The sequence below is a fragment of the Trachypithecus francoisi genome, unplaced genomic scaffold (assembly GCF_009764315.1).
Source record: "Trachypithecus francoisi isolate TF-2019V2 unplaced genomic scaffold, Tfra_2.0 Lachesis_group0, whole genome shotgun sequence".
NCBI classification, from domain to species: domain Eukaryota; kingdom Metazoa; phylum Chordata; class Mammalia; order Primates; family Cercopithecidae; genus Trachypithecus; species Trachypithecus francoisi.
Window position 1 is genome coordinate 117,461,283 of NW_022681453.1, and position 72,089 is coordinate 117,533,371.

The 72,089-nt window shown below is 38.8% G+C and overlaps 2 protein-coding genes across 4 annotated transcripts; both read right to left on the reverse strand.

Moving 5' to 3' along the window:
• Window positions 1–5,979: 5,979 nt before the first annotated feature.
• Window positions 5,980–10,275, reverse strand: RPL22L1 (ribosomal protein L22 like 1). 2 transcript variants are annotated; one of them, XM_033211702.1, is made up of 4 exons: window positions 9,957–10,275; window positions 7,948–8,040; window positions 7,663–7,784; window positions 5,980–6,183 (listed from the first exon to the last, which is right to left on the reverse strand). In XM_033211702.1, exons 1-4 carry the CDS (start codon window positions 9,963–9,965, stop codon window positions 6,039–6,041), a joined length of 369 nt encoding a protein of 122 aa, XP_033067593.1. In that variant the 5' UTR covers window positions 9,966–10,275; the 3' UTR covers window positions 5,980–6,038. The 2 variants fall into 2 exon arrangements, with proteins under 2 accessions (XP_033067593.1, XP_033067594.1); XM_033211703.1 differs by having other exon boundaries at window positions 7,948–8,037; window positions 9,957–10,053.
• Window positions 10,276–17,404: 7,129 nt separating this feature from the next.
• On the reverse strand, window positions 17,405–38,025 carry EIF5A2 (eukaryotic translation initiation factor 5A2). 2 transcript variants are annotated; one of them, XM_033211701.1, is made up of 6 exons: window positions 37,866–38,025; window positions 36,978–37,177; window positions 36,324–36,428; window positions 23,324–23,455; window positions 22,355–22,444; window positions 17,405–19,516 (listed from the first exon to the last, which is right to left on the reverse strand). In XM_033211701.1, exons 2-5 carry the CDS (start codon window positions 37,140–37,142, stop codon window positions 22,385–22,387), a joined length of 462 nt encoding a protein of 153 aa, XP_033067592.1. In that variant the 5' UTR covers window positions 37,143–37,177; window positions 37,866–38,025; the 3' UTR covers window positions 17,405–19,516; window positions 22,355–22,384. The 2 variants fall into 2 exon arrangements, with proteins under 2 accessions (XP_033067592.1, XP_033067591.1); XM_033211700.1 differs by having other exon boundaries at window positions 19,347–22,444.
• Between the last annotated feature and the right edge of the window lie 34,064 nt (window positions 38,026–72,089).

Consider the following 72,089-nt stretch of genomic DNA (forward strand, 5'->3'; position numbering starts at 1 on the left):
AACAGCATGGTACTGGTACCACAACAGAGATATAGACCAATGGAACAGACAGAGTCCTCAGAATAATACCACACATCTCCCATCTGATCTTTGACAAACCTGAGAGAAACAGAAATGGGGAAAGGATTCCCTATCAATAAATGGTGCTGGGAAAATTGCTAGCCATAAGTAGAAAGCTGAAACTGGATCCTTTCCTTACTCCTTATACGAAGATTAATTCAAGGTGGAGAGACTTAAATGTTAGACCTAATATCATAAAAACCCTAGAAGAAATCTAGGTAGTAACATTCAGGACATAGGCATGGGCAAGACTTCATGTCTAAAACACCAAAAGCAACGGCAGCAAAAGCCAAAATTGACAAATGGGATCTAATTAAACTAAAGAGCTTTTGCACAGCAAAAGAAACTACCATCAGAGTGAACAGGCAACCTACAGAATGGGAAAAATTTTTTGCAACCTACTCATCTGACAAAGGGCTAATATCCAGAACCTACAAAGAACTCAACAATATACAAGAAAAAACAAACAACCCCATCAAAAAGTGGGCAAAGGATATGAACAGACATTTCTCAAAGAAGACATCCATACAGCCAACAGACACATGAAAAAATGCTCATCATCACTGGCCATCAAGAAATGCAAATCAAAACCACAAATGAGATACCATCTCACACCAGTTAGAATGGCAATCATTAAGAAGTCAGGAACAACAGGTGTTGGAGAGGATGTGGAGAAATAGGAACACTTTTACACTGTTGGTGGGATTGTAAACTAGTTCAACCATTATGGAAAACAGTATGGCAATTCCTTAAGGATCTAGAACTAGATGTACCATATGACCCAGCCATCCCACTACTGGGTATATACCCAAGGATTATAAATTATTCTACTACAAAGACACATGCACACGTATGTTTATTGCGGCACTATTCACAATAGCAAAGACTTGGAATCACCCAAATGTCCATCTGTGACAGACTGGATTAAGAAAATGTGGCACATATACACCATGGAATACTATGCAGCCATAAAAGGATGAGTTTGCGTCCTTGTGGGACATGGATGCAGCTGGAAACCATCATTCTTAGCAAACTATCATAAGAACAGAAAACCAAACACCGCATGTTCTCACTCATAGGTGGGAACTGAACAATGAGATCACTTGGACTCGGGAAGGGGAACATCACACCTGGGCCTATCATGGGGAGGGGGAGGAGGGAGGGATGCATTGGGGAGTTATACATTATATAATGATGAATTGATGGGTGCTGACGAGTTGATGGGTACAGCACACCAACATGGCATAAGTATACATATGTAACAAACCTGCACGTTATGCACATGTACCCTAGAACTTAAAGTATAATAAAAAAAAAAAAATAGATACGCACAATGGAACTTACAAGTATTCAGGTAAAAAAATATTACTTGAATCTGATATTGATCAAACTTCTAGATCCAGTCATCAAGTTTTAGGAAATACAGTGGACAGAGGGTCACATTAAATGACACTGTGAGGAGGGGAATTATGAAAATCTGAATTGGGAAAATTCTACAGGACAAATGACCCAGTGTGATAAACAAATAAATTGGGGTAGCGGAGTAGAGAGAGATAGAGTGAGGGCAAACTTTTAAAGGAGGTTAAGAGACATTTAATTGCAACTGTGGACCTTATTACAACTGTGTACCTTATTACAACTGTGCTTTGTATCAAGTTAAAAATTACCAGATATTTGGGGATATTTAAGCACTGAGTGGGCATTGGGTAACATAGGAAATTATTGTTAATTTGTTATAGGTGTGATAATGGTATGGTAGTTATATGTAAAGAGTCCTTATCTTTTAGATACTAACATTTAGAGATATAAGCATACGTTTATAGATGAAATGATAAAATGTTGGGAACTTGCTTCAAAATAATCTGGGGATGTGGGAGTAGAAGGAATATAGATTAAACACATTTTTTCTACTTACATATATAATTGAAGTGTTTCATAATAAAAAGTTAAAAATAAATAAAAACCATAAAAAGTTAAAAACAAAACAAAAAATTTCCCAGCTGTTGCAGAGACTGTGCAAGGCAAAAAAACCTAAGAATCTTTCAGCCCTTCAGAATAAAGTCAGCTTTACAACTGTGAAGTCACATTCTTAAAATGCAGTCTGATTAAGAGATTCTCTGCATTCTCATTCCTTCTTGTCATAGACTAACGAAATACTTCACTGTAATCTAAAATACATCAGATCATTATATTTCTCTGTTCAAGTCTATCTGTAGCTCCCCAGTACTTTATCTGTACTCAGAAAAACAGCTGATGCCCTTGTAATAGCCTACAGAACTCTCCCTACTTGATATCCCCTCAGTGGTAGCCAGCCTCCAAGACGGTCCCCAAAAATGATTCCTACTTCCTGGTATTTGTTATTCTCTTCCAAGACTAGTCTATGTGATCAGTAAAATAACGAAAATGTGATGGCATGCTACTTCTGAGATTCGGTTATAGACACTGTGGCTTCCATCTTGGTTTCTTTCTCCCTCTTCCTTGGATCACTTGCTCCGGGGGAAACCAGCTGTCATGTCATCAGCAGTGCCATACAGAGGCCACGTAGTAAGAATTCTGGAGAACTGAATTCTCCTGCCAACAGCCCTGTCAGTGTGCATGGAGGCTGATCTTCCAGCTTCAGTCAAGTCACTTTTTCTTAAAGGGTTAGATGGTAAATAGTTCGAGCTTTGCAGGCCATGTGGTTTATATTGCAACTACTCAATTTTTCCATCATACACAACATGCAAAATAATGTGTTCCCAGAAAATCTTATTTATAAAAACAGGCAGTAGTTTGCTAACTCTTCCATGACTTCAGCACATGCTCACAGCTTGATTGCCACCTCATGAAACCCTGAACCAGAGCTATGCAGATAAGCTCCTCCAATTCTTGAGCCTCAGGAACTGTGAGATATATTTGTTTCAAGTTGCTACATTTTAGTGTAATCGATAACTAATATACCATCATCCCACTCTCCACACCCCACATATACCTCTTTTTACTTCTCTAATTTCACTTCTCTCTACTCTCCACCATTCAGTCAGCTGAGGTCACAGAGACCTCCTTGTTCTTTGATTATACCAGGGGTGCTTGTGCCTTTGGGCCTTTGTACTTGCTATTCTCTATGCCTGAAATGCTTCTCCCCAAGACATCTACTTGGTGAGATTCAGTATCTCCTTTAGGTCTTTACTCAAATGAGCCTTTCGCAGTAAAGTGAGGAGGGGAACAGTGAGGATGTTCCTGCATCCTACTTATAGACGCAACACACCTTCCTTCCTACATTCCCTATTTCCTTTATTTTTCTTCATAGCATTTACCACCATGTAACATATACTTTATTTATTTTATTGTCTGTCTTCCTCTACTGGATTGTAATCTTCATGAAGGCAGGAGTTTCCATTTTGTTTACTTCAGTATCCAAAACAGTACCTAGCCTGCAGTAGCCCTCAATAAATTTTATTATTTAACAAACCTGCCAACACCTTAAAGGCATGAATATCTTACTTGACATAAGATACCCAGCCCCTGGCACACAATAAATATTAAATGCTAAATTAGCTTTCAAGAATTTTAAACATGTGAATATTAGATGTGTTTTTGAAAGATCACTCTAGGAAAAGAATAGAAGCAATTGGTGTTTGCTAATACTTGATTCTCATTTGCTCTCCATAGGCAATTTCACCCATCCTCATTGTTCATTACTTCCTAAATGTAATTTAACCTTAAAATTTGCATTGTCCCTGCCCAATTTCCCAAAGCCACCCTCTTTCTCAACTTTGGGTTGCATAACTTACTGTGTGACTTTGGATGAATTACTTAATGCTATGTGCCTCAGTTTCCCTAGCTGCCAATGTGGATATTATTAACACTTATCTCAAAAGAATGTTATGATGATAAATGAGTCAATTCATGTAAAATACTGAGAACAGGTCCGGTGCGGTGGCTCACACCTGTAATCCCAGCACTTTGGGAGGCCGAGACAGGTGGATCACTTGAGGTCAGGATTTCAAGACCAGCCTAGCCAACATGGTGAAACCCCATCTCTACTAAAAAAATACAAAAATTAGCCAGGTGTAGTGGTAGGCGCCTGTAATCTCAGCTACTCGGAAGGCTGAGGCGGGAGAAAACCTTGAGCCTGGGAGGTGGAGGTTGCAGTGAGCCATGGTCATGCCACTGCACTCCTGCCTGGGCAACAAAGCGAGACTCCCTCTCAAAAAACAAAACAAAACAACAAAAAGTCCATTCTCCACAATACAGTCTGATATTTTTCAAAATGCTCATCTCATCGGGTCACATTACTTTCATTACTCCCATTGCCCTCAAGATGAAAACATGGACTTCAGTCCTGCATTGGCTAGCTTCTACTTTTCCAGATTATCCTCATGATCACATTTAGTCCAGAATGTACTCTGGCCAACCAGACTCCCAATGCCCTGAGAACTTCAGAAGTGCTCCCCCCTCTGTCTGGAACACCCTACTTTCCCCTTCCCAGATACTGTCTACCTTTCCTGTTCTACTAAGTGCTCACAAACTTTATTTGACTTCCCAGATGAAATTCCTTTTATTAAGCCCTCCCTTTGGTAGCAGCAAATTTGTTCGCATGTGATTTGATCAGTTTCCCTCATTATACTAACACAACAGAGTAGGCTGAGTGTTTTTACTCACCATCACATACATCCTCAATGTTCTGCAGTGGTGCACAGTAGTAGGTACCTGGTTAACTATTTGTGAAAAACATGAAAAATAGAAAAAATGGGGTAGAGCCAAGCTAGGAAGTTGAGTCATTCAAGAATCAAGGAGTTGCTGCACTGAGGTATTGCACAAAGATGATGGGAGCACTTAAATTTTTAGGAAAATGCATTAAAACAATTAAACTATCATTTCAAGCAATCCCCAAACCAATTAATGCATAGATTAGGTTGTAAGTGTCAAGATACGTTTGGCAATACAATTGTATTAGCATCAGGACTCATCTAAGTACCTGAAGCAGTGGCAGCATCAGGCTCAGTAGTACAAAAAGGCACATCATTCTCGTCTTCCCCAATCTCCTGCAGTATGGATTCTGCCAAACTATTTCGATTACAGCTTTCAAAGGTCACTTTATTCGGGAGAAAGGGTCCATCCACTTTTAAGTTTTAATAGACAACCAACATTCCAGTGTAGGGGTAGGGGCTTTTGAGAAAGAGATGAAGATGGTCTGAGACAAGATTCCAACCAAGTGAATTAATTTTTCAGAAAAGGACCACAGTAGATTCAGTAGCTGAGTTGAGATTTGGTTTTGAGTTTCTGGTTCCTACAAGGTGGGCAGTGAGGGCTTTCTAATAAGCAGTTAAACATTGGTTTACAGCAAGACTCACACCCATAGTGTCTTTGGGCTAACTAGAAGAGCAAATTCTGAAGCAGAAGAGTAACACAGAGCAACTTGTATGAAAGAACTGCTCTAAGCACTTGAGATTACAAACTACTAAAAATGATATTTGAGACTGTCAAGACAATCATATACATTTTATACAGCTATATAAAAAATTGTTCTACAGTAAGATTTCCTGGCCAGGCATGGAGGCTCACAGCTATAACCCCAGCACTTTGGGAAGCCCAGGTGGATAGATCACTTGAGGTCAGGAGTTCAAAACCAGGCTGGCCAACATGGCCAAACTCTACTGAAGTAAAAAAATCAGTTGGGCACGGTGGTACACACCTGTAATTCCAGCTATTTGGGAAGCTGAGTCATTGCACTCCAGCCTGTGAGACACAACGAGACTGCCTAAAATAAAGATGTCCTATATAACACTACTTTTACCTGAGTACATAAAAGATTTTGGAAATCCTGGGAAAAAAATTCTACTAGCTATAAGCTATTTAAATACTGTTGACAGAAATTATCAGAAGGAAATCAAAATCATGTAAACAGCATACTCAAATAAAAGGATGAGATAAAAGTTTAAGAGTATAATATTTTTTATTCACTGATAGCAAAGCCCTGTAAGGGGAGCCTTTGCCTAGTCCTCCGACTCTGATTCATCTTCATCTTGACTAATCTGGAAGTAACGAAGTTCATAGGTCTCCTTGTCAGATGCAACCACTCGAAGCCAATCACGAAGATTGTTTTTCTTAAGGTATTTCTTGGTAAGGTATTTCAAATACCTTTAAAATAAAAACATAAATTTCATTAAGAAATACAATTCCTACTATGTAAAGGTTTATTGTATGAAAAATATACATCATTTTCATCTTTTCTGTACCTAGCTTCCTCCAAAATATTTCATCCTTCCTTTCACACTATGCATTGTGCAAGACTGTTAGGGTAGCATCCTCTTGTCATACTGCCACAGCCAAATTATTTAAGCAATATGATTTTACTCTTCAAATATATTATGTGTGTGTATATATATATGTGAAAACGTTAACACCCCCTTCACCACTATTAAGCCCCCTAACTCCCAATCCCACCCTGGCTCAAGAGGGAACCTATTAATAGGGTTCAATTCTTACTATGCTCATTAAGTCTCAACTTCTCTGAAAATTCTTAGGCCCTCTCTACGTGTAATGTAATCAGAGTTGTATTTCATAGTAATTATCTGATTATCTGTGAGACCCTTGAGGACAGCTACTACATTTTTATCTCTGAATCCTTAGTGATTATAATCTCAGTTAACATGTACTGCAACCACTTTAGTCCAAGCCATCATCGTTTCTTACTGAAATCAGCTCTTACATCTTCAGTTTCCACCAGATGTATCACCCTAGTCTTTTTCAGCCACAATAAACAATTGCTTCCCCTTACACATCCCATGGCTTTCAAGATCTGCTCCCCAGACACCCTCCCACCTCATGCATTCCTCCCAAAACACTACACCCCAGACACACTGGCTTTGTTACTATTACTTTAATCCACCAGGCTTCTGGCTCATCCTGCCTGTAACAATTATCCCCCAATTGCAAGGCTCACTTCTGCATTTCATTTCCTGAACAACTTATCAACTTACCCAAAAACTTTGCAACTAGCTTTATGCCCTTACAGCACTTATCACTGCTTGATTAATTCCATTTCACTCTCTCCCTTCTCCACTAGAAGTTTCTTGGTGGTGGTTAAACTGCCTGCTCGGTTCACTGTTGGGTTACCCAGTCCTGTGCTGCCCATGAAGTATTTAATATATGGTGAATAAATTGAACAAATAAAAACTGGCAGCAAGATGTTAAGACTTTGCTTCTGATCGGCTACCTCTCCTGAATAAATAACTAAAACCTTAAAAAATTTTAAGAAATGGTTTGTATCATCATTAAGTTGAGACAATCCTCCTATGTACACATTAGACATGTTTCTTGCAACACACTCAAATACTAAAGTACTCAGCATTAAAGGTTATATACAACTTGGATTTACAGGGCCTGTAATTTACGGGACCGGGACCGTGGACACAATTGCCCTATATTCTAGCAATAAATTACACTTACAACTACAATCAGCAATTGGCACTCATTTACTGAATTTCCCATTTATGTAGGCCTTTAGTAAGTTCTTATTTATTCTTGCATATAAACAGAATACATGTAATAATTACATATTCTATGAAATATTCCAAAAACTACTATAATTTTATTAAAATTTGCAAAGGTACCAACCTTTTAGAGAACTGTTTCTCAGAAACAACTGTGATTTTATTCTTGAAGCGTTCAATGTGAACAACATTCCCGAGATTTCCAGTTTTGCCGTTGACTTTAACCTTCTCCCGTAGAAACTGTTCCTATTTTAAAACAGAAAAAATGCACAACTAGGGAAGAGAACCCTAGATATTCACTAGGGAAGGTACCCTAGGAATACAGCTTAGGTTATTATCAAATATTACATATTTAAACCACTATAAATAACTCAGATTATAAAAACGAGCCGAGTAGAATGATACTTACAAAATTTCCAGAATCAAAAATTCCATCTTCTACTGGATGAGTGAGGTCCAAATTAAACTTCCAGGTTGACCTTTTGGGCTTCTTGTCTTTCTGCTACATAAATGTGAAATAATTATGTAGCTATATAAAACAATTTATTCAATTGGTACAAACAATTTTAAAGTTTGTACCAATGCAATCTGTACAATGTACTGTGAGGTTACATATACAGAAATGTAACAAAAATAAAAATTAAAAAACCCCACCCACCCCGGGATTGATGTGAACCTCTAACCAAGTCCTAATATGTTCAAGTTGTCAAAAGGTTATGGACTTTCATTGTTTTCCATACCACCGATGTTCAATTTTAAACTATCATGCTTTACTGCCACCCCACTGCAGATGGAAACAGATGAGTAAACCTCCTAGCCCAAGCACAGTTAAGTGCCAGAGCTAGGATTCCATCCATCTATGTCTAGGAAATTCAATTCTTACGTTGTTATAGGCAAGGGAAGAGGACTTCGGTAAAAAAAAAAAAAAAAAAGAAAGAAAGAAAGAAAAAAAATTTTTTTAAAACAACCAAATAAAGGCCAGGCGCAGCCCCAGCACTCTGGGAGGCTGAGGCAGGAGGATCACTTGAGGTTAGGAGTTTGAGACCAGCCTGGCCAACATAGTGAAACCCCATCTCTAGTAAAAATACAAAAATTAGCCAGGTGTGGTGATGCATGCTTGTAATCCTAGCTATTCAGAAGGTTAAGTCGGGAGGATTGCTTGAACCCAGGAAACAGAGGCTGCAGTGAGTCTGATCATGCCACTGTATTCCGACTGGTGGACAGACTCTGTCTCAACAAAAAAGAAAAGCCAACACCGTGGAACTTAAATTTTCCATATCCAAACCTTTTATACCAAGACCATATAATATGGCTACATAAGCAAAATGTTGCTGTAGCCAGTAACCAGGTACATTCACTGTAATATAAACAAATCAGTATTTATCAGATGATAACCTCCAATTTCGATCCACCCAAAAGGCTACCAAGCATTACACCTTAGTTTGCTTTCTCAGGTAGCACGGTAACATGTACCAAAAGAAAATCACTCAGTTGGCGCAGAAGTTAATTTGGGAGACACAAACAATTTCTGTCTAATGGAACAGATAACCCTGTAGGGTTTATGGACATGCTGGGCATTACCCAGCTTGGTAGCTAGCCCAGCAATTTTATCCTAACTTTTTCTGTAAATTACACATATATACCTATCTTTTCAGATATTCTTAGGAACATTTTAACATCTTACTGGTTCCCTTACTAACGACTTAAGTACAATATCTGAAGCATGTTCATTTCACATTGCTGGAATCTAGGCTTTTACTTTTCTAAAAATTACTTCACAGAGAAGCTTCTTCGCCAACTGAAAGTTCTCAGAAACTTCTTTTTTTTTTTTTTTTTTTTTTTTTTGAGACGGAGTCTCGCTCTGTCGCCCAGGCTGGAGTGCAGTGGCCGGATCTCAGCTCACTGCAAGCTCCGCCTCCCGGGTTTACGCCATTCTCTCGCCTCAGCCTCCCGAGTTCTCAGAAACTTCTGTGATGTCGGCCATCGCGGGAGCTGAGCGCCTCGGAGTTCCCTCTGGCCTGGCACAGGTCGTCAGACCGGCCCGATTACTCACCTTTCCCCTACCCAGTCCAGAGTGGCAAAAGCATTATCAGGCGCAAGACAGTAAATAAATGGCTCAGATTGCAGTACCAGTGGCCAATTTACAGCTGTGCCTCCCTCTTTCCCGCGTGTCCAAAACCACCCATTCTAAACCAATTCCGAGCCCAGCTCCAACTCCACTAGACCGCATGGCAGATGCCATAAGTCTCGAAAAACAATTTAGGATCCTCGCGTTTTGGTTGTGTTTCTGACCCAGCCTCCACTATTCCCCTCCCTTTATCTCGACTGAGACGTCCCCACTCGACAGATGCAAAATTCGTTAGAGCAAAAATCATTAAATTGCCGCACAACACTCCCACCAAGATATCGCCCACTCACCGGCGCCATCTTGCGAGTCGGCCGCGCGAGCAAAAGGGAAGCTACGACCAAGCGTCTGTATTTATACCAAAGCGTGCTGCGTCACGCGCTGAGAGCGTCAGATTGTCGCCTCCAGGAAAAGAAAGCAGGAGGAGCGCGGAGGCCGGTAACCTAGGAAACCAGTGCGCGGCCAGACGCCGGTAGGGAATCGGCTTTCCGCAGGCGCACGCGGGTGGCAGTGGTTGAACTGACTCTCGGGTTTCCGCTGCTGGCTGTACAAGCTGATTGATCTCAGTGGCCCCTACAGTTACCTAGTGGCTGCTCCCGGATACGGACGCACGCGAGGGATGCAGGGGTCATCTTTCACTAATCACCGGAATCCCCTTTCCAATCAGGGCAAGACAGTGTCTCTGGTTGCTTTGGGATCTCCTCTTTTATTGCAGTTATAATCCTCCAGCCAAAAAGTTATTTGTTTGTGTTTTGTCTGTGAGCCTCGTTTTCTAAATGACTGTTGAGGGAAATCGGTGCTTCAGGGACCAGGTCCTCGGAAAAAAAGCATTTATATATATGTATGGGCGTGGTGGCCCACACCTGTAATCCCAGCACTTTGGGAGGCCGAGGCCGGAGGATCTCTTGAGCCCAGGAGTTCGAGACCACCCTTGGCAGCATAGGCATAGGGAGAATCCGTCTCTACAAACAATTAAAAAAAAAAATTAGCCCGGGTGGTGGTGCGCTTCTGTATTCCCAGCCACTTGGGAGGCTGAGGCAGGAACATTGCTAAACTTGGGAGGAGATCTGCCACTGCACACCAGCCTGCGTGACAGAGTGAGACTCTGTCTTAAAGAGAAAAACACGTAGTGCTTGCTTCTTGTTCATTCGTTTGTATAATTTATCATGGGTTTTAGAGTTAATGCCAGGTCTCTTGATTTCCATCCAAAATGCTCCCCAGTTAAAATTCAATGAATGTTTGCTGTGACCTATCAGTATGTACAAGACATACGAGGGTGTAAGTGTCTTGCTGACAAAAGGAAAAAGTAGCTTTTGAGCTTTGAAGGATTGTAAATTGACATCAGATTAGAAGGTAATACGTTTTCGCGGAGATGAAATTATCATACCTAGGGGTAGGGGTGTGGGATGGGGTGGACTTTGTTGTTAATTTGAAGAATGACCCCAGAAAGTAAGAACTGTTCATGGCCTTTATGCCAGCAAGTAGTTATCGTGGAAACTATGCTTTAATAGAGCATATGACTTGTGGAGTCTGAAGAGAGGCCCTGAATTCCTAGAAGAAATCCATTTCAACAAGATTTTTTTTTTTTTTTTTGAGACGGAGTCTCGCTCTGTCACCCAGGCTGGAGTGCTGTGGCCGGACCTCAGCTCACTGCAAGCTCCGCCTCCCGGGTTCACGCCATTTTCCTGCCTCAGCCTCTCGGGTAGCTGGGACTACAGGCGCCGCCACCTAGCCCAGCTAGTTTTTTGTAGTTTTTAGTAGAGACGAGGTTCCACCGTGTTAGCCAGGATGGTCTCGATCTCCTGACCTCGTGATCCGCCCGTCTCGGCCTCCCAAAGTGCTGGGATTACAGGCTTGAGCCACCCCGCCCGGCCTCAACAAGATTTTTTAGTTGTCTGCCTTAAGAGCCACAATAATTACATTTCTTTTTCCAAACATTAAAGGGATAGAAGGGAGCCATTGGCATTTCCTCCTCAAAGGCTGCCTAAGCTGAGGGGCAGAAATGATTCTTATTTTGCTTGTCTTTAGCAGTCTTCCATGTCTTGACAATAAACTCCTTAAGCACTATTAAGCCATTTGTACAAAGAGGATATGAAAACATACCTGTTTCACAATAACAAGTAATCGCCAAATAACTAATTAGAAACTGTAATGGGGGAAAAATATGTCAATTAGAACAAAAAAAAAAACCACCAAAACTTAAGAATATTAACGAGAAATGTATTAAATAATAATACATTTATATTATATAATAAAAAATATTAATACATTTATATTATATAATAAAAAATAATATTCAGATGGGAAGACTAAAAGTTGTAAATAATTCAGTTCTTCCCAAACTGCGCGTGTGGGCATGTATATAGTCACACAATGCTAGTCAATACCCCATAGTTATTTTATTTTATTTTTTTTTTGAGACGGAGTCTCGCTCTGTCGCCCGGGCTGGAGTGCAGTGGCTGGATCTCAGCTCACTGCAAGCTCCGCCTCCCGGGTTCCCGCCATTCTCCTGCCTCAGCCTCCCGAGTAGCTGGGACTACAGGCGTCCGCCACCTCGCCCGGCTAGATTTTTGTATTTTTTTAGTAGAGACGGGGTTTCATCGTGTTAGCCAGCATGGTCTCGATCTCCTGACCTCATGATCCGCCCGTCTCGGCCTCCCAAAGTGCTGGGATTACAGGCTTGAGCCACCGCGCCCGGCCTACCCCATAGTTATTTTTTAAAAATTTGACAGCTAATTAAAAAAATGATTTTAATATTTATTTTAGATTCAGAGGGTACATGTGCAGTTTTGTTACGTGAGTATATATAGTGACGGTGGGCTTTGTGGTGCGATTGATCCCTTCACCCAGGTAGTGAAAATAGTACCCAGTAGTTAGATTTTCAACCCTTACCCACTTCTAGTAGTCCCAGTGTCTATTTTGTAAAAATTTACTGATACATCATCATTGTATATATTTCTATATATAATATTGCATGGGATAATGTGATATTTTAATACATGGATACAATATGTAATGATCAAATCACAGTAATTTGGATATTAAACACCTCAAACATTTTTCATTTTTGTGTGTGTTGAGAACATTCCATGATGTCCATGAGTATCCAATGTTTAGTTCCCACTTATAAGTGAGAAGTACAATATTTGGTTTTCTGTTCCTGCATTAATTCGCCTAGGATAATGGCCTCCAGCTGCAGCCATGTTGCTGCAAAGTACATGATTTCGTTATTTATGGCTTGTGTTGACAGCTAATTCTAAATTACGACTCAATAAATGTCTGAAAAGAGCCAAGACACTTTAGAACAATGAAAGGGAGTGTGCCTTTCCAGCTCTTTCAATATAAGATATTGTAATAGATGATAGATATGTATTTAATATAAACTTCAGTCATTGGATCTATATGATGCTGAAGCCTTAGTAAATGGATCAGTAAGCAAAAAAAATACAGAAAAACTCCTCCATATGTAACAACCTTACGAATGGCTAAAATATAGTTTTATTTTTATGTATGCATTTATTTATTTTTTAGAGACATAGTCTTGCTCTATTGCCTAAGCTGGAGTGCAGTGGTGCAATCTCAGCTCACTGCAACCTCTGTCTCCCGGGTTCAAGCAATTCTCCTGCTTCAGCCTCCCAAGTAGCTGGGATTACAGGCGCTTACCACCACGCACGGCTAATTTTTCTATTTTTAGTAGGGATTTCGCCATGTTGACCAGGCTGGTCTTGAACTCTTGGCCTCAACTGATCCGCCCACCTTGGCCTCCCAAAATGCTGGGATTACAGGTGTGAGCCATTGTGCCTGGCCTAAAATATAGTTTCATAAATAATTTTTAAATGTATGCTTGAGCTGGTGGAAAAGTAAAATAATTTTTAGGGAGCAGAAATGACAAGCCATGATCCTACACGTTTGGAGCTTGAATTAGCTCTGCCCAGATAGCATGAAAAAGCTCCAAACTGAGTATGTAGTTTAAAGTGTTCTTGTATTATTAACACCAGACAGAAGAAAGGGCAAATGCTCTCTGGAGAAATGCATTTTAGACTCTGGATTTTCTATTCTATTCCATTGTCCTATCTTTTCACTTGCCAGTACCTCACTGTTTTGATATAGAGGCTTTGTAATATGTTTTAATTTCTGGTAATGCTAGTCCCCACTCAGCTCTGTCTTTTCAATATTTTCCTAGTGATTCTTGCACGTTCTTATTTCTGTATGAACTTTATTAACAACTTGTTTAACTTCATTTAAAAAACTTGGTATTTTTATTAAGACTGTATTAAAATTATAAATTAAATTAGGTAGAACTATCATCTTACTAACTAGCTATCAACCAATAATACGGAATTTGTTCAGGTCAACTCTGTCTTTTGGGAGTGATTTATAGCTTTCTTTGTACAGGCTTTGAACATTTTCCTTTCATTATGTCTTCTAATTGGTTATTATTTGTATATATAAAACTTATTTTTGCATGTTAATTTTATTTCCTGCTACCTTGATGGACAACTTTATTGTTTGAGTTAGCTTTATCATTGATTATCTGGGATTTTCCAGATATACTATCAGATCATCTGAAAACAGAAAAGTCTTATTTTTTATTTTATTCTTAAAATTTTAATACGTCTATTTTCTATTGTCCACTTGTACTGGCTAATACTTCCAAAACAATAGGGGTCAAGATATTGAGCATTCTTGTCTAGTTCTTGACCTTAGTGAGACTGCCTTCAGCATTTCTCCACCAAGGAAAAGGCTAGCTTTTGGAATTTTATGCACAGACACACACACATATATATGCACATGTTTATACATATGTATACACACACATACATAGCTGTTAGGTGTACCATGTTAACATATATAAACATAAATACATTTACATCAAATAAGTATTCATACATGTCTATTTTCTAAAGAGATTTTTTAAGAATGGATCTTGTTTTACCTAAATTTTTTTTCAGTATTTATGCAGAAAATCATGTTTTTTCAATTTTTTTATTTGTTTATTTGAAACAGATCTTGCTTTGTCAACCAGGATGGAGTGCAGGCACAGTCACAGCTCACTGTAGCCTCCAGCCCCTGGGCTCCAGTGATCATTCGACCTCAGCCTCCTAAGTAGCTGAGACTACTGGTGCGCTCCACCACACCTGGCTAATTGTATTTTTTTGTAGAGACGGGGTTTCGCTATGTTTCCCAAGTTGGTCTCAAATCCTGGGCTCAAGCCATCCATCCGTTTCAGATTACAGGCGTGAGGCACCATGCCCAGCCTTCTTTTTTCCCTTTATGCCTATTAATATAGTAAATGCTATGAAAAGATTTCCCAATATATTAATATATGTCCTATGATAGTGAGCTATATTAATAGATTTTCTAATATTGAACCATTCTTACATTTCTGATAGACACTGGTGTATTACTTTCTTCATGTGGTGCTTGAGTCTAAAAACTAGTATTATATTAGGATTTTTGCTTCAATATATTTTTTGTTATTTTTAACAGGTTTAGGATCAAAGTTATACTTGCTTCGTAAAAAGAATTTAGATTATTTTCCCTATTCTGAAACATTGTACATAACGTTAGGACCATATGGTCTCTAAAAGTTTGGTAAAATTCTCCTGTGAAACCATTTGGACCCCGTTTTGTTTGGTTGGTTTCTTTGTGGGAACAGCAACCCCAGTTTGGTTTCTTTGTGGGACAGTTTCTTGACAACTTTCTGTAGTTCTATTAAAATTACAGTTTAAGCTTTCTGTCTTTACTGAGGTCAGTTTTAATAACCATATTTTCCTAAGAAATTGTATCATCTAGGTTTTCAAATTTATGTGCATAGATTTGCAGTTTTCTGTTTTTTTATTTCCTCTACATTATCAGTGATTCCTTGTTGTCATTTCCCATTTTTGCATTTGTGCTTTCTTCATGTTTATTAAATAGCTAATGATCAATCTATTTTGTTAATTTTTCTAATAACTAGAATTTTAATCTATTTAATTTGCTATTTTTCTTATTCATCTCATTAATTTCTGCTTTTGTTATTGTTACTTCCTCCTGTGTGCTTCCTTTTGGTTTATTTTTCTAGCTGTTTGATTTACTATTTAATTATGTTCATTCTGTCATTTTTATTTATATAGATGGTAGGGCAATGAATTTTCCTCTGATAATACTTTTACATAGATTCAGATATATAGTATTTTCATTATCTTTCAGGAATTCCTTAATTTTTGTATTTCCCTTTTCATTGTACACTGCATAATAGGTTTTAAATTTCTAGTTAGAAAGACCTTTTTATTTTCTAGTTTTAATTTCACTTGGGACTGGTAACACAGTGTTTTTAATATTTCTGCTTTATAGAAGCTACTGCTGTTTTCTTTATGCTCTAAATGTCCTTTTTTTGTGTGAAAGTTCTATTTGCCTTGGAAAGAAAATCTCTAACATCAGGATGGTAATATTTGATATACGTGCAAAAGATTTACCTCATTGATTGTATAGCAATTAAAATGAGCTACAGTGACAGCCACATTAAGTGAAACTCACATCATTATGAAGGAAAAATGCAGACACACTATGAGTGTTAGTCGATGAACTTCTCCATTAGAATCTGTTGGGGATCTGCTGGGCCTTTTTGGCTTTCTTGGGCACTAGACTACAAGTCATTGTGGTCCTGGGAAGTGTCCCTGGGTGTAGCCAAAAATTATTTTAACTGGATTCAGAAAAAAAAAAAATCAAACTTCTCAAATTGGACAATGGATTGATATAACCTTGTAGGTAGGTCCTTTTGAACCAATACACACCCAGTGGTTGTAACTGATATGACTACAAGTATTGTGGGAAACAGATATTGTAAGTTCCCAGTGGAGTGAATAATTTAGACAAGCAGTATGGTTTCCAAATATGCAGTTCCATAGAAGGCCATTCTATTTGGATAGAATGTTTAATGATTTAATGATGGGGGGTGGGGGAAGGATAAGATGCAGGTAAATTGTAAGAGAGACAACTCATAATTAGCCCTTTTCAGTCTTCTTTTTCCCTCCTATGCCTCCCTCTGGGTAACTGGGCTACCGAATTTGCAAGTGGCAAAAAGGAGTGGGGATAGAGGCTAGAAGACCTTAACTGGTACTTCTTTTATTGCCCCACTTTGCATTGTGGATCTGGTAGATTATGGGTATTTGTAATGATCATAGATACAAGGTGACAACTGCCATGGTATCTCTGGCATGGCTCACATGTCAGGGAGCAAGAGGGATGTTCTAGAATGGTACAGTGTATAAGGAAGAAACCACTGAGCCACCTAGAAATGAACATGTCCAGTTGGTGTGGATTAGACACGGTGAGGATTGGCAAAAGGGTGAAGTGTTTGCTTCAGGGAATTATCGCACCACTCATGTTGTGGAAAGGGAACAGCCACTCCAGCTTGTAGGAAAGAAACACCTCAGACCCTGGGAAATCAGGGGTGAGGGAAGTAGCATTGCCCTCTCTTACATTAAATATCTCTGGAAGGACACATAGGAAGGGGATGAAGAGGGGAAAATGTCTTTAGTCTTTTGTACCTGCTGAATTTTGAACCAAGTGACTATTTTATATAGTTTAACACACATTAAACATTTAAAAATAAAACTGTACCTAAACCTCAAACTAATATTTAGAAATGAATAGTCCCAGCCATAATGCTAGGGCACTACGTGAGGACCTAGAATATAAAAGTACTCAATAAAAACAAGTTAGATTTTTTTTTAAGGTGGCATACACTTAAGTCATACAATTTTCGGGTATGAAATTGTTTTAAAGATGTAGATATACAAGAATAGGGCAAGCTGTTAAGTTAACTTTATTTTTATTTAATACAACTGATGAAGTTAACAGACAAATATATTTTAATAATATAACAAAGTTATTATTGTTAGGGTATTATCTACATTTTAAGGTTTTTTTAAGTCAAAGACTTAACATCTGAATTTTAACTGTTTTTGAAATGTAAAATGCACAACTAGTAATACCCATACTACATATCTTAGAATTTTAAAGTTTTAGTGAAAACATTTGAGTCTCTGCAGGTAAAAGCAATAGTTCTCCTGTATCTAAGGAAAAAAATGTAGTACTAAAAAAGTGCCACTGGATTTAGACAATGCTAAACTGTTTCCTTTTTGGGGAGGAGGACAAAATACATAATAGTATAGAACTAGTCATTTTCATTATACTAGTATAGAACTAGTAATTTGCATTTGCTTTGTAACAAGCACAAGAGTGCTTATTTATAGTAGGTATTAACCACAATAAATAACTCCTCAAAAAAGATCACAGCTATGATGGGTGACAAGCTGTTCAGTCATTGCTGAAAATAGTCCAGAGTTTTTTAAAAAGTGCAATCTTGATCTGAGATACACTTAAGTCTACCAATACCAAGAAACAGTTTTAGGGACTTCATATAAATACAGTAACCCGTCTTTTTTGTTTTGTAAAATAGGATTCTACCTGTTCTAAGGAGGGGAATAGTGGTAGATAGCAAATTCTGGCAACAAGTATGTTTCTAGCAGGTGAAAGCCTGGTATGCATTCTATAAGATGCATCTTTTACGGAAAGAAAACATTATTAGATGTATACAGTACTTTTCAGGCACTTGACCTCACTTGGTAGCTAAGTTGGTGTTCAGATGTTTGTTTAATGGAAAAACATTAAATTACATATTGGCTTCAAGCCATGTTCCCATAGAACATCTGTGTTTCATAAGCTAAATCCAAATGTTCCCTGCTAAAATCAAATAATGATGCCATATACCCAATTCAGAGAAAAAATTTAATAGATTAAATAGATTGAATTGTCTCAATTTTTAAGGTTTTCCGCTATAAATTTTTCTTAAATCTTTGTTGCCTGTTACTTGTCTGAATGTTAGCAGAAAAAAGGCTTGACAACTGTGAAATACTATGCCTAAATGACATTAAAATGAGAACTGCTGATCAGTACAATATACTGTTCATGGAAATACGCTTATATTTTCACTCTTACACTGCTTACTTAAGAGCCATATTTTCTCATAGTAAATGTGTTCCTAGTTCATATTATAGAATTCAGTATGTAAACATTTCAATGTATCCAAAAGAGCATTATGAATTTATCTATTATCCCTAAATATGTTTGGTGAACCTCTACATCAATGCCTGGCTCCAAAACTATCTTTGGAGTCCATGCCAAAGGAATGCTTTCGGATATAATCTAAGGATAGAATTCTAAGATGAGACTGCCAAATTCTATTCTAAAATGAAAAAATATGGCAAGATTCTGTATGGATGCCACTGTTTCCATTTTTTTCTTGACTATTTAGCATGTAGTTTAAGTGTGTTGACATTAAGGATTTTTTTATATGCATGTATCACGGTATTACAATTTGGGAAAATTCTGCAATATATTTTCAGGCAATTGGCTTTAAAATAATGAAGCTTCAGCTTTTAGCACAAACAGCCCTGAGAACAATGCATTCATATTACAGCTCAACTAGAAACAATTGAATTGAGAAACCTTAAAGTACAAAAACAAGTTCTGGAAAAGTTGTAAATTAAAAAAAAAAAAAAGTTACCAACAGTTGAGGCACCACCAGACAATACTTTTAAGAGTTGGGAGTTTGGAAAAAAAAAACTAACATACAAAGCTATGTGCGTACATGTGCACAGGCAAATTGTGTTGTAATGAAAAATTGTGTCTCCAAATTTTACAGCCTAATCATTTTATTGCAGTGTCTCCTATTATAGATATCATGCTCTGACTGCAGGAGAGTTTTGGTAATTAACAGAAAGCACTGGTACAGAGACTTGTATCATTAAGGGAAACAGAGTCAAGAGCTTGGTTAGCAACAATTTCTTCAAGTGACTGACAGCCCCTGGAAGGGAGCATGAAAAAAACATCATAATTATGTTTATGATGCAAATGCTAAGTTAAAGTAGCAATGATATGATCTATGTTGTAACAAATAAGGTATAACAAAGTCTTCACAGTATAAATAAAATGTTCTAAAAAGAAAGAAATATTCAACCTGTTACTAATTGGTGAAATGTATACAGATAAAAATGGCTTATCACTGTACAATCTATCAAAATGACAGTCCACATTCTATACATGGTAACTCATGATTTTTAACATTTGCTACAAAAAAGTACAACAAATATTAGGAATCAACTTTAACATTGCTGATGTCTAAAAAGAATGAAGTCACTTCTGTTCTATGTTAAAAAATACATGTTCCCTATTTCCTTTTAATATAATTTATAAAGCTTTACTAAATGAAACATTTTGTTCTAGAGAGATATCTATTGACTTATGTGAAAATAAAGTCCCATATCTTTAAAATCTATACTTATATATCAAGAGTATTTATACTTCATATATTACTTAAAATGAAAATATTTATGCATAAACAGCTTTTGCCATTCAAAGTATGAAGATAGAGATGCATTATTATAATTTGTACACCCTTAATTTGTACACAATTGAAAATATATGTGAAATTTTACAAGTTAGGAAGAACAGGGGCATGCTAATCGAGAGTTAATACTAAATCATAACACCAGCATGGTTAAGAGGGGCCATAGGAATGACCTGCAAGCAGCACAGATTAATAATTTTCTGGAATTCCTATGAGTTACAGTGCCAACCAGTAGGAATTAAGATACACATTGCAGAGTACTAAGAAACTAGAGCAGTATGTAGTAGGTACTTAAATAGAATACTGGAAAGAATGTAGCCTAATTTTAATTGTGCTTTAGATGGGCAAATGCTAAAATGTTATACTAAAAACGACTAACTACAACCTCACTATTTCTTGTGTTTTAGAAATTTCCTCTTTGCATTTCTCTTAAAGTATCTTGCTTCTTCCCCAAATGGGTTTGCTGAGGCTAAGACAAGATTTAAAAGTATGTACAAATTAAGCAACTAAAATTTGGGATCTTCTGTTACCAATGCTATTACCAGTCACTGATTAGATCAGTTACATCATCATATATGATATACTTTCCTTCAGAAGATAGGAACAAAGCGCTTTTTAGAGGTCAAGGCATGATGGCAGAAGTCTAAGAGCCAGTCTTGGAGAATTAAGGTATTTCTGAGATAGTGATTTTGCTCTATGTTTTGCTCCAATATGATGATTGTTACTGAGTCAAAGGTCTTCACAAACCCTGTGATAATGTCTAAAATTCTGGAAATAATATACATATGACTCAAAAGATTAAATAGAAATGCAGTGATGTCACCTAAAATACCTTTTAAAATAATTCAGTTTATATAATTATTTATTAGTTATATTTCACACCAGCAACTGTCACAAAACAATCAGAAAAAAATGCATATACTTAAAATAAGTTAAATAATAATATTCATATAAAGTAATGTTGCTTCCATGATTCACTTTCAATTCACTTTAGAACAAAAAGGACATAAAATTAACAAAAATTCCAAATCAATTAAGGAATTCTCAGTTTTTGTTTAATAAATACATTAATGTCAAAAAATCTACTTAAAAATGGTTGGAAACGGGCCAGGTGTGGTGGCTCATGCTTGTAATCCCAGCACTTTGGGAGGCTGAGGCAGAAGGATCACCTGAGGTCAGGAGCTCAAGACCAGCCTAGACAACATGGTGAAACCCCGTCTCTCCTAAAAAAAAATATTAAAAAAATTAGCTGGGTGTGGTAGTGCACACCTGTAGTCCCAGCTACTTGGGAGGCTGAGGCAGGAGAATTGCTGGAATCTGGGAGGCAGAGGTTGCAGTGAGCTGAGATGGCACCACTGCACTACAGCCTGGCTGACAGAGTAAGACTCAGTTTCAAAAAAAAAAAAAAAAAAGAAAAGAAAAAAAAAGTTGGAAAGGAGTATTTACTGATAAATAGTAGTATTTATTCAACATGGTTGGAAAACAAGCATTGCATAGTATCCTGTAAAGCAGATCACTCCCTTTATACGTTGGGGACAAAGTTAAAAGCAAAAACAACTGAAAAGCAACTTTTCATTTTTATGCTGACTTACAAAGTCCTCACATAAAAATGCATAGATTTAATGAACCCTCTTTGCCACTGACTTTTGTGTCTTCCTTATAATCTTACTTGCTAACTTTCACCCAACAGTTCAGTGCCCTTTTGCCAACCATAAGAAGGGACTAAAACCACCATCTAAGGTTACATCAAGTTTGCTAACAATTTGATAAATAGTATGACCAAAGTAATTACGTGGTTGCATGTGGCCGCCAAAATAACTGCCACTTTTTGATAACATGATTTTTGTTTAAGGATTTGTGTTTGCCCTACACAGGCTGAAACTGCAACAATTCCAGTATATAATCAGTTCATTTAATATTAAATCTGTAATTAATGCAGAGTAGTTCAACTTAAATGTGGTACTTCAATACCACTTTATGCTACATTGTTTGATTTAAAACCCTGGTTTATCATTTAACTAAAACACAGGAATGATTTGCTCAGACATCACATCTGCCGAAGCTATCTTGTTTGTTTCTTGAACTGACATACTGAAAACCACAGGAATATTATAGGAAACATACCTACAAAGTTAAAAAAAAAATTATACATGATAATTTTTAAAAATTATCGATTGCTTGCAAAACTAACTCAGCACAATCTGAAAACAATTAAAAAAAGAAATGAGGTTGCTTATGAAGGCTATAGCTTTGGTGACAACTTAGAACCAAATTAGATCTGCAGTTGATTCAGACCTAAACAGTGTTCATGCCTGATGTTTCCATTTATTTGCAGGGTTTTATGGCTACGGCATATTCTTCACTCATTGCACACATGACAGACACCTAGAAGGAAAAAAGCAGGCAAAAGGTTATTCAGGAGACAATACACATAGAAGATATAATTAGTTCATTATATATTGTGTATTTGTGGATATTTTGTACATAGGGACTTCTGAAAGGGGTATTCCAAAACAAGCTACTTTCTTTACAGTTTTCTAAAGCAGAAATTCTCAAATAGTGGTTTGTAAGACAACTTCCAGGAAAAAGGAAAAATAACTATAAATGTTTGAACACTTATTACACGTTACATTTCTGAAAGTTTTAACAAAGACAGTAAATCTCCTTCACTTTTTAACACTCCACTAGCATAATTTCTTACCTGCAAGAATAGCTCAGGGCCGGGCGCCTTGTTCAGGCCTGTAATCCTAGCACTTCTGGGAGGCCAAGGTGGGCAGATCACCTGAGGTCAGGAGTTTGAGACCAGCTTGGCCAACATGTTGAAACCCAATCTCTACTAAAAATACAAAAATTAGCCAGATGTGGTGGCGTGTGCCTGTAATCCCAGCTACTCAGGAGGCTGAGGGGAGACTCACTTGAACCCAGGATGTGGAGGTTGCAGTGAGCCGAGATCATGGCACTGCACTCCAGCCTGGGTGACAGAGGGAGACTCCATCTCAAAAAAAAGAGAAAAACAGGGTCAGTTGCAGAGCTTCAGAACAAATTTGGGTTTGAGAGTAATGTTGATGTAGCAAAAACAAACTTTGATACTTTCTTTGGTAATGAGTCTCTAAGGGTTTTATGGAAAACCTGCCTGAGAGATCATTTTCAACATTTTAACAGTATTTTTAAACCACATTCCATATGTAGTATTTTATGTTAACTAGTTGAGGCTGAAGTTTTTACAAAATAGTTTTCAAAAACAATCCTTCTCTAAGTCTTTACCTGTACATCTTCACCTGCATTGTATTTTCCTTCTATTTCTTTGCCTAGTTCACCTTCTGGCAGTTTAAGATCCTCACGAACTTCACCAGTTTCTGTCAGCAGGGAAAGGTAACCATCTTGAATGCATATCAGCTATTAGAAGAAATTATATCATTTGTGCTGATTAGATTATATCCACTTCTTTGTAATGTTTACACAGTTAAATTGCAATTGGTATTCTTGTAAGTACAAAGTAATACATTAATATTCTTGGTATTTAAAAATGCTAAAAATATAAAAAATATAAAATATGTACAGAATGGAAGTATAAGTTTACTCCTCCCGGTACTTCCCATACCCAATCTCTGCATTATTAAACAGTTTAGGTTTCTTTACAGTGTATTCCATTTATGTTTACAAAATAAATATAGTTGCTTTTTTTTTAAATGGGATATTGTAAATACTTTACAGTGAGCTGTTTTGACTTAATAATATGTCTTAGAAATACTTTCTAACCAGAAATTATAAATCTACCTTAGTTAACTACCACATAGCTGCATGGACATACTATAACTGATTTAACCAATTTCACATTACTGGGCATAAAAGTTATTTTTGCTATTACAAACAATGCATTTTCTAATTTGAGTATGAGCCAAATTAAGTGGAAAACTTTTGGTCTTCAGCCAACAACAACAACAACAACAAAATCCACTAGTGTATGGATAACAGTAGCGAAAAAAAAAAACAAAATAGTTGTCAACCCAACCTGTAAAAAAGCACAGTTTTGATACCACTGAACTTCTTTTACTACAAGAATGAGGAAACAACCAACTTCCACTCATTTATTCCATTAATGAAAGCATGTACACCATTAGTATGCCTAGAATCCTAACACGTTTTATAAAACGCTATTATCCAGAATATCGGCTGCTAATATCTACAAAAGGAATCAAAGACAATGGCCCTTGAACCCCTGTAAACCACTACGATATAACCCAGACATATCGTTGGGATTGTTCTCCTCCACATACAGCACCTATCAAAACTGACTATGGCTCTCCACAGAAACTCCATCTACTACAGGAAATTTGTTTTTATGTTTAGAAATCTCAAAAATAAGAAATCCTACAGAGCTACAACAAAGAATTTTAACTAACCTCTTAGACCCTCAAATATTTGTGCGGTGGCTTGTAGAGAAGTAGGAGCAAGGAGGTTAAGGTAGAAGTGTAATTTTTAAAATATATATATATAGTTAAAGATGGGGGTCTCATTATATTGCCTAGGCTGGCCTCAAACTCCTGGGGTCAAGTGAGCCTCTGCTTTAGCCTTCCCAGGAGCTGGGACTATAGGTGTGCACCAATCCACCTAGCTTGAAGTGTAATTTTTAAACAACCACAACATTCCAAGGCAAAACTTTCTGATTTCTGTTTAGTTATTCCCTAAAGCAGAGCTTGTCTATTTCAAGAGTTAAATGTTCCTACTGTGCCACTAGTGACTGAAACACAGAAGCCAAATAATAATACTGATATTTTGAAAATGATGTATGTAATGGAGTTATTTTATTTTTTAAGAGCTAAGAATCAAACTGTGGCATGAAATATATAAAACATTTCAAATGTGAAACGTATAAATATCATAAAACATCTAGTAAAACAATGCATTTACAAACATTAAACATCTTATAAAATAAATTGCTATATTAAATACAATTAGAGTTTTTAAAAATAAAACTAAGCTATGAAAAACAAAAATAATGAGAACAAATTAATCTTTGATATGGTTTGGCTTTGTGTCCCTACCCAAATCTCATCTTGAATTGTAATCCCCACATGTCGAGGGAGGAACCTGGTGGGAGGCAACTGGATCATGGGGTCAGTCTCCCGAATGCTGTTGTCATGATAGTGAGTGAGTTCTCTTCAAAGTGTTTAGCAGTCCCCGCCTCACTTGCTCTATCTCCTGCCGCCATGTAAAATGTGCCTTGCTTCCCCTTCGCCTTCTGCCATGGTTCACGAGGCCTCCCTAGCCATGTGGAACTGTGACTCAATTAAATAACTTTTCTTTATAAATTACCCAGTCTCAGGTAGTTCTTCATAGCAGTGTGAAAAAGGACTAATACAGAAAATTGGTACCAGGAGTTTGGGCCACTGCTATAAAGATGCCTGAAAATATGGAAACCACTTTGGAACTGGGTGTCAGGCAGAGACTGGAACAGTTTGGAGGGCTCAGAAGAAAGAAAGATGAGGGAGAGTCTGAAACTTCCTAGAGACCCGTGGAATGAATTTGACCAAAATGCTGACAGTGATATGGACAATGAAGTCCAGGCTGAGGTGGTTTCAGATGGAGATGAGGAACTCATTGGGAATTGGAACAAAGGTCACTTCTGCTGTGCTTTAGCAAAGAGACTGGCTGCATTTTGCCTTGCCCTAGAGATCTGTGGAACTATGAACTTGAGAGAGATGATTTAGGATATTTAGGGTATCTGGCAGAAGAAATTTCTAAGCAGCAAAGTGTTCAAGAGGTAACCTGGCTTTTTTTGAAAGCATACAGTCATATGCATTCACGAAGAGATGATCTGAAGCTGGAGCTCATGTTTAAAAGGGAAGAATAGCATAAAAGTTTGAAACGTGCAGCCTGACTATGTAGTAGAAAAGAAAAACCCATTTTCTGGGAAGAAATTAAAGCCAGCTGCAGAAATTTCCATAAGTAACAAGGAGCTGAATATTAATAGCCAAGACAATGGGGAAAATGTTGTAAATGGGGAAAATTTTGTAAAGATGGGGTTTCACCACATTGCCCAGGCTGGAGAACTAGTTTTTAAAAAAAAAATTCACAGAAATAAGTTTCTGGACATTCCAGATATCTTCATGGCATCCCCTCCCAACACAAGCCCAGAGGCCTAGGAGGGAAAAATGGTTTCGTGGGCCAGGCCCAGGGCCCTGATGCTCTGTATAGCCTTGGGACTTAGTGCCCTGTATCCTAGCCACTTCAGCTCCAGCTGTGGCTAAAAGGGGCCAAGGTACAGCTTGGGCTGTTGCTTCAGAGGGTGTGAGCCCTAATTCTTGGAGGTTTCCATGTGGTGTTGGGCCTGCAGGTGCACAGAAGGTAAGAGTTGAGGTTTGGGAGCCTCCGCTTAGATTGCAGAGGATGTATGAAATGTCTGGAGGTCCAGGCAGAGGTCTGCTGCAGGGGCAGAGCCCTTATGGAGAACCTCTGCTAGGGCAGTGTGGAAGGGACAGGTGGGGTTAGATCCCCCACACAGAGTCCCCACTAGGACACTGCCTAGTGGAGCTGTGAGAAGGGGATCACCATCTTCCAGATTCCAGAACGGTGCACCATGTGCCTGGAAAAGCCACAGGCACTCAAAACCAGCCACTGAAAGCAGCTGCAGAGGCTGTACCCTGCAGAGCCACAGGGATGGAGCTGCCCAAGGCCTTGGGAGCCTACCTTTTGGATCAGTGTGCCCTGGATGTAAGACATGGAGTCAAAAGAGATTATTTTGGAGCTTTAAGACTGAATGGCTGCCCTGCTAGGTTTCGGACTTGTATGGGATCTGTAGTTCCTTTGTTTTGGCCAATTTCTCCCATTTGAAATGAAAGCATTTACCCAATGCCTGTACCCTCATTGTATCTAGGAAGTAACTAACTTGCTTTTCATTTTATAGGCTCATAGGCGGAAGGGACTTCCCTTGTTTCAGATGAGACGTTGGACTTGGACTTTTGGGTTAATGCTGGAATGAGTTAAGACTTTCAGGAACTGTAGAGAAGGCATGATTGTGTTTTGAAATGTGAGAACATGAGATTTGGAAGGGGCTTGGGACAGAATGATATGCTTTGGCTCTATGTCCTCACCCAAATTTCATCTTGAATTATAATCCCCACATGTCAAAGGAGGGACCTGGTGGAAGGTGACTGGATCATGGGGGCAGTTTCCCCCATGCTGTTCTCATGATAGTAAGTGAGTTCTCATGAGATCTCATGGTTTAAAAGTGTTTGACAGTACCCCCCCGGCTTGCCGTCTCTCCTGCTGCCGTATCAAACATGCCTTGCTTCCCCTTCACCTTCCTCCATGATTATAAGTTTCCTGAGGCCTCCCCAGCCACGTGGAACTGTGAGTCAATTAAATCTCTTTTCTTTATAAGTTACCCAGTTTCAGGTAGTTCTTTATAGTAATGTGAAAATGGACCAATACAATCTTTTAAATTGAATTATTTATTAAAAAATCTTAAGTTCTATAGAAAAGTTGCAATAATGCAATGAAATCCCATATCCTTTACCTAGATACCGCCATTGTTAACATTTAATCACATGTGCACTATTTTCTCTATGTATACATCTAACATATATAACATCTATCATATACATTCTTAATATTTTTACAGAACGATTGAGAGTAAGTTCCAAAGATCATGATTCTTCAGCAGTAAATACTTCAGTGCAACAGCCATGACTTTTCAGCAATTAAAACTTCAGTGTATTTTTCTCAAGAACAAGGATATACTCTTAGATAACAACAATTTATTTTTCAAAGTCAGGGAATTTAATACTGATAACCTATTATTCAATATATAGTACATATTTAAATTTGCCAATTATCCCAGTATTGTCCTTGATAGCAACTTATTTCCCTAACTCCAGGGTCATACCTTGTATTTATTTGGCTATTATATCAGTTTAGTCTCTTAATTCTAACAGTTTCCCCCACCCCTTAACTTTCATGGCATCAGCTTTTTGTTTTTTGGGGGGTTTGGTTTTTGTGAGACCAGGTCTTGCTCTTTCACGCAGGCAGGACTGTGGTGGCATGATCATGACTCACTGCAGCCTCAACCTCCAGGGCTCAAGTTATCCACCCACCTCAGCCTCTAGAGTCACTGGGACCACATGCATACAACCACTATGCCTTTTTTTTTTTTAATTTATTTTTATTTTTTGTAGATACAGGGTCTTCCTGTGTTGCCCAGACTGGTCTCAAACTCCTGGGGGTTCACTATTTTATATATCATTCCTCAGTTTGTGTTTGTCTCACTGTTTCCTCATGATTAAGGTAACATTTTTGAAAGGACTATACAAATGATGTGCCCTCAGAGTATCCTATCAGGAGGCAAATGTCAATTTGTCCCATTACGAGTGATGCCAACTTTGATACGCTAAGGTAGTTATCTGCCAGATTTTTCCACTCCAAAGTTACACTTTCCCCCTTTGTAATTTGCAAGCTTTAAGAAAAAAAAATTCAACAGTGTCACTGTCAAGTCCCCAAACATATTTTTGTGCAAATGTTTCCATCTTCTCTCTAACTCCATAGAGTTGGAAGGTGGGGATGGTAAGGAAATTGTTATAAGTATCTTCTTCTGGTCCTTTACCTTTAAACAAACCTACTGATTTGATCACTTTTAGATGTTTTTGAACAATTTTTTCTTTTGGTAGAAAGTAATTATTGTTAGTAGCAAGCAGGGAGACAGCAGAGGTGAGGGTCAAAAAACTTTAGAGATGTAAGGCATGTGGAGGCGTACCAAGCTCCTGAGCAGTATATGAGGTTATAATGCTATCAGAATGTGGTATTTTTGGCCGGGTGCGGTGGCTCACACCTGTAATCCTAGCACTTCAGGAGAGTTGGGCCAAGGCGGGCGGATCATTTGAGGTCAGGAGTTCAAGACCAGCCTGGCCAATATGGCAAAAGCTTGTCTCTACTAAAAATAAAATAATTAGCTGGATGTGATGGCATCTGGAGTCCCAGCTACTTGGGAGGCTAAGGCAGGAGAATCACTTGAACCCAGGAGGCGGAGGTTGTAGTGAGCTGAGATCACACCACTGCACTCCAACCTGGATGGCAGAGCAAGACTCCATCTCAAAAAAAAAAAAAAAAAAAGAATGTGGTATTTTTTATTTCCGACTAAAATAATCCAGGGCTCCTTGGATAATTCCAGGTCCAGATCAGGAAGTGTGTAAGATGAACCTGGAGCAAGCTGTTGTACTAAAAAGCAAGGAGCTATCAAGGAGAATTAAAATTTGGCCCATGTCAAAGGGACTCAAGAGCTAACTTGAATAAGCTCCCATTGGCCAAGATGGAACAATGTGAGAATCAATAAGGACAGTAACAACAGTGGATTCAAACACGAGTATGTCTAAATGCTTGAGTTTATAATGAAAAAATATGTATTTGGTCATCTTCAGTGGATGCTAGGAACCAATTTATTTTATAAACTGTACCTTAAAGGGGAAGAGTCAAATACACCCACTCCTGCTACACACACACACACACTGTCTCTTAAGGTAAACAAAAATTGATGAAGGGAAGTTTCTTTTTATAGAAGTATTCTGGCTATAAAAAAATGAAGGAATGACAGATCATAAATTTTGTCTCCTCCAATTAATAGATTGAGACAGTGATCACATATCTGATAATATCACAAAAGGAGAAACAATCAGACTTATTTATCTAATGACTGCATAGAACATTATGGAGTAGTCCTGTTAAAGGAAAGAAAGAAAGAAAATAAAAATCTGAACTGAATCTGATCAAGACTCTACATCTTACTACCAAGTTTCAGGAAACACAAGGGACAGAGGAACATGTTAAAAAACAAGGAAATGCAATTAGCAAAATCCAGACAGTGGGAAAGTCTACAGAAGAAATGACCCAGTGTCTTTGTCAAAAACTTGCAGAGACAGAAGTAATCATACTGGTAATTGTTGAAGCTGAGTGACAGGTACACAGGATTCATTATACTATACTTTGAAAATTTCCACAATAAAAAGTGAAACAAAAAATGCTATAGTATATATGAATTCTAGAACAAGCACCGTAACCACTAAGTGCTGGGAGGCACAGTAAGCTAAGGAAGCAAAACATGATCTAAAAGGGAGTGTGGGGAGAGTTAGTGACTGCAGATTCTGTCTTAGATGTAGTCAGAATAGGAAAGAACACTGAAAAGGGGGAATTATTGGGAAACTACTTTGCCTCATTTGTACTACTGATACACAACAGAAGGCTGGAGAAGGTATATTATCCCTACAGGTGCCTTCCTCTTTTTTTTTTTTTTGAGATGGAGTCTAGCTCTGTCACCAGGCTGAAGAGCAGTGGCGCAATCTCAGCTCACTGCAACCTCCACCTCACTGGTGGTCTCGAACTCGTGATCTCGTGATCTGGCCGCCTCAGCCTCCCAAAGTGCTGGGATTACAGGCGTGAGCCACCACGCCTGGCCAGGTGCCTTCTTAGTTCTAATTTCTGAATTTAATTTTTTTTCTCAATCTATTTCAAAACAACCAGACTTGTTTAGGTAACAACTATTCCTTTTTATTTCTTCCTTCTTTTCCCCCAGAGTGTAGCACAGAGTGTAGCACTCTTGTGCTACTTCCTTAGAGTTGCTGGTTCCTGGTAGAGACTGAATGCTTGATCACCATTATTATAGAGCCTAAGCAAATAACACCACCATCACCTGACCCACCCATCATCTGACCCACCAAGCCACACAACTGGGAAGGCACAGCAGCTCTCCATCATTGAGTGGAAGTAGCGTATATGAGATCAGCTTAAGAAGGACCTAAAGGTACAAACAAGTTGTATAAGAAGTGGCTCAGACTCAGAAAACACCTTATCTTACCACATTGACACTTCTCCCTCAACTCATACCAATGACTTGATGGAGAGTTGCCTATGACCAGTTGACTGAGAAAGGAAAATATTCACAATGGTTTCTAGATGGTTATGCATTATATGAAGACACCATTCAGGGGTCGGCCTGAAAGTGGGTTTGGGAAGAACTTCAAGCACTGGACCTGAAAGAAGATAGAACCAGAAGTGTGTATTTGCACTGATTATCAGCTGTAGCTAACAATTTGGCTGGAAGGTTAAGGACACAGAAAGAACAAGATAGGAAAACTGCTGACAGTAAGGTTTGGAGAAGTGGTATGTTGACAGACCTCTCCAAATAATTGAAGAATGTGTCCACATGAATGCTCACCAAAGGGAATCTGTAGAGCTTAGGCTCTAAAAAATTAGGTGTACAAGGTGATTCTCACTGTGAATGTGTGAATGCCATTCAGCTTTTTTTTTTTTTTTTTGAGACTGAGTCTCACTCTGTCACCAGCTGCAGTGCAGTGGTGTGATCTCAGCTCACTCCAACTTGCACCTCCTGGTTCAAGTGATTCTCCTGCCTCAGCCTCCCAAGTAGCTGGGGTTACAGGTGCGTGCCACCACACTGGCTAATTTTTGTATTTTTTGTAGAGACGTACAGGTGCCTTTTTTTTTTTTTTTTTTTTTGAGATGGAGTCTCGCTCTGTCGCCCAGGCTGGAGTGCAATGGCAGGATCTTAGCTCACCGCAACCTCCGCCTCCTGGGTTCAAGTGATTCTCTTGCCTTAGTCTCCTGAGTAGCTGGGATTACAGGCACGCACCACCATGCCCGGCTAATTTTTATATTTTTAGTAGAGATGGGGTTTCACCATGTTGGCCAGGATGGTCTCGATCTCTTGACCTCGTGATCTGCCTGCCTTGGCCTCCCAAAGTGCTGGGATTACAGGTGTGAGCCACCGCACCTGACCTCAGCTTCTTTTTATAGCTTCCCTCATCTTTGCTCAGTGGGATCAATGACACAGGCTTTCTCTCACCAATACTAATCTGACTACAGCCACTACTGAAAACCTCACAGAAACAGGAGAGTCTTGATATGGCAGAAGAAGAACATAGAACAAATGAACAAGGAGTCTTTTTTTTGTTGTTGTTGTTGTTGTTGTTGAGACGGAGTCTCGCTCTGTCCCTCAGGCTGGAGTGCAGTGGCCAGATCTCAGCTCACTGCAAGCTCCGCCTCCCGGGTTTACGCCATTCTCCTGCCTCAGCCTCCCGAGTAGCTGGGACTACAGGCGCCCGCCACCTCGCCTGGCTATTTTTTTTTTTTTTTTTTTAGTAGAGACGGGGTTTCACCGTGTTAGCCAGGATGGTCTCGATCTCCTGACCTCGTGATCCACCCGTCTCGGCCTCCCAAAGTGCTGGGATTACAGGCTTGAGCCACCGCGCCCGGCCGAACAAGAAGTCTTGATATGTTCACCAGAAGAACAGCTGGTTACCTGACTGTACCCCTTTCATCATGAAACAGGCAGCAATTTTTTCTTATTGCAGTAGTTTTACTCTACATATGGATTTGCCTTTCTTGCCTGCAGTGCTTCTGCTAAAATCTCATCCCAATTTACAGAATGCCTCATTCCTGTCATAGTATCTCACAATGCATCACTTCTGACTAGAAAACTAATTTTACAGGCAAAGTAACAAGGGAGTGAAACACCCAGATAATTCGCTGGTTCATGTACCCTATCATTCCAAAACAGCTTGCCTCTGTGGATCGGCCTAGTGAAGACTCACATATGGTACATGCTGGATGGTACTTCGTTGGCCTGGAGTGTTGTTTTTGGCAGGTTACAATATATTTCAATATATGGTGCTATTTTTCCCATAACAGAATACACAGGTCTAGGAACTAAAGTTAGTGGCTCTTCTCATGATTACCCTTAATGATCCTGTAACAAATATTTGCTTCTAGTCCTTGCAATATTGGGCCCTATTGGTTTAGAGGTTTTCCATTTCCAAAGAAAGACTGCTTCCATCTGAGAACACAAGGATTCCCATGAAACAGGTAAAAATTATAGACAGACTTTAAGCTCAGGGAATTCAATTAACATATCTAAACATTCAAATAATATACTACTTATTTGAATTAAATTAACACATCTCAACATTCAAATGATATACTACTTATTTGAATTCAATTAACGTATCTCAACATTCAAATAATATACTACATATTTGAAGAATATACTAGGATTTAATAGTCACAGTTTTGGCAATTCACTAATAGTCCAAAGATCCACAATATGTACTTTATTTGTCTGTAGTAATTAGTTTTCATTCTGGAAAATGGTCTTCAAATGGCAGGTAAAACTTTAGTAAATGCAGAAACGGCATTTAACTTGTGGTGAGGTTTATATCAACACAGAACTTTCCAAAGAAATATGATTCCAGAGAGTACTAACGTCTGAATAAGCATTTCTCTATGAATTTGGGGATTCCCAAAGTTATATCTGGATGTGTTTATAATTTATACCACCACTGAGTCCCAGACATCTATAACTACTTTTGGGAGAAGTAATGTAAATAAGCAATTCTAATCCAAGCTAATCTTGAAAAAGAAGTCAGGAGACAATTTTTCTTTCATTCTGAACTTATTTTAAAACACATAAAATTAAAACTATAAATATTAATGTTTTGTTTCCTGTTTACTTTTTAATTATTATAATGAACAGAATACATATTTCTCTTTAGCCAACTGCCAAACTGGCACTCAAAATATTGAATTCAGCAAATATAAAGGATTACACACAGCCAAATAATGAGTAGGTATTTAATCAAGGCACTTGGTTAGGTAAGTGAAGACCACCAAAGCACAATAAATATAAATAGAAAGGCTCACAGAACTTTTTTTTTTTTTTATACAGCATCCCATTCTGTCACCAATGCTGGAGTGCAGTTGAGTGATCATGGCTCAGTGCAGCCTTGACCTCCGGGGGCTCAAGTGATCCTCCCACCTCAGCCTCTGGGTCTGCTGGGACTACAGCTGCGTACACCACCATGCCTGGCTATTTTTTTTTTTTCCCGTATTTTGTAAAGATGGGGTTTCACCACATTGCCCAGGCTGGAGAACTAGTTTTTTTAAAAAAATTAACAGAAATAAGTTTTCTATGCTGACTTGAAAATGAAGAGCTGAGAAATAATGAGTAATTTCTATGCCAGACATTGTTGTATTAACTAATTAAACCTCAAAATGATCCCATAAGACATTATTATTTATATCTTTGCTTTACAAAGAAAGAAATGAAAGCAAAACAGGTTAAGTAACTTGTCAACCAAGGTCACACAGCTATTAAGTGCCAAAGTAGAGACTAGGACCAAGCCTGACTGGCTTAAATCATCCTCTTACCCACTTTGCAGTGCGGTGTGCATACCAAGGGCTGGGATAAGGGTGAAGTAAGACACTTGTCTTGGGTGCAAAATTAAAGAAGGCACCAAAAAAACCTCAGTGACCAGATAAGCATTTTAATGCAATATTTTAAAAATTTAGAAATAATGCAAAAATCCTATGATAAAATACCAACATTTTAAATAAAGATGGGATCAGAATTAATTTTCTTTGCGCCTTGAGCTCCCATATGGCTTGTCATTGTTACTAGTTCTGTCTCTATTTAAAATTTTGTGCCTGAGGCAAGAGCCTCCCTCACTTCATTCACCTCATCCTAGTCTAGGACCCAAACCAAATTTTTCCTTTAAGTCTTGAGCTCCGATCAATGACTGGCTAACCTTATCATAGTATAATAGTAATTATCTGAACTGCTGATACCATCTTTCTGCAACATGCAACAGGCAAAAGCATTCTATATTGAATGAATATTACTGAATATAATTAATACTGAATATTTGAAGCATTCACATTTTAAGATGAAGAGAAACCCAATTTTGACAAAATTCTATGCTCAGCTTTAGCCTGCTGTACTATCCTTACCACATTCAGTAATCACATACACATTTAACAAATATTTTTTGAGCACCTACTATGTACCACATCAAATTCGGTGCTCCAACAATAATGAAATGATTAAGTAGACTATATATTTAACAAATGTTTTTTGAGCACCCACTATGAACCACATCAAATTTGGTGCTCCAACAATAATGAAATGATTAAGTAGAATTTTTACATAGGAAAAGAGGGAAACAGAACAGTACTTTTTGGTACATATCTACTTATGGAGTTCTTATGGGGTCCATTTTCTCATTTAATCCTCATATTATCCCTATTTTGTAGATGAGAAGACAGGCTCAGAAAGGTTGTATTACTTGTCCAAAATCATCCAACTAGAAAGTGACAGAACTAGATCCAAACCCAGATCTACCTGGTTAAAAAAACCCACTTGCAAAACAATTCAAATTTCTACAAAGACTTCAAAGCAACCTAGAAAACATTTATGACAAGTCAGAAAATGAAAATATAGAAGTGTTTACTAGATTAAAACTACAAAAAAGTATGTTTGCATGTGGACAAACAGCAAAAGGAAATCATTGCGTAAATGTAGTTGATAGCAACATTAAAAAAATTTACACAATAAAGGGTACAGAAAAAAATCAGTTTAAGTTGGATAAAACAAATACCAGTGTCAACTTTGTAGTTTTACTACGTAAAATGAGCAGAAATGAGTTTGATATATGATATGCTTCATGTAGACATTGAAGACTTTCAAGAAAAGCTTTAGTTATGAGTAATCTGAGCTTCCACATTCTATAAGGTCAATTATTTGTTTATCATCAGTACTCCAAACAACAAAATGCTATCATTAAATATGACCTACCCAAATGTATAGCTGGAACTAAAACTTGAAATTTACATATATAATTTAGCAAAAGGTCACAGCATGGTCACTGAACGTACTTTAACCAATTACATAGTTTTTGTGTTTTCTTCACCATACTCAGTGACCGTGTACTTTATTTTTATGGCTTTCAACTTATTTCCCTACTTAAGAATGTCAGGTTCTGACTAACATTCATTAATACAAAAACTTGGTAGGAACATGAATTTCAGTAGTTTCTTGAATGTCTTAGGTCTCATCAGTGAAAACAAACAAAACATCCAGGAGGGATGTTTTAAATTAGAATAAGAAATATATTACTACAGAGAGAATAGTACTTTTACTAAACATTGGACTTAATTGCAATATGCAGTCACTTGGTCTGAGGAGCACTAATAAGTATTTGACTTTTTAAAAAATGCAAGAATGTGAAAAAGCAAACTAGCAATAATCCTAGAAAAGGTACAAGTGTTAAACATCACTATTTCTCCAGTTTCTAAGATAGGTGGTGCCTAATAATTGGTTAGAAAAACCTACAAAACTACTCTTGGGTTTTGTCAAATTATTATTGATAGTACAAAGTATTTGCACCTTGAAGAAACATGCAACATTCTAAAGAAAATCAGTGCTTACTTGATAATCATTTCTCTTAATATTTGGAACATCCATGTTGTGAGTAGAAGGACAAATATCTTCATATTTTTTGCCCGTGAAAATATCAATTCCAACAAGGTGAACCTAACAGAGGAGAACAGGAAACCTGTTTAATCTCTGCCAAGTATATCACTCATTACACACACAAGAGCACAATACCAACGCTGATTACGACAGATTCTTTTTCTCCGCCTTCCAAGGTCATCTGATTTTACTTAAAAAAAAAAGTAGTGGTCTTAAAATTAAGAGGCAGTAAACAACTAAACAGTATCACGACATGTCAAGACCCAATATAGTCCAGTGATTCAATTATGAGATTACACAAGAAAAATAAAGTGTAGGTTTCTTAGAATTGCTGGAACAGGTTTTCTCATCTGTAAACTGAATAGATCTTCTAAGTCACTAGGATTCAGGAAAGTTTCAGTTCCCAGTTAATGAACATTGTTAAGGGCCCAAGAAGGGAATACTACCTTTCAGTATTCAACATAATAACTGATCACCCAGTAATTGTGGGAAGGAAAAAACAGTGCTTATTACAAAATTTTAAGTATAGAAATCTCATGATCTGTAACGGAACACAAATGATCAAAGTCCCAACGCCAAAGCCAAAGGCTGATCTGCAAGGGCACTTACCTTGGCATGACCATGCTTTCCAGTTTTGGAAGTTGACATTTCCACTATTTTGCATGGTCGTCCTTTGAGCACCACGAAGCCGTTTTTGCGCAAGGCCGAACACTGCATAGGGTAAGTGCTGGAAGCCCCGGCATCTCCAGTAGTGAAATCAATTTCGTCCGCCATGGTGGGCTGGGGAGATGGTAGTTTTTCCGTGGGAACTACACACAAAAAGTTTGTGTTTGCTTTTCAACAACGGGTATGTAGGCAGGAAAACGTCTCATTTCGGACAAGTTATGTGCCAAGCATCACGGGCCTGTTATTTCTGCGCGTAAGGAACACCCACCCTAGACTAGTGGACACTTTCTAACTCTGGCCTCTACAAACTTTTCCAGCTATTGCTTGGGGAGGTGGGATGAGAAGTCGCAGAGGAGCTCGCTGAGGGTGGGGACACCCGCCCAGGGCGCTCCTCCGCGCTGGAAACAGCAGGTTGCGGCCCCTATCGCCCCACCGCAGAAGCCGGCGACCTTCCCGCGCCGCCCAGCACTCGGCCGCCGCCCCGAACCCTACTGCGGGGTATCCAGCCCAGGCCGCACGTCCCCGCGAAGGATGCGGGGTAACAGAACCTGGCCGGCGGCACCCGGCCCTCTGCTAGCTAGCGCGCACCCCGCCCTCCACCCCTCAACGCCGCCGCCGCGGCCGCACACGCGCCCCCTGTTCTGCCGGCATCCTCGGCTCAGCTCGGCCTTGCCCGGCCCCACCAGGGCCTGAGCCCCTGCGGTCCCGCGCTCGCCTCTGTTCCCCCATCCATTTTCCTTCCTTCCCTCGGTCAGCGCTTGGCTCTGGGCGCCTTCCCCGGCCCTGCCTCCCTCTGGCCCCATCCCCACCAGCTTTTCCCCAGGTCCTCACCTTTCAGCTGGCAAAGAGTGCCTTTCGTCTGCGTACCCGCGCTGGTCCCCTACAGCTGCGGCGCCGGCGGCGGCGGTGGCGGCCGCGGCAGTTCCAAGAGACGGGGCGGGGCCGCCACACTTTCCACACCCCAGCCTCCCCGCCCTTACCCGCCCCCACCTCAGCCCTATTTCCGGGATAGGCCCCGGAGCGTCACAGGCACCGCCCTCTCGGGCTACCATTGGCTACCAGATTCCCGAGGCTCCGCCCAGTCACGTGAAGAGCGCCCTGGCAACCCCACGTGCTGCGGATTAGTGCACTTCCGGCGTGGAGCGCACTTTCAGCACTCTGAATACCGAGGTTGAGCTCGCTGGCAGAGGAACCCGCGCCTTCCAACTCTTAGGTTTGTTGCGTTCGGGTCGCAGTCGACTTTAATGGGAACCAAGCAAGGCACCCAGTGGCCCCTGCCATCAGGTGCGTGGCAGTTATCACATGACGATTGTCAGAACTCGCGAGGCGCGCCGATTCAGCGAGTGCCAGTGTGGCTGGCTGTGAAGCGAACTTTAGGTTCGAGCTTCTGGTTCAGCTTGCAGCCTTTCTTGGGGTTCGAACCTCCTCCTGGTCCTTGAAGAAGAACTCAGGTGCCGTATTTTATTACCTAGCTCGGCACCGCGGGTCCTGAGGACCCCATTCACCCCTTGGTGAGATTTTTGGCAGCGACTGGCGCGGGTTGCCCCTGTAGAGTCAGCGCTGCTCCCGGGAGTGGGAACTCCTGAAGCATCCGCCACCTAACAAGCCAGCAGTGAAATGAATTAGCCCACTTCTCACAGCAAAGGCTGTTGTGAAGTTGTGGAGGCGAAGGGTGCCTGACTTCTACGGCATTGTGGGTCCAGAGAGGTGTTCTGCCACCTCATCCCTTCTTTCATCCTGGCATTGGCATTCATTAGAGTTTGGGGTTTAACCCTGCCACATTAGAACACTTAGATGGTCTTCAAAATTGATCTAGAGCTTGTAGACTGCAATAGAAAGGTTCTTAAAAAAGATGTGCTCCCCCTTCACAGTTTCATTTCACAACTCACCAAGGTATCCTCTTGGGGAGGTGACCTAGGAAATTATTTCCCATTCCACACCCGCATTTATGTGGTACTTTGATTTCCTGTTGCTGTCTCATAAATAATCCCATACCTCACATTCCTATATGACTCTACAGTTTTCACATATCTTTCAAACATGTCCAGTTTAACTTTTGCAATAAGTTACTTCCCTCTCATGTACTGAATTCAGCCTCTAGCTAATATACGAAGGAGCCATTACAGCAGTGGCTCATACCTGTAATACCAGCACGTTGGGAGGCTGAGGCAGGTGGGTTGCCTGAGCTCAGGAGTTCGAGATCAGCCTGGGCAGCATGGTGAAACCTCGTCTCTACCAAAAATGCAAAAAATTAGGTGCGTGTGGTGCCATGCACCTGTGGTCCCAGCTACCCGGGAGGCTGAGGTGAGAGGATCACTTGAGCCTGGGAGGTGGATATTGCAGTGAGCCGAGATCAGGCCACTGCACTCCAACCTGGGTGACAGAGTGAGACCAACCCCCCTCCCCACACCCAACCCCCCAAAAAGAAAGAGCCAGATTAAAATCTCGGTTCATTAGGTGTTTCTGCTTTTCCTTAGACCTCCTAACTTTTCCCTATTGTTTTTAGAATGATCACTAATAGTATTTAGTATTTATATAGGCAGGTAGTGTACTAAATTTTTGATGTGCATTATTCCTTTGATTGTGACTGCTGCTCTCTATTTTTAACCTTTTTAAGTTATTCACATAAAGTAAAATTTGTCCCTTTTCTTTTTATGAGTTTTGAAAAACATATCTTGATCATCTGCTATGATCAAGATATGGAATATTTCCCGCATTCCAAAAGTTTTCTAGTGGCTTTTCGTGATCAGTTTCCTCCTTCTACACCCAGCCCCTGGCAAATGTTAACAGTACTGTTTTAACCTGCATTTTTAATTACGGAAAAAGGAGAAACGTTAAGCAATTTGCCCCAGAATACAAAGCTAGTAAGTCAGAAAACCAAGACTGGAACCTAGGCAGTTTGGTTCCAGAGCCACTGCTCTACCTACCAACATATACTGCATTCACAAAAGATTTGGATTTGGAATCAAATGACTGGGCATCACTTATTCAATATATACAGTCAGTTCTCCTGAAGTCAGTAAGAATACTGAATTGGCAAATACTAAACCGGTGCTCCTAGGGGAAATACAGGGTTAGGTTCCTCTGAGCCTCTGGGCCACAACATTGGTTAATATGTGATTTTTAGTGTGTTTCTGTTTAGAGACACCTGATTTACTATATATTGTTGCTTCATTAACATTAAACTCATGGCCAACAGCAATGTAATTCATGCCTGAAGGTAGCTTATCTAACATATGCTCTCTGTAAGGCACACTGTAGCTTTCTTGTGTTTTGGAACATTAGACAGCTCTTCAGCACAGTGTTTGGGGGCCATTTCGTACAGTGAAATCACCAACAAAAAGCACAGCAATGCAAAACCTGGCGATAAACAGACTGAAAAGAATACTGGTTTACAGTTTGATAACTGAAACAAGAAGGGAGAGCATCACTGTGTTTGACCTCAGCTAAATGTGCATTAGATGGCGCAAGTCTCTCTGCATGTTCACAAATGACTTCAAAAGCACTGCAAGTATTGATTTTGAGATTATAAGTAAATTATGTCAAGTATGCAAATTTGCAAATATGGAATCAAAAAATAATGAAGATTGACTGTGTGTACTTTAGCAGCCTTACCTCTAGTATTACTATGTTGACCAAGAAAGCCTCTTGTTCCTAAGGTGCTTGCAGTCTAGTGCAGAAGACAGTCTAGTAATTTTAAAATATAAAACAAATGCTAGTAAAGAAATAACTATAAGGCACTGAAAAAAGGGGCTTATCTAGGCTAGCTGGTGTCCAGTTAAAATTTGATACAAGCCACATATAATTTTGAGTTTTCTTTTAGACCCATAAAGTTAAAAAAGGAAACTAATTTCAAAAGTATATTCTGTTTAACTGAATATGTCCAAAATATTTTATATGTAACCAATATAAAAATTATTACTAAGATATTTGACTTTTTTTCCATACTAAGCCTTCAAAATCTGGTGTATTTTACACTTTCAGTACATCTAAATTCAGAGTAGCTGTAATTCAGTGCTCAATAACTAGGCATGGTTGGTGGCTATCATATTGGGCATCATAGGTCTAGAAGGTTCAGGAACTGCTCCTCTGGGAGGATATCAATTTGAGATTTGAAAGACAAATAGAAGTTAGCAATGGAGGCCGGGCGTGGTGGCTCAAGCCTGTAATCCCAGCACTTTGGGAGGCCGAGACGGGCGGATCACGAGGTCGGGAGATCGAGACCATCCTGGCTAACACAGTGAAACCCTGTCTCTACTAAAAAATACAAAAAATCTAGCCGGGCGAGGTGGCAGGCGCCTGTAGTCCCAGCTACTCGGGAGGCTGAGGCAGGAGAATGGCGTGAACCCGGGAGGTGGAGCTTGCAGTGAGCTGAGATCCGGCCACTGCACTCCAGCCTGGGCGACAGAGCAAGACTCCATCTCAAAAAAAAAAAAAAAAAAGAAGTTAGCAATGGAGAGAAGTTTAGAAAAGGCACTTTAGGCAAAGGAAATGGGGTTACAAAGGTGTATTGTATTGTGACAGAATCATGGCATCATTTGTACTGTAAATGGCTTAGTATGATGGTGTGTACCATAAAGATGGGTGAATTTGGACTTTTTCCCAAGGGCAATAGAGAAGCATTGGAACAGTACGTACAAGAAAATGATAAGAAATTTTTATTTTTTAAAATTTATTTATTTTTTGAGATGGAGTCTCGTTCTGTCGCCCAGGCTGGAGTGCAGTGGTGTGATCTCGGCTCACCGCAACCTCCACCTCCCGGGTTCACGCCACTCTCCTGCCTCAGCCTCCCGAGTAGCTGGGACTATAGGGTGCCCACCACTACGCCCGGCTAATTTTTTTTTTGTATTTTTAGTAGAGATGGGGTTTCACTATGTTAGTCAGGATGGTCTCAATCTCCTGGCCTTGTGATCCGCCCACCTTGGCCTCCCAAAGTGCTGGAATTACAGGCATGAGCCACTGTGCCCGGCCTTTTTAAAAAAAAATTTAGACCATTCTAGTTGTGATGTGGAGTATTTTTTAGGAGAAAATATTGGAGGTAGGAAATTAGACATAATTATGTTGAACAAACATGATGAATGAGAAGATTGCAGAGTTACAAGGGAAAATGGAAAAAATGTCATAATTAATTGAATGTTAAGGGTCAAAATGGGGAAGCACAGAGTACGAAGAAGAGGAAAGAGTCAAATTAAGACTCAACAGTTTAGGGTGTAAAAATCTGGGTGAATGGTGGTGAATTTTCATTGAGATAGAAAATACAGGAGAAAAAGCGGTTTGCAAGGAAAGTTGAGTTCACTTTTGGGCAGACTGAGTTTAAGATTCCTATGGGAAAGGGAACTATCTGAAGTAGAGATACATGTTTATGAATCAGTATATAGGTGATTATTAAAGCTATGAAAGTGGAATATTTAGAGGAAGAATGCATAATGAAAAAAGAGGAGTGAGAAATAGAGCTCTGTGCTATTTAAAGGATCACCAGCGCAAGAGGAGAATGAGAAAGAGCATTGTATTTCTTAGGGTTTTTTGGTTGCAAGCAACAGAAAACAGTTCCTACCAATTTAAGCAAAAAGCACGTCTTTATAGGACTCATGGAATAACTACAGGTTTGAAAGGAAGCCTGAAAGGACAGAAACTGTGCAACTTTAGAGTTTCTGTGGAAAGAACCATTGTATAGTCTCATCTGATGCTATTAGAATTAACAACCTACAAGTGTTAATACAAAGTCTAAGAGTTAAAGTTCGGGAAGATGGAATTCTGATTGCTCTAGCTTTCATTTTCCGTTCACCCCTTAACAAAGTGCCTTGCTTCAATAGTCCTGTTTCTACCTCTTGCAAACCAAAAGTATCTGGGATAGATCTCAATCAATTTAGAATGTTTATCTTGCCAAGATTAAGGATGCACTTGTGATGCAGCTTCAGGAGGTCCTAATGACATGTAACCACGGTGGTCAAGGTACAGCTTGATTTTATAAATTTTTTTTTTTTTTTGAGACGGAGTCTCACTCTGTTGCCTAGGCTGGAGTGCAGTGGCACGATCTTGGCTCACTGCAAGCTCCGCCTCCTGGGTTTACACCATTCTCCTGCCTTCGCCTCCTGAGTAGCTGGGACTACAGGAGCCCGCCACCACACCTGGCTAATTTTTTGTATTTTTAGTGGAGACAGGGTTTCACCATGTTAGCCAGGATGGTCTCGATCTCCTGACCTCATGATCCACCTGCCTTGGTTTCCCAAAGTGGTGGGATTACAGGCATGAGCCACTGCGCCTGGCCAATTTTATATATTTTTGGGAGACGTGAAATGTTGGTCAATACATGTAAGTTGTATGTTGTTTCAGTCTGAAAAGACAGGACAACTCAAAGTGGGGTGGGGTTAGGGGTGGCGGTGGGTCTTCCAGGTCATAGGTAGATAAAAGACAAATGGTTGCATTTTTCTGAGTCTTCAATCAACCTTTCACTGAATATACAATTCACATGTGAGAGGGGTTTAAAGGAATAGTTATTTATGCCCTAGTCTGGCTCGTGAATCTGCATTTTTACATGAACAGTGGGGCCTAGGAAGCAATCAGATATGTATTTGTCTCAGTTGAGCAGAGGGATGACTTTGAGTTCTGTTTTTTGTCCCTTACCTGTGAAGATAAGCCATCAATTTACATTGCCAGGGTGAAAATCAGCAGAACTGTTTTAGCGTAAAGATCATGAGGTCCATGAGGAATTTTCTTGTGGGCAAATTGTGAGGGAGGTTTGTATCTTTTTTATCTTTGTAGCTATCTTATTTAGGAATAAAATGGGACGCAGGTTTGCTTGATACAGTTTCCAGCTTGACTTTTCCCTTTGGCTTGGTGAGATTTGTTTTCCTTTCACACTTTGCTTTATATCAAGGAGGTTCAACCATGTTGATTTCTTTTTAAACGGAATAGCCCTGGATTTAGAATAGCATTAACTAAACCAGCAAACTGTCTGACATAGCTGCACAAATATACAATGACATTTATACCTACATCAACAAATTAAGCCTGATTTAATTTTATTGATCTATGGTTGGGCACCCTGCGTTTCCAACATAATTTTTGTATTTTTGACCGTATAAATCAACAAATGCCTGTAACTTATTTCGTGGCCAAACTTTCACTTTCAGATGGTTTAATTTCAATTTCAGGTAGTTTAATTTGACTTTCAGTCTCCACGTTGGGATTGGATCCTGGCCTAAGTAACAATGAAGGGTGGAGCATAAGGGAATTAATGGCTTCCTCCTCAAGGGAGTGACGGTTTCCTCAGGCCAAAGCAGATACAGTTGTTTACAAGAAACACTCCTTGTCAGATTTATGTGTTGTTGATAGCATTTACAGAGGATTTGGAGGTTTGGAGTACTTCAACTTCTATGTCCCCATTTTTCCTTGTAGAGCTTTCCCTTATCAGTTGCCTAAAGTTTACAAATCAGACCAGCAATGCACAGATTCAAACTCTTAAATTTGTTTCAAAGAAATCTTAGCTTTTGAGTCAGTATTTTTTTCTTGTTCTAAGGTGAAATTTAGGGAACAAACTTCTCGTGGTTTAAGTTAGCTGGTCCTGTCTGAAGTTGTCATCTCACCCCCAAAGTCCTAAAACTTTTTACATCCTTTAAACTCTTTAAATTGTTGGGTGGCAGCAGTTACCAGTTTCCTTCAGTTACAGCTTCATTTTCAGTGGCCTTCCAGCCTAAGATAATTTGTTGAGCGGTTTCACCACTGCATAACACAGACTACTATGTTCTGCTTTTGTAATTTGAACTTAGAATTAATGATCTTCTACCCCATCTTGGCTCTATCCAATTCTTAATAACCATATTTGCAAGATAATGTATGGGCTGCAACTCTCTGGTAGATTAGTTAGGGTTCCTTGGTTGCAAGCAAAAGAAACAAATTTTTAAAAAGTTAAGCAAAAAGGGAATTTTATGAAATAGTTTGAAGGAGCTGCCACAATTGAGAGAAAGAAGGAAAAACTATGTAGAAAGGAATCAAGCAGCTCTGGGCATCTCAATAGCAAATATGGCTCAGCCGTTGAAACAAAGAAGTTCATATCGTTTGAGATGATACAGTTGTTTCCTTAGTGGGTGAATGTGTTTTAACTTCAGGAAGGTTCAGAGTTATGTATAGAAATAAAGAAATAGGATCCTCTCCCGGGATTGATGGTACAAATTTGATTTTTAGTTGTATGTAATATTAAAGATAATTTAGTATATTCAAGTGAAGATAAGCCTTGAGATTCCAAATTTTAAAATGTATAATTGAGTGATTGGATTAAACTTGTAGTTTTAAATTGAAGTCTTTCTAAGTGCAGTGGTTTGAATGTTCCCTCCAAAACTCATGCTGAAACTTAATCCCCAATGGAACAGTATTACGAGGTGAGGCTTTTAAGAGGTGATTGGGTCATGAGGGCAGAAAGATGGATTAATGCATTAATCGATTAATGGGTTATCACTGGAATGGGTTAGTTATCACAGTGGGTCTATTATAAAAGTCAGTTTGGCATGCTCTTTTCCTTTCCATGTGATGCCCTCTACCATGTTATGACACAAGAAGGTCCTTACCAGAAGCCAACTGAATGCCAGCACCATACCCTTGGAATTCCCAGAATCCAGAATTGTAAGAAATAAATTAATTTTCTTTAAAAAACAACCCAGTCTCAAGTATTCTGGTATAACAACAAAAAACAGACTAATGACACTAAATTTTAAAATAATATGGTAACATTTAGAAGATCTTAAGATTAGCCACATTTATGACTTAAATTTATTTTATTTATGAGAGCTCTGTTTATACTTGGGAAGGTCTTATTTATTTACTATACTATTGAGGTACTTTTAAAAAAAAGCAATGTATTGAACTTTTAAATACAATATGTACTGTTTAAGAGTGTTTAGGTTTGTAATTGGGACCAAGCATTCATTAAAAGCTCACTTAAAATTGATTAAACTTCTGTGCTATATTTGTAAGTAGAATGATGAGATTTATAAGTTGAATTTAAGGAAGACTCCAGATGGAAATGTAAATCTATTAGAAGGTAGGAAGAACACCTGAAATGGTAAATATATGGGTAAATATAAAATATTATATATTTTTCTTCTAATTTTTTAAGAGTCATGTGATTGATTAAAAAACTATAACAATACTGTAATCTGGGGTTTATTACATTTGTAGATATAATGTATATGATAACCAGCACAAAAAATGAGAGGTAAGTGAAAGTATATTGTTGCAAGGTTTTTAGATTTCTTGTGAAGTTTTCTAATACTACCTCTAACTAGACTAAAATTAGATAACAATGCATATTATAGTTCTTAGAATAACCATTAAAAGCAATATAAAGAGAAATCACTAAAAAGCAACTGAAATAATTGAAATGGAATTCTAAACAATATTAGATTTACCACCCCCATGTCCAAAAAAGTAGCAGGAAAGTATAAACAAATAAACAAATCAGATGGGGTAAATAGAAAACAAATAACAAATTGATAAGTTTAGCCATATATGTAATTACATTAAATATAAATGGATTAAACACTCAAAAGGCTGAGATTGTCAAATTAGAGATCACACAAAATACCCAACTATATGCCATCTATAAGAAACACTTTAAATATAAAGCATTTTAAAATATAAAATTTCTTGAAAAATACAACATACCAAAATGGACACAAGGTGAAATAAAATCTTAATATTTATTTATTTATTTATTTGAGTTGGAGCCTTGCTTTGTCATCCAGGCTGGAGTGCAGTGGTGCGATCTCAGCTCACTGCAACTTCTGCCTCCTGGGTTCAAGTGATACCCCTGCCTCAGTCTCCTGAGTAGCTGGGATTATAGGTGCCTGCCACCACATCCTGCTAATATCATGTGTATATATACATACACACACACACACACACACGTATATAAAATTTTTTTTTGTGTGTATATATGTATATATATATATATATACACACAAAATTAGCAGGGCGTGGTGGCAGGCACCTATTACATGTGTATATGTACACACACACACACACAATTTTTTTTTTTTTTTTCGATTTAGACGGAGTTTCACCACATTGTCCAGGCTGGTCTCAAACTCGTGACCTCAAGTGATCCACCTGCACTGGCTTCCCAAAGTTCTGAGATATGTATGGGGGAGGGGTCTAATCTCCTTCTTCTCCTTCTTTGACAGAGTTACAGCTTTTGCTGGGAAACCTGAAAAGCCCGGGTATCTAAAACTAAATCTTCCTAAGTGAAGGAGAAATACGATCCTTTCCAGATAAGCAAATGTCGAGGGGGTTTGTTACCACCAGAGCTGCCTTACAAGAGATCTTGAGAGGATCAGTAAATACAGAAAGGAAAGGCCACTACCAGCTAAAACAAAAACACACTTAAATATACAGAGCAGTGACACTATACAGCATCCACACAAACAAGCAAGCACGATAATCAGCCGACAGCACAATGAAAGGATCAAATCCACACATATCAATACTAACTGATATGGTTTGACTGTGTCCCCACCCAAATCTCATCTTGAATTGTAGCTCCCATAATCCCCATGTGTTATGGGAGAGACCTGGTGGCAGGTACGTCAATCATGGGGGTGAGTTTTTCTTTTGCTGTTCTCAATAGTGAACAACTCTCATGTTTTTATAAAGGGCAAATCCCCTGCACACGCTCTCTTGCCTGCCACCGTGTAAGATGTGCCTTTGTTCCTCCTTCCCATTCCACCATGATTGTGAGGCCTCCTCAAACATGTGAAACTGTGAGTCCATTAAACCTCTTTTTCTTTATGAATTACCCACTCTCAGGTATACCTTTATTAGCAGTGTGAGAACAGACTAATACAAGTAAATTGGTACCAGTAGTGGGGGGCAGGGGAGTGCTGTTATAAGGATACCTGAAAATGTGGAAGTGACTTTGGAACTGGGTAACAGGCAGAGGCTGGGGCAGTTTGGAGGGCTCAGGAAAAGATAGGGAAATGTGGGAAAGTTTGGAACTTCCTAGAGACTTGTTGAATGGCCTTGACCAAAATGCTGATAGTGATATGGACAATAAAGTCCAGACTTAGGTGGTCTCAGATGGAGATGAGGAACTTGTTGTGTAACTGGAGCAAAGGTGACCGTTATTATGCTTTAGCCAAGAGATTGGCAGCATTTTGCCGCTGCCCTAGAGATCTATGGAACTTTGACCCTGAGAGAGATGATTTAGAGTATCTGGAGGAAGAAATTTCTAAATGGCAAAGTGTTCATGAGGAAGCAGAGCAGAAAAGTTTGAAAAATTTGCTGCCTGATGATACAGTAGAAAGAAAAACCTATTTTCTGGGGAGAAATTCAAGCCCACTGCAGAAATTTGCATAAGTAATGAGAAGCTGAATGTTAATCATCAAGACAGTAGGAAAAATATCTCCAGGGCATGTCAGAGACCTTCTTGGCAGTCCCTCTCATCACAGGCCCTGATGCCTAGAGGAAAAAATAGTTTCATGGGCTGGGCCCAGGGAACCCCTGCTGTGTGCAGCCTGGGGACTTGGGATGTCCTGCATCGCAGCCTCCAGCTGTGGTTAAAAGGGGACAAGGTACAACATGATCCATGACTTCAGAGGGTGCAAGCCCTAAGTCTTGGCAGCTTCCATGTGGTGTTGAGCCTGTGGGTGCACAGAAGTCAACAATTGAGGTTTGGGAACCTTTGCCTATATTTCAGAGGATGTGTGGAATGTCCAGGCAGAAGTTTGCTGCAGGGACGGATCCCTCATGGAGAACCTCTGCTAGGGCAGTGTGGAAGGGAAATGTGGGGTCAGAGCCTCCACACAGAGTCCCCACTGGGGCACTGCCCAGAGGAGCTATGAGACTACCATCCTCCAGACCCCAGAATGGTAGATCCACCAACAGCTTGCACCGTGTGCCTGGAAAAGCCACGGGCACTCAACACTAGCCCATGAAAGCAGCCAGGATAGGGGGCTGTACCCTGCAATACCACAGGAGTGGAACTACCCAAGGCCTTGGGAACTCACCTCTTGCATCAGTGTGACCTGGAGTCAAAAGAGATAATTTTGGAGCTTTAAGATTTGACTGCCCTGCTGGATTTTGGACTTGCATGGGGCCTGTAGCCCCTTTGTTTTGGCCAATTTCTTCCATTTGGAATGGATTTATTTACCCAATGCCTGTAACCCCCATTGTATCTAGGAAGTAACTAACTTGCTTTTGATTTTGCAGGCTCATAGGCAGAAGGGACTTGCCTTGTCTCAGATGAGACTTTGAACTTGGATTTTTGGGTTAATGCTGGAATGGGCTAAGACCGTGGGGGGCTGTTGGAAAGGCATGATTGGTTTTGAAATGTGAGGACTTGAGATTTGGGAGGGGCCAGGGATGGATTGATATGGTTTGGCTCTGTGTCCCCACCCAAATCTTGTCTTCAGTTGTAGCTCCCATATTCCCCATGTGTCATGAGAAGGACCCAGTGGGAGGTAATTAAATCATGGGGGTAGGTTTTTCTTGTGCTGTTCTCATGATAGTGAATAAATCTCATGAGACCTGATGATATTATAAAGGAGAGTTCCCCTGCACCCACTCTTTCCTGCTGCCATGAAAGATGTACCTTTGCTCCTCCTTCACCTTCCACTATGATCGTGAGGCCTCCCCAGCCATGTGGAATGGTGAGTCATTAAACCTCTTTTTCTTTATAAATTACCCAGTCTCTGGTATGTCTTTATTAGTAGTCTAAGAACAGACTCTTAGATTAACCTTGAATGTAACTGGGCTAAATGCCCCACTTAAAAGGCACAGAGAGGCAAGCTGAATAAAAAAAGCAAGACCCAATGGTATGCTGTCTTCAGAGACCCATCTCATACGTAATGACACCTGTAGGCTCAAGATAAAGGGATGGAGGAAAATCTACCAAGCAAATGGAAAACTGAAAAAAACAATCCTGATTTCAGACAAGACAGAGTTTAAACCAACAAAGATTAAAAAACAAAACAAAACAAAATACAAAGAAGGGCATTACATAATGGGAAAGGGTTAAATTCAACAAGAAGACCTAACTATCCTAAATATATATGTACCCAACACAGGAGCACCAAGATTCATAAAGCAAGTTCTTAGAGACCTAGAAAGAGACATAGACTTCAACACAATAATAGTGGGAGATTTAAACACTCCACTGACAGTATTAGATATTATTAGATCATCCAGGCAGAAAATTAACCAAGATATTCAGGACCTGAACTCAACATTCAACCAAATGGATCTGACAGACCTCTACAGAACTCTTCACCCCAAAGCAACAGGATATATATTTTTCTCCTCGGCATATGGCACATACTCTAAAATCGATCATATAGTTGGACATACAACAAATCTCAGCACATACAAAAGAACCAAAATCATACCAAACAGTCTCGGACCACAGTGCAATAAAAGTAGAAGTCAAGACTAAGAAAATCACTCAAAACCATGCAATTACATGGAAATTAAACAACATGCTCCTGAATGACTTTTGGATAAATAATACAATTAAGGCAGAAATCAAGAAGTTCTTTGAAACTAACGAGAACAAAGATACAACATACCAGAATCTCTGGGAAACAGCTAAGGCAATGTTAAGAAGGAAGTTTATAGCACCACATGTCCGCATCAAAAAGTTGGAAAGATCTCAAATTAACAACCTAACATCGCAACTGAAAGAATTAGAGAAGGAAGAGCAAATCAATTCCAAAGGCAGTAGAAGATAAGAAATAACCAAAACCAGAGCTAAACTGAAGGAAATCAATACACCAATAACCATTCAAGAGATCAACAAATCTAGGAGTTTGTTTTTTGAAAAAGTTGATAGGCTGCAAGCTATAAAGAAGAAAGAGAAAAGATCCAAATAAACGCAATTAAAAATGACAAAGGGAATGTCACCACTGACCCCACAGAAATAAAAATAACCATCAGAAACTACTATGAACACCTCTGTGCACACAAACTACAAAACCTAGACTGAACCAGGAAGAAATTGATTCCCTATGAGACCAATAATGAACTCCAAAATTGAATCTGCAATAAATAGCCTACCAACCAAAAAAAGCCCAGGACCAGATGGATATACAGCCAGATTCTATCAGATGTGTGATGCCATTCCTACTGAAACTATTCCAAAAAACTAAGGAGGAGGGACTCCTCCCCAACTCATTCTATGAGGCTAGGTTCATTCTGATACCAAAACCTGGCAGAGACACAACAAAAAAAGAACTTCAGGCCAATATCCTTGATGAACATTGATGCAAAAATCCTCAACAATATACTTGTAAACTAAATCCACGAGCAAATATAAAAGCTAATCCACCATGGTCAAGTAGGCTTCATTCCCAAGATGCAAGATTCATTCAACATACACAAATCAATAAATGTGATTCATCACATAAACGGAACTAAAGACCAAAACTGTATGACTGTCTCAATAGATACAGAAAAGACTTTTGATAAAATTCAATACCTTTTCATTTTAAAAACTCTCAATAAACTAGGTGTTGAAGGAACATACCTCAAAATGAGAGCTATCTATGAAAACCCACAGCCAGCATCATAATGGGTGGGCAAAACCTAGAAGCACTCCCCTTTAAAACCAGTACAAGACAAAGATGCCCTCTCTCACCACTCCTATTAAATATAGTATTAGAATTCCTAGCCAGAGCAATCAGGCAAGAAAAGAAATAAGGGGCATCCAAATAGGAAGACAGGAAGTCAAACTATCCCTATTTGTAGATGACATGATTCCATAGCTAGGAAACTCCATAGTCTTGGTCCAAAAGCTCCTTAATCTGATAAACAATTTCAGTAAAGCTTCAGGATACAAAATCATTGTTCAAAAATCACTAGCATTTCTATACACCAACAACAGCCGAGAGCCAAATCAGGAAGGCAATCCTATTCACAATGGCCTCAAAAAGAATGAAATACCTGGGAATACAGCCAACTAGGGAGACAAAAGAACTCTACAAAGAGAACTATAAAACACTGCTCAAAAAAATCAGAGAAGACAGAAACAAATGGAAAAACATCCCATGCTAATGGATAGCAAGAATAAACATCAAAATGGCCAGACTGCCTAAGATAGTCTGCAGATTCAGTGCTATTCCTATCAAAATACCAATGACATTCTTCACAGAACCTGAAAATATTTTAAAATTCATATGGAACAAAAAAAGAGCCCGGATAGCCAAGGCAATCCTAAGGAAAAAGAACAAAGCTGTAGGCATCATGCTACCTGACTTCAAACTATACTACAGGGCTACAGTAACCAAAACAGCATAGTACTGATACAAAAACAAGCACATAGAGCGATGAAACAGCATAGAGAGCCCAGAAATAAGTTGCACACCTATTACTGTCTGATCTTTGACAAAGCTGACAAAAACAAGCAATGGTGATAAGACTCCCTATTTAATTAATGAAGCTGGGATAACTGGCTAGCCATATGTGGAAGACTGAAGCTGAACCCCTTACACCTTATACCATATGCAAGAATCAACTCAAGATGGATTAAAGACCTAAATGTAAAACCCAAAACTATAAAAACCCTGGAAGACAACCTAGGTGGTATCATTCTAGACATAGGAATGGAGAAAAATTTCATGACGAAGACACCAAGAGCAGTTGCAACAAAGGTAAAAATAGAACAATGAGCTCTAATTTAACTAAAGAGCTTTTGACAGCAAAAAAAAAAAAAAAAACCCAGAGTAAACAGCCTATAGAATGGGAGAAAATATTTGCAAACTACGCATCTGACAAAGGCCTAATACCAAGCATCTATAAGGAACTAAAACAAATTTACAAGTGAAAAGCAAACAACCTCATTAAAAATTGGGCGAAGGACATGAACAGACACTTTTCAAAGGAAGACATACATGCAGCCAACATACATGTGAGAAAAAGCTCAATGTCACTGTTTGTTAGAGAAATACAAATCAAAACTACAATGAGGTACCTTGTCACACTAGCCAGAATGGCGATTACTAAGTAAAAAAAATACAGATGCTGGCAAGGTTGCAGAGAAAAGGGAACACTTATACATTGTTGGTGGGAGTATAAATTAGTTCAACCATTGTGGAAAGAAATGTGGTGATTCATCAAAGAGCCAAAAGCAGAACTACCATTTGACTTGGCAATTCCATTACTGGGTATATACCCAGAGGAATATAAATCATTCTACCATAAAGACACATACATACACGTGAATATTCATTGCAGCACTATTCACAAAAGCATGGAATCAATCTAAATGCCCATCAATGACAAATTGGATAGAGAAAATGTGGCACATACACACCGTGGAATACTATGCAGCCTGTAAAATAATGAGATCATGTCTTTTGCAGGAACATGGATGGAGCTCGAGGCTTAGCTAAATGATACGAACTCATAAGCACAAAGCAGGAAACAACAGATATGGAGATATGGTCTATTTGAGGGTAGAGGATGGGAGGAGGGAGAAGGGTAGAAAAGTTAACTATTGGGTACTGGGCTTCATACCTGGGTGATGAAATAATCTGTATAACAAACCCCTGTGACATGAGTTCACCTGTGTAACAAACCTTCACATGTATACGTGAACCTAAAATAAATGTCATTTTTTTAAAGAAACAAAATTGTTTGTGCCTCAAAGGACACCATCAAGAAAGTGAAAAGAAAACCCATTGAAAGGGAGAAAATATTTCATATATATATACATATCATATCAAATATATAAAATACCTGATAAGGGATTTTTATTTAGACTATGTAAAGAACTGTTACAAGGGCCAGGCGCAGTGGCTCACACCTGTAATCCCAGCATTTTGGGAGGTCGAGGCGGATGAATCACTTGAGGTCAGGAGTTTGAGACCAGCCTGGCCAACATGGTGAAACCCCGTCTCTACTAAAAACACAAAAATTACCCAGGCATGGTGGTGCACTCCTGTAATCCCAGCTACTCAGGAGGCAGAGACTGGAGAATCTCTTGAACCCAGGAGGTGGAGGCTGGAGAATCGCTTGAATGCAGGTGGTGGAGATTGCAATATGCTGAGATTATGCCACTGCACTCCAGCCTGGGTCACAGAGCAAGACTCCATCTTAAAGAAAAAGAAAGAAAGAAAGAAAAAGAACTGTTTTAAGACAACAGTAAAGACAACCCAATTAAAAAATGGGCAAACAGTTTCAATAAACATTTCTCCAAAGAATACATAGAGATGGTCAATAGGCAAATAAAAAGATGCTTAACATCATTAGTTATTGGGGAATACATATCAAAACTACAATGAGATACTTCTTTGCACCCAGTAAGATGGCTAAAACAAAAAACACAGACAATATCAAGTGCTGACAAAGATTGAAGAAATTTGAGCTCTCATACATTGTAAAATGGTGCAGCTGCTTTGGAAAAGTTTGTCAGTTTCTCAAAATGTTAAACTTAGTGTCAGCATGTGACCTAGGAATTCTATACCTTGATATATGCCTAAGAAAATTGAGAATGTACATTTATCAAAAAACTTGTATGCTGATCTTCATAACAGCATATTCATAATAGTAAAAAAGTGGAAACCACCCAAATATCAACTGATGGATGAATAAATGAAATGTGGTATTCTGTAACGGAATATTCAGGAATAAAAAGGAATGAAGTACTTATATATAGATCAGAATTGAAAAATTGTACAGTATAAAAGAAGCCAGTCACAAAAGGCTGCATATTCTATAATTCCACTTATGTGAAGTGCCCAGAATAGGCAAATCTATAGGTTAGTGGTTGTCAATGCTTGGGTGGAAGGGAGAATTTAGGAGTGACTAGTAATGGGTACAAAGTTTTTTTTTTTGGTGATGACAGTTTACTGAAATTAGATAATGTTGATGGTTGCACAATGCTGAATATACTAAAAACCATTGAATTATATTTTAAAAAGATGAGTTTTATGGTAAGGGAATTATATCACCAAGTTTGTTACTTAAAATACTTTAAAAGGATGCAATTTATAGTAAGGGAATTATATCTCAATAAATCTGTTAATTAAAAAAGGAGAAACATAATGATTAATACTCCCGCACTTGTAATTCTAACATGCCATGGTGGAGGTCTTATTACAGATTTGTTCCTTTGTATGCTTTCTATGAAAAATTACATTTCTTTCCATGACTTTCCTACAGAGGAGATAGAAAAATTAATATAATTCACCACATTAACAGGAAAATGTTTAAAAAATTATATGATTATCTGTATAGAAAAAGCATTTGACAACACCTAATACCCATTCTTGAAAACAACTCTCAGCAAACTAGGAGTGTACAGGAACTTCTGTAACGAAATAAAGTGCATTTATGAAAAAAGCCCAACAATGAACATTATACAGTAAGAGTTTGAATGCTTTCCCTCCATTATTTATTTTCTATTGTGACCATAGCAAGTTGCCACAGATTTGGTCTTTTTTTTTGTTTACATTTTTATTTTTATTATACTTTAAGTTCTAGGGTACATGTGTACAATGTGCAGGTTTGTTACATATGTATACATGTGCCATGTTGGTGTGCTGCACCCATTAACTCGTCATTTACATTAGGTATATCTCCTAATGCTATCCCTCCCCCGCCCCCACCCCACAACAGGCCCCAGTGTGTGATGTTCCCCACCCTGTGTCCAAGTGTTAATTCTCATTGTTCAGTTCCCACCTATGAGTGAGAACATGCAGTGTTTGGTTTTCTGTCCTTGCGATAGTTTGCTGAGAATGATAGTTTCCAGCTTCATCCATGTCCCTACAAAGGACACGAACTCATCCTTTTTTATGGCTGCATAGTATTCCATGGTGTATCTGTGCCACATTTTCTTAATCCAGTCGATTATTGATGGACATTTGGGTTGGTTCCAAGTCTGTGCTATTGTGAGTAGTGCTGCAATAAACATACGTATGCATGTGTCTTTATAGCAGCATGATTTATAATCCTTTGGGTATATACCCAGTAATGGGATGGCTGGATCAAATGGTATTTTTAGTTCTAGATCATTGAGGAATTGCCACACTGTCTTCCACAGTGGTTGAAGTAGTTTACAGTCCCACCAATAGTGCAGAAGTGTTCCTATTTTTCCACATCCTCTCCAGCACCTGTTGTTTCCTGACTTTTTAATGATCGCCATTCTAACTCGTGTGAGATGGTATCTCATTGTGATTTTGATTTGCATTTCTCTGATGACCAGTGATGATGAGCATTTTTTCATGTGTCTATTGGCTGCATAAATGTCTTCTTTTGAGAAATGTCTGTTCATATCCTTTGCCCACTTTTTGATGGGGTTGTTCGATTTTTTCCTTTTTTTCTTTCTTTCTTTCTTTTTTTTTTTTTTTTTGAGATGGAGTCTTGCTCTGTCTCCCAGGCTGGAGTGCAGTGGCTGGATCTCAGCTCACTGCAAGTTCTGCCTCCCGGGTTTACGCCATTCTGCCTCAGCCTCCCGAGTAGCTGGGACTACAGGTGCCCACCACCTCGCCCTGCTAGTTTTTTGTATTTTTTAGTAGAGACGGGGTTTCACCGTGTTAGCCAGGATGGTCTCGATCTCCTGACCTCGTGATCTGCCGGTCTCGGCCTCCCAAGGTGCTGGGATTACAGGCTTGAGCCACTGCGCCCAGCCTCGATTTTTTCTTGTAAATTTGTTTAAGTTCTTTGTGGATTCTGGATATTAGCCCTTTGTCAGATGAGTAGATTGCAAAAATGTTCTCCCATTCTGTAGATTGCCTGTTCACTCTGATGGTAGTTTCTTTTGCTGTGCAGAAGCTCTTTAGTTTAATTAGATCCCATTTCTCAATTTTGGCTTTTGTTGCTATTGCATTTATTGTTTTAGACATGAAGTCCTTGCTCATGTCTGTCCTGAATGGTATTGCCTAGGTTTTCTTCTAGGGTTTTTATGTTTTTAGGTCTAACATTTAAGTCTTTAATCCATCTTGAATTAATTTTTGTATAAAGTGTAAGGAAGGGATCCAGCTTTCTATATATGGCCAGCCAGTTTTCCCAGCACCATTTATTAGATAGGGAATCCTTTCCCCATTTCTTGTTTTTGTCAGATTTGTGAAAGATTGGATGGCTGTAGATGTGTGGTATTATTTATGAGGGCTCTGTTCTGTTCCATTTGTCTATATCTGTGTTTTGGTACCAGTATCATGCTGTTTTGGTTACTGTAGCCTTGTAGTATAGTTTGAAGTCAGGTAGCGTGATGCCTCCAGCTTTGTTCTTTTGGCTTAGAATTGTCTTGGCAATACAGGCTCTTTTTTGGTTCTATATGAACTTTAAAGTAGTTTTTTCGAATTCTGTGAAGAAAGTCATTGGTAGCTTGATGGGGATGGCATTGAATCTATAAATAACCTTGGGCAGTATGGCCATTTTCACGATATTGATTATTCCTATCCATGAGCATGGAATGTTCTTCCATTTGTTTGTGTCCTCTTTTATTTCGTTGAGCAGTGGTTTGTAATTCTCCTTGAAGAGGTCCTTGACATCCCTTGTAAGTTGGATTCCTAGGTATTTTCTTCTCTGTGAAGGAATTGTGAATGGGAGTTCACTCATGATTTGGCTCTCTGTTTGTTTATTATTGGTGTATAGGAATGCTTGTGATTTTTACACATTGATTTTGTATCCTGAGACTTTGCTGAAGTTGCTTATGAGCTTAAGGAGATTTTGGGCTGAGATGATGGGGTTTTCTAAATATACAATCATGTCATCTGCAAACAGGGACAGTTTGACTTCCTCTTTTCCTAAATTAATACCCTTTATTTCTTTCTCCTGCCTGATTGCCCTGGCCAGAACTTCCAATACTATGTTGAATAGGAGTGGTGAGAGAGGGCATCCCTGTCTTGTGCCAGTTTTCAAAGGGAATGCTTCCAGTTTTTGCCCATTCAGCATGATGTTGGCTGTGGGTTTGTCATAAATAGCTCTTATTATTTTGAGATACGTTCCATCAATACCTGATTTGCTGAGAGTGTTTAGCATAAAGGGCTGTTGAATTTTGTTGAAGGTCTTTTCTGCATCTATTGAGATGATCATGTGGTTTTTGTCTTTGGTTCTGTTCATAGGATGGATTATGTTTATTGATTTGTGTATGTTGAACCAGCCTTGCATCCCAGGGATGAAGCCCATTTGATCATGGTGGATAAGCTTTTTGATGTGCTGCTGGATTCGATTTGCCAATATTTTATTGAGGATTTTTGCATCAATGTCCATCAGGAATATTGGTCTAAATTTCTCTTTTTTTGTTGTGTCTCTGCCGGGTTTTGGTACATGGATGATGCTGGCCTCATAAAATGAGTTAGGGAGGAGTCCCTCTTTTTCTGTTGATTGGAATAGTGTCAGAAGGAATAGTATCAGCTCCTCTTTTTACCTCTGGTAGAATTCGGCTGTAAATCTGTCTGATCCTGGACTTTTTTTGGTTGATAGGCTCTTAATTATTGCCTCAATTTCAGAGCCTGTTATTAGTCTATTCAGGGATTCAGCTTCTTCCTGGTTTAGTCTTGGGAGGGTGTATGTGTCCAAAAATGTATCCATTTCTTCTAGATTTTCTAGTTTATTTGCATAGAGGTGTTTATAGTATTCTCTGATGTTAGTTTGAATCTCTGTGGGATTGGTGGTGATATCCCCTTTATTATTTTTTATTGCGTCTAATTGATTCTTCTCTCTTTTCTTCTTTATTAGTCTTGCTAGCGGCCTATGTATTTTTTTTATCTTTTCAGAAAACCAGCTCCTGGATTCATTGATTTTTTGAAGGGTTTTTTGTGTCTTTATCTTCTTCAGTTCTGCTCTGATCTTAGTTGTTTCTTGCCTTCTGCTAGCTTTTGAGTGTGTTTGCTCTTGCTTCTCTAGTTTTTTAAATTGTGATGTTAGGGTATTAATTTTTAGATCTTTCCTGCTTTCTCTTGTGAGCATTTAGTGCTATAAATTTCCCTCTACACACTGCTTTAAATGTGTCCCAGAGATTCTGGTTTGTTGTATCTTTGTTCTCATTGGTTTCAAAGAACACCTTTATTTCTGCCTTCATTTTGTTATATACCCAGTAGTCATTCAGGAGCAGATTGTTCATTTTCCATGTAGTTGAGCAGTTTTGAGTGAGTTTCTTAATCCTGAGTTCCAGTTTGATTGCACTGTGGTCTGAGAGACAGTTTGTTATAATTTCTGTTCTTTTACATTTGCTGAGGAGTGCTTTACTTCCTACTGTGTAGTCAGTTTTGGAATAAGTGCAATGTGGTGCTGAGAAGAATGTATATTGTATTTATTTGGGTTGGAGAGTTCTGTAGATGTCTATTAGGTCCACTTGGTGCAGAGCTGACTTCAATTCCTGGATATCTTTGTTAGCTTTCTCTCTCGTGGATCTGTCTAATGTTGACAGTGGGGTGTTAAAGTCTCCCATTATTATTGTGTGGGAGTCTAAGTCTCTTTGTAGGTCTGTAAGGACTTGCTTTATGAATCTGGGTGCTCCTGTATTGGGTGCATATATATTTAGGAGTTAGCTCTTCTTGCTGCATTGATCCCTTTACCATTATGTAATGGCCTTCTTTGTGTCTTCTGATCTTTGCTGGTTTAAAGTCTGTTTTATCAGAGACTAGGATTGCAACCCCTGCTTTTATTTATTTTGTTTTTTTTTTCCATTTGCTTGGTAGATCTTCCTCCACTGCTTTATTTTGAGCCTATGTGTGTCTCTGCACGTGAGATGGGTCTCCTGAATACAGCACACTGATGGGTCTTGACTCTTTATCCAATTTGCCAGTCTGTGTCTTTTTAATTGGGGCATTTAGTCCATTTACATTTAAGATTAATATTGTTATGTGTGAATTTGATCCTGTCATTATGATGTTAGCTGGTTATTTTGCTCATTAGTTGATGCAGTTTCTAACTAGCAACGATGGTCTTTACAATTTGGCATGTTTTTGCAGTGGCAGGTACCGGTTTTTCCTTTCCATGTTTAGTGCTTCCTTTGGGAGCTCTTGTAAGGCAGGCCTGGTGGTGACAAAATCTATAAGCATTTGCTTGTCTGTAAAGGATTTTATTTCTCCTTCACTGATGAAACTTAGTTTGGCTGGATATGAAATTCTGGGTTGAAAATTCTTTTCTTTAAGAATGTTGAATTTTGGCCACCACTCTCTTCTGGTTTGTAGTGTTTCTGCCGAGAGATCTGCTGTTAGTCTGATGGGCTTCCCTTTGTGGGTAACCCGACCTTTCTCTCTGGCTGCCCTTAACATTTTTTCCTTCATTTCAACTTTGATGAATCTGACAATTATGTGTCTTGGAGTTTCTCTTCCTGAGGAGTATCTTTGTGGCATTCTCTGTATTTCCTGAATTTGAATGTTGGCCTGCCTTGCTTGGTTAGGGAAGTTCTCCTGGAAAATATCCTGAAGAGTGTTTTCCAATTTGGTTCCATTCTCCTTGTCACTTTTAAGTACACCAATCAGATGTAGATTTGGTCTTTTCACATAATCCCATATTTCTCGGAGGCTTTGTTCATTTCTTTTTACTCTTTTTTCTCTAAACTTCTCTTCTCACTTCATTTCATTCATTTGATCTTCAATCACTGATACCCTTTCTTCCAGTTGATCGAATCAGCTACTGAAGCTCGTGCATGCATCACGTAGTTCTCGTGCCATGGTTTTCAGCTGCATCAGGTCATTTAAGGTCTTCTCTATGCTGTTTGTTCAAGTTAGGCATTCATCCAATCTTTTTTCAAGGTTTTTAGCTTCTTTGTGATGGGTTCAAACATTCTCCTTTAGCTTGGAGAAGTTTGTTATTACCGATCTTCTGAAGCCTTCTCTCAACTCGTCAAAGTCATTCTCCATCCAACTTTGTTCCGTTGCTGGCGAGGAGCTGTGTGCCTTTGTAGGAGAAGAGGCACTCTGATTTTTAGAATTTTCAGCTTTTCTGCTCAGGTTTGTCCCCATCTTTGTGGTTTTACTACCTTTGGTCTTTGATGATGGTGATGTACAGATGGGGTTTTGGTGTAGATGTCCTTTCTGTTTGTTAGTTTTCCTTCTAACAGTCCAACCCTCAGCTGCAGGTCTGTTGGAGTTTGCTGGAGGTCCACTCCAGACCCTGTTTGCCTGGGTATTACCAGCGAAGGCTGCAGAGCTGCAAATATTGCAGAACGGTAAATGTTGCTGCCTGATCGTTCCTCTGGAAGCTTTGTCTCAGTGGGGCAACCGGCCATATGAGGTGTCAGTCGGTCCCTACTGGAAGGTACCTCCCAGTTAGGCTACTCGGGGGTCAGGGACCCACGTGAGGAGGCAGTCTGTCCATTCTCAGATCTCCAACTCCGTGCTGGGAGAACCACTACTCTCTTCAAAGCTGTCAGACAGGGACTTTTCAGTCTGCAGAAGTTTCTGCTGCCTTTTGTTCATCTATGCGCTGCCCCCAGAGGTGGAGTCTATAGAGGCAGGCAGGCCTCCTTGAGCTGTAGTGGGCTCCACCCAGTTTGAGCTTCCTGGCTGCTTGGTTTACCTACTCAAGCCTCAGCAATGGCGGGCGCCCCTCCCCTAGCCTTGCTGCCACCTTGCAGTTTGGTCTCAGACTGCTGTGTTAGCAGTGAACAAGACTCCGTGGGCGTGGGACCCTCCAAGCCAGGTGTGGGATATAATCTCCTGGTGTGCCGTTTGCTAAAATCGTTGGAAAAGCACAGTATTAGGGTGGGAGTGACCCGATTTTCCAGGTGCCGCCTGTCACAGCTTCCCTTGGCTAGGAAAGGGAATTCCCTGACCCCTTGCCTTTCCCAGGTAAGGCAATGCCTTGCCCTGCGTCAGCTTATAGTCCGTGGGCTGCACCCACTGTCCTGCACCCACTGTCCAACAAGCCCCAGTGAGATGAACCTGGTACCTCAGTTGGAAATGCAGAAGTCACACATCTTCTGTGTCACTCATGCTAGGAGCTGTAGACTGGAGCTGTTCCTAATCGGCCATCTTGGAACCTCCCCTTCAGATCCGGTGTCTTAAAACAATACAGTTTTTTTTTTTTTTTTTTTTTTTGAGACAGAGTCTAGCTCTGTCACCCAGGCTGGAGTCCAGTGGTACAATCTTGGCTCACTGCAACCTCTGCCTCCTGGGTTCAAGTGATTCTCCTGCCTCAGCCTCCTGAGTAGCTGGGATTGCAGGTGCCTGCCACCACACCCAGCTAATTTTTTATTTTTAGTAGAGATGGGGTTTCACTGTGTTGGCTAGGCTGGTCTCGAACTCCTGACCTCATGATCCTCCTGCCTTGGCCTCCCAAAGTGCTGGGATTATAAGCGTGAGCAACTGCACCCTGCCTAAAACAATATCCATTTTTTAATCTTACAGTTCTCTATGTCAGAAGCTTGTGCACAGCATGGCTCAGTTTGTGCTCTCCTCTGGATTTCAGCAGGACCATCTCAAAAGATTGACAAGGCTGTTTTTTTGTTGGTTTGTTTGGTTGGTTGGTTTTGTGTGTGTGTGTGTGTGTGTGTGTGTGTGTGTGTGTGTGTTTTCTGGCGGCTTTACAAATGAATCTACTTCTAAACTCAGTCAGGTTGTTGGCAGATTCCAGTTCCATTCATTTGAGGTACTGAGGTCCCTATTTCCTTGCTTACTGTCAGCTGAAGATTGTTCTCAGCTTTTAGAAACCACTCATATTCCTATGGCCCCTTTCTCAATCTTCAAAGCCAGCAGTGGCAGGTTACATCCTCCTTATACTTTGAATCTTTCTGAACTCCCTTTCTGCATCATCTTTTCTCTGCTACTTCCTCTTCAGCATGTATCTGATTGACTCTTCTGCCTTCTTCTTCTACTCTCAAGGGCTTATGTAATTACATTGGGTCCACCTAGCTAATTCAAAATAATCTCTTTAATTTAAGGTTAGTTTATTAGTAACCTTAAATGTATCTTCAGAATCTCTACACAGCAGTATCTAGATTAGTATTTGAATAATCAGGGGATGGGAATCTTAGGGCACATCTTTAGAATTCTGCCTGTCATACCCTTTAAGAACAGGAACAAGACAAGGATATTCACCATAACCACTCTTATTCAACATTGTATTGGAGATTTGACCTATTGCAAGAGGCAAGAAAAAAATTAATAGTATATAGATCAGAAATAAATACATAAATTGCTTTTATTCATAGATGATATGTTAATCTATGTGGTAAATGACAAGAAATCTATGAAGAGGGGGCTGGAATTAACAAGTGAGTTTTCTGGAAGTAATAAGGGAGTATAAGACACAGTAGGAAAATCAATTATATTTCTATATGTTAGCAAGAAACAATACAAAATTTGATTTTTTAATAGAAGGAACCACTTATAATAAATATTAACTGAAAGTAGATTGTGAACATAAACATGAAATAAAACTTACAGAAGGAAATGTGAGGACATATCTTTGCATCACGGGAGAGGGCAAAAAATTTTTAGACAAGTCATAGGAAGGAAAAACCGTAAAAGAAGACATACGTTAAAATTAATCAAATGTAAAACTTCTTATCAAAATGAGTAGCCAAGCTATACTGGGAGAAAATAAGAAAGAAAATATATATAGCCACCAAGATAACTTTTAAATCGGTGAATGGATAAACCAACGATGGTATATCCATACAGTAAAATCTTAGTGATGAAAGATGATCTATCAAGCCATGAAAAATGTACAGATGAGCTTTAGATGCATAATACTAAGTGAAAGAAGCCAATCTGAAAAGGCTACATACTACATAATTCTGATTATAAGACTTTTTGGAATAGACAAAACTAAAGAGTTGGTAAAAGTCAGTTGTTAGCAAGAGTTTAGGGGGATGTAGGGAGAGTTCAACAGTTGAAGTTTAGTTTTAGTTTTAGTTGAATAGTTGAAAGTTTAATAGTTGACTAGTTAAAGTTTAGGTTTGTGAAACTATCCTATATGTTACTGTCATAGTAGATACATGGCATGCATTTGTCAAAACCCATACAACTTTACAACACTAGTGTGAAACTCAATGTATGCAATTTAAGAAAATCATTTAAGAGATTGGGATATCCAAGAAGGAATGCATATATGACAAGAGAATCTGTATTACAGATATGTAAAACAACCTCAGTGAAGGTGGTGGGGAAGGTGACAACCTAGATAACTATGGAAATGAGTGAAGTCTATAAGGCTAAATACAATAGGAACTGCATATAAGCACTGTACTCTAGTTGATAAAGATGTTTTCCATGAGGATATGGATTAACAATTCTAATACTACTAAATATCTGTACTGGAATTGAACAATTAAGTAAATGGATGATGTAGGGTACAAGCCAGTTTTCTCACTGCTGGAGTGAGAATCTACAGATAAGCCAGAAAAGAAGATTAGAATGCTCTATATGGTACTGTATAAGAGTTGGAGACATATGTATGAGCTTATGTTTAGCTAAATAGATCTACAGATAGTTGCAAGCAGAAATGTTTATAGATATATGTATTGCACAGGTTAGTACACACACACACACACACACACACACATACACATATCCTTGCTCTGTCAGCTAAGACAGCCTACAAGCAACAATATCCCAGTAGCAATGAGCAAATGTGGTCTCCAGATTCTAGTTTCTAATAACATTCTCTAATAAAAGGAATCAGGACTTGGAGAAATGACTGATTCCAGAACTGGGGCAGGAAATATTCAAGATAAGCCAAGAACATCCTGTGGTAACAGAATGTAAGGAAGTGCTCAAAACAAACAAAAAACCAAAAGACACACCTGCCTTTATAAGGATGCTTTATAAGAGCACAAAAGCAAACAAAAACAGCTTCCAATGGCCAAAGCTGGAACACTTTGAACAACAAAATAAAGAGCAGGAGGTGCTTAATATCGTTAGTTATCAGAGAAACTCAAAAGTGAAATCACAATGAAAAAACACTATTGACTCACCAGATGATTAAAATGAAAAGACTGAAAAGATAAAATGTTGATCAAGACATATTAATATTAATATAACTCATACATTGCTGATGAGATTATAAAATAGTACAACCAATTGAGGGAAAGGTTTGGCAGTTTCTTATACAATGCCAATTTTAGGTATTTACCCAACAAAAATGAAATTATATATCTATAAGTCATATGTGTATAAAAAGGCTTGTACATGAATGTTTATAGCACCTTAACTCATAATAGCTAAAAACTGGAACTAACCCAAATGTCCATCAATATTTATCTTCATTGGACAAACAAACTGTATTGTATTCATAAAATGGAGCACTACTCAGCAATAAAATGAAGCAAACTGACAGCCACAACATGAATGTGTGAAAGACCCAAGCAAAATAATTTATAACGTAATGTACTGTATCTGATCTGGAATAGGCAAAACTATAGTGAACAAAATCTGAAAAATTGTTTTCTCTGGGTGAGGGGGTGGTGTATGGTCTAGAAAGAGGCATGAGAGTATTCCCTTGGGTGATGGAAATAGTCTGTATCTTGACAGGTGTGAATTACTTGGGTGTATATATTTATTGAAAGTCATCAGTTTGTAAAATAAAGATGTGCAATTCACTGTAGTATAGTAAATTTTACCTAAACTCCTTAGGGAGAAAAACAATTAAAAACTAAGGTTTTATGTTGATAATTTTGATATATTGAACATTTATATTTATTTTATTTTAGGTTCAAGGGGTACATGTGCAGTTTTATTTCATGGATATACGATGTAATAGTGAGGTTTGGGTTTCTATTGTGCCCATAACCCAAATAGTGAACATTGGACCCAAAAATTAATTTCTCAACCCTTACACTCATCTCTCCCTGCCCGCTTTTGGAGTCCCCAGTGTCTATTATATTCACCTTTATGTGCAGGTGTACCCACTGTTTAGCTCCCACTTATAAATGAGAACATATATATTTGGTTTTCTGTTTCTGGGTTATTTTATTTAGGAGGATGGCCTCCAGCTCCATCCTGGACTGCAAAGTACATGATTTCATTCTTTTTTTTATGGCTGCATAGTATTTCATGGTGTATATTTACCACATTTGCTTTCTCTGCTCATCTGTAGATGGACACTTAGGTTGATTCATGACTTTGCTATTGTGAATAGCACTGCAATAAACATATGAGCGCAAGTGTCATTTTTATATAATGATTTTTTTTCCTTTGAGTAGATACCCAGTAGTCAGGGTATCAGTAGTCTGGGTTGAATGGTAATTCTACTTCAGTTATTTGGGGAATCTCCATACTGTTTTCTATAGAGGTTGTACTGATTTACATTTAAACCAGTAATGTATGTGTTCCCTTTTCTCCACATTCATACCAACATCTATTTTTTTTTTGACTTTTTAATAGTAGTCATTTTGACTCGTGTGAGATAGCATCTCATTGTAGATTGTATTAGTCACGGTTCTCTAGAGGGATAGAACTAATAGGATTATATATATATCCTGTTATATATCTCATATATATATATATATCCTGTTATATATCGTATATATCCTGTTATATATCGTATATATCCTGTTATATATCTCATATATATATATATATATATATATATATATGAGTTTATTAAGGAGTGTTAACTCACATGATCACAAGGTGCCACAATTGGTCATCTGCAAGCTGAGGAGCAAGGAAGCAAGTCTGAGTCTCAAAGCTGAAGAACTTGGAGTCCGATGTTCAAGGGTAGGAAGCATCAGCACGGGAGAAAGATGTAGTCTGGGAGGCCAAGCCAGACTGGTCTTTTCAGGTTCTTCTGTCTGCTTGTATTCTGGCCTCACTGGCAGCTGATTAGGTTTTAACCACCCAGATTGAGGGTGGGTCTGCATTTCCCAGTCCACTGACTCAAATGTTAATCTCCTTTGGCAACACCCTCACAGACACACCCAGGAACAGTACTTTGCATCCTTCAATACAATCAGGTTGACAGTCATTATTAACCATTACATGGGTTTAATTTGCATTTTTCTACTTAGTGATGTTGAGCATTTTTTTCATGTTTCTTGACCACTTATGCATCTTCCTTTGAGAAGTATCTGTTCATGTCCTTTACCCACTTTTTAATGGGATTTTTTCTCGTTGATATGGTTGAGTTCCTTGACAATTCTGGATATTAGTCCTTTGATACATGCACAGTTTGGAAATATTTTCTCCCATTCTGTAAGTTGTCTGTTGACTTTGTTGATTATTGTTTTTACTCTGCAGAAGCTTTTTAATTTAAGATAGTCCCATTTGTCTATTTTTGTTTTTGTTGCATTTGCTTTTGATGTTGTCGTTATAAATGATTTGCCTAGGCCAATGACCTGAAGAGTGTTTATAGGGTTTCTTGTAGGATTTTTATAGTTTAGGGTCTTACATTTAAGTCTTTATTTAATCTTGAGTTAATTTTTGTATATGATGAGAGATGCAGGTCCAGTTTCATTCTTCTGCATGTGGCTAGCTAATTTTTCCAGCATCATTTCTTGAATAGGATGTTTTTTCCCCACTGTGTGTTTTATCAAAGATCAATTGGTTGTAGGTATGTGGATTTATTTCTGGGTTCTTCATGTTGTTCCATTGATCTATATGGTTTTTATACCAGTACCATACTGTTTTGCTTACTATAACCTTGTAGTAATGTGATGCTACAGCTTTGTTCTTTTTGCTTAGGATTGCTTTGGCTATTTATGCTCTTTTTTGGTTCCATATGAATTTTAGGATTTTTTTTTCTAATGCTGTCAAAAATGACATTGGTAACTTGATAGGAATTGCATTGATTCTGCATATTGCTTTGGGCAGTATGGTCATTTTAACAATATTGATTATTCCAATCCATGAGCATGGGATATTTTTCCATTTGTTTATGTCATTTTAATTTCATCATTGTTTTGTAGTTCTCCTTGTGGAGATCTCTTCCTCCTTGTTTAATTGATTAAATGTATTCCTAGGTCCTCTGTGTATGTGTGTGCATTGTAAATGGAATTGAGTTTTTTATTTCATTCTCAGTTTGAGCATTATTGGTACATAGAAATGCTCCTGATTTTTGTATGTTGTTTTTGTGTCCTGAAACTTTTTTTTTTCCCCAAGTCTAGGAGTCTCTTGGAGGAGTCTTTAGAGTTTTCTAGGTATAAGATCATGTCATCAGTGATCAGAGATAATTTCATTTCTTATTTTTCAAGTTGGATGCACTTTATTTCTTTCTCTTGCCTAATTGCTCTGGCTAGGACTTCCAGTACTATGTTGAATAAAAGTGGTGAGGATGTACACTCTTTTCTTATTCCAGTTCTTAGGGGGAATGCTTTGAACTCTTCCCCGTTCACTATGTTGTTGATGGTGGGTTTGTCCTACATAGTCTTTATTATTTTGAGGTATGTTCCTTCAGTGCCTAGATTGTTGAGGGTATTAATCATGAAGGAATGTTGGATATTATTGAATACTTTCTTTGCATCTATTGAGATAATCATATAGTTTTTGTTTTTAATTCTGTTTATGTTGTGAATCACACTTATGGATTTGTGTATATTTAAACATCCTTGCATCCCTAGAATAAAACCCACTTAATCATGATGTATTATATTTTTGATGTGCTGTTGGATTCAGTTTGCTTGTATTCTGTTGAGGATTTTTGCATCTATTATTCCTCAGGGATACTGACCTTAGTTTTCTTTTATTGTGTTCTTGCCTGATTTTGGTATCAGGGTGATACTGGCTTCATAAAATGAGTTAGGGAGGAATCCTTCCTTCTTGATCTTTTGGAATAATTTCAGCTAGATTGGTACCAGACTTCTTTGTACATCTGGTAAAATTTATCTGTGAATCCACGTGGTCCTGGGCTTTTTTGTTGGAATACTTTTTATTACAGCTTCAGTTTTATTACTCATTATTGGTCTGTTCAGGGTTCTATTTCCTTCTGGTTTAATCGTGGGAAGTTTTATGTTCCAGAGATTTATGCATTTTCTAGGTTTTCTAGTTTATACTTTTAGAATTGAGAGAGGTAGGGCCTTTTTCTGGATTAGCTTTGTCTGAAAGGGAATTTTGTGGGTTGTTTGGTCTTCTATCTAGACCATTAAATTTTTCCCCATATCCACAAGGAGGCTGATTTGCTTTCTTATCATTCATGTGTTCACTGGAGCAGCACTTTTAATTTCCTTCAAGAACATTTCCTTTGCATTCACAACTTGACTACCTTTTTGATGCAGGAGGACTAGCTTTTGACTTATCTCAGCTTTTGGCATGCCTTCATCAGTAAATTTAGTAATTTCTAGCTTTTGATTTAGAGTGAGAGATGTATGACTCTTCCTTTCCCTTGAAAAGTTAGAAGTCATTTTAGGGTTATTAATTGGCCTAATTTAAATACTGTTTCTCAGGAAGAGGGAGGGTGGAGGAGGGAGGGAGGGAGACAGAGGGAGAGAGGAAAGAGGGGAGAGCGGAGAGGAGAGGTAGAGGGAAGAGTGGGAGGAGGAGAGGCGGGGGGCAGGAGAGGAGAGAGGGAGGGAGCCAGTTGGTGGGGTAGTCAGGTACACACAGTCATTATCCACTAAGTTTGCTGTTTTATGTGGGGGCAGTTTGTCATACCTCAAAACAATTACCATAGTAGCATTAAAAATCACTGATCATAGATCACCATAATAGATTCTTTTAGTCTGTTTTCTGTTGCTTATAACAGAATACCTGAAACTGGGTAATTTATAAGGAGAAATAATTTATTTCTGACATTTATGGAGGCTGAGAAATCCAACATCGAGAGGACTTACCTGGTGAGGGTCTTCTTTCTGGTAGGGACTCTCTACAGAGTCCCAAGGTGGTACCGAGCATTACATGGTGAGGAGGCTAGGTGTGGTACCTCAGGTGTTTTTTCCTCTTCCTATAAAGCCTCCAGTTCCAGTATTGTGATAACCAGTTAATCCAGTAACCCATTAATTCATGAATGGATTAATCTACTTGTGAGAGCAGAACCCTGGTGACCTAATCACCTCTAAAAGGTCCAGCTCTCAGTACTGCCACAATGGGGATCATGTTTCAACATGAGTGGCAGAGGGGACAAACATTCAAACTGTAGCACAGATATAATAATAACAATGAATTTGAAAATATTGTGATAATTATCAAAATGTGACATAGAAGCATAAAGTGAGCATATATTGTGGGAAAAATGCCACTGATAGACTTGCTCAACTAAAGGTTGTCACAAACCTTTAATTTGTAAAAGAAAAAGCAATATCTGCAAAGCACAATAAAGCAAAGGACAACAAAACCAGGTATGTGTGTGTATTTTAAAAGAATATTGGATTCAGTTTGTTGAAACTTTTGTTCATAATTTTTGTGTTTCTGTTCATGAGGGATATTGGTTTGTAGCAAGCTTGTTTAATCCATGGCCCATGGGCTGCATGCAGCCCGGAACAGCTTTGAATGAAGCCCAATGCAAATTTGTAAACTTTCTTAAAACATGAGTTTTTGCAGTTTTTGTTTTTGTTTTTAGCTCATCAGCTATCGTTAGTGTTAGTGCATCTTATGGGTGGCCCAGGGAAGCAAAAAAATTGATACCCCTGGTCTATAGTTTTTTTATAATAGCTGTATCTGGTTTGGTGTCAGGGTAATGCTAGCTTCATAGAATGAATTGGGAAGTACTACTTCCTTTTCAATTTTTTGAAAGAGTTTGTATAGAATAGATATTATTTCTTCCTTAAATGTGTGGTAGAATTCACTAGTGAAGTCATTTGAACCTTGAATTTTAGGGAAGGTTTTAAACTACATTATTGATTTTTTAAATAGATAATAAGGGTATTCAAGTTTTAAACTTCTTCTTGCGTGAGTTTTGGTAATTTGCCTTCCAACTAATTTGGAAATTGTTGGATTTATTGGCATAAAGTTGTTCATAATCTTTCCATATTATTCTTTTTTTTTCTTTTTAATAGAGCCTTGCATTGGTCAGTTCATCAGTTCAAAAATTAAATTAAGTATTTTAAACCCTTAATAATAGCATTTTGAGAGGCAAGAGCAGCTCCAGCTTGGAAGAGAAAATTTGCAAATCGTGGCGGCCATGGCTTAATGCCATCACTGGTGTGTGCATGCATTCATGCTGGAGGTTGCTACATAAAGGAAAAGAAAGGAACCAACAGAATTCAGGGTATCCAAAGTTTTATCTAGTACACTGGCTGGAGGTGCTACAGTTTAATACAGCTGAGGTTCAAGGTCCCTCACACATCCTTCATCTGGGAAGGATGCCCCACGCATTCAAATATAATCCCATGGTATGCCCTGTTTTACTGGCCACAAAATGTACCCAACTGTAGTAGAGAACTATGCGATTGTCAGCAAGCAGTGCTCTAGAAATTTTTAAGTCATGTCTAGTTTTAAATCTTTGGAATAAAACGGATTTTTAAAAAATACCCTCCAACTAACATACATTTAATTGCCTCTGGCAAATGGACAGATTGTGTGTGTGTGTGTGTGTGTGTGTGGTGTGTGTGTGTGTGTGTGTTAAGGGTGTTTTTTCTTTTCTTGTTGTTATTTTGTATTATTTTTTGTTTGTTTGTTTTTGGTCTAAATAGAAAAAACGGAAAAGGAGAAAGGAAATTCTTGAGACCAGACCTCGCAATGCCCCAAGTGTCCAATTGGCAGCTACAGCATTTGTGAGGAGGTTCCTTTGCCCTCAGATGAGTAGTTTCAACATTTCAATGAAAACAAAGGCTGCAGAAAGCTGAAAACCCAGATCTCGAAGGTTACTGTCATATATGTGTTTGTGTTTCTTTTATTAGTTTTGCATCCCAAATATGTATGGGGTGGGATTTTAATAGTCAATGAGTCAAACAGTCAAAGGAGGACAGGAGGGGAGCCAGCTGGTAGGAGGGAGCAGCAACTGTGTGTGGACCAAGCGCCATTTTTATTTTATAAACGTGTCTTGAAGAGATGGTCCCAGAATATACAAAATATACACTCTGTCCTAATAACCACCCTGCTTGCTTGCATAGGCCACTTGATGGTCTTAAAGGCAATCTTTGGAGTTGAGGCCAGTACCTGCTAGCTAGGAATGCAGGTAGATAGTGACCAGTATTGGATGTGTATGTGTGTGTGGTATGAAAAGTAAGGACTGTAGACTCCTTTGGAGTCCGCTTGCAGAGTAAGTGTGGGGCCTCTGTTAATCCTGGGGATTCTAGGTCAC

Bases quoted from the DNA above. Each gene is read 5' to 3' on its own strand.
- EIF5A2 (XM_033211701.1), bottom strand. From the start codon at position 37,142: ATGGCGGACGAAATTGATTTCACTACTGGAGATGCCGGGGCTTCCAGC. The intron at 36,429-36,977 runs GTAAGTGCCCTT...CTCCTCTGTTAG, and splicing joins GAAAGCATGGTCATGCCAAG to GTTCACCTTGTTGGAATTGA. The intron at 22,445-23,323 runs GTAAAGACTTAG...TTTTCCTTCTAG, and splicing joins ATGCAGGTGAAGATGTACAG to GTGTCTGTCATGTGTGCAAT.
- RPL22L1 (XM_033211702.1), bottom strand. The intron at 7,785-7,947 runs GTAAGTATCATT...GTTTTAAAATAG, and splicing joins TTTTTGATTCTGGAAATTTT to GAACAGTTTCTACGGGAGAA. The intron at 6,184-7,662 runs GTTGGTACCTTT...TTTATTTTAAAG, and splicing joins GAGAAACAGTTCTCTAAAAG to GTATTTGAAATACCTTACCA.